The 72,089-nt window shown below is 45.5% G+C and overlaps 1 protein-coding gene across 1 annotated transcript; it reads right to left on the bottom strand.

Moving 5' to 3' along the window:
* Positions 1-30,997: 30,997 nt before the first annotated feature.
* On the bottom strand, positions 30,998-63,418 carry CALCOCO1 (calcium binding and coiled-coil domain 1). Its single transcript, XM_060252688.1, has 15 exons — positions 63,346-63,418; positions 54,018-54,174; positions 51,359-51,464; positions 50,667-50,866; positions 49,468-49,626; positions 45,545-45,693; positions 43,746-43,836; positions 43,480-43,635; positions 41,563-41,817; positions 40,543-40,668; positions 40,160-40,255; positions 39,527-39,638; positions 37,414-37,628; positions 33,163-33,269; positions 30,998-31,433 (listed from the first exon to the last, which is right to left on the bottom strand). Exons 2-15 carry the CDS (start codon positions 54,156-54,158, stop codon positions 31,232-31,234), a joined length of 2,115 nt encoding a protein of 704 aa, XP_060108671.1. The 5' UTR covers positions 54,159-54,174; positions 63,346-63,418; the 3' UTR covers positions 30,998-31,231.
* Positions 63,419-72,089: the final 8,671 nt, after the last annotated feature.

Here is a 72,089-nt window from a genome sequence, read left to right as displayed (position 1 = left end):
CATAAAAGTCACAGCCGTAACTACCGGATGCTCCATCTCGGGAACAAATAAAGTCTCCCTCATTAAAAGGGGCTCGTTTGTGGCATACCTCCCCTGGTCTCTATATATTCCTGGTGTGATGAATGCACAAGGTGTGTGTGTGTGTTGGGGGATAACAGCTAGGCCTGGAAATCCCCATCTCCCATATGTGTATCTGTGTGTATAACTGGGTATATTTTATCTATTATGTGTATGTATGTCCAGCCCGTAAAGGTGTACCATTCTGAAGACGAGGTAAGATATTTTGGTGTTTGTTTGGTGGGGGGCAAAATTCAGGATAGATTTTGGATATATTTAGGATTAAGGTTGTAATCTTCTCCACACGTATTAGGAGGATGGAAATTAACTCAATGGGACTGCCTTCTGAGTAAACATGCCCAGAATGAGAAAGCACACAGTACAAAAAGCAGCACAATGTAATGGCATTTGTTGTGGTTGCTCTGTCGATCTCATAAGTAGAGAAATTGGCCCTCTGGAGGGATGGTTACATGAGTCATATGTAAGGGTGATGTATGCAATTGCCTACCTTCCTCCCTAAATGGTATCCCCTATCCATATATCTGTTTGTCCATTTCTGTACACACACACACAGTTATTACACTCTATTTTCAATCGATGCATCAGGCTACAGTGCTACTGGGCACTGGACTCCCTGGAGAATCTGTGGTTATAAAATATTGTTTATCTTTTTTCCTTTAGACTGTTAACCTGCTACAAATATAGAATGAGTAAAGGGACAGTTTCGATTTGAAATCTCTCTCTATCCCCCCACCCCTGTTCTTGGCTGAAGGTGTATGTTTTTGTGCCCACCCCCCACTGAATTTATTTATTCAGAGATGGCGCTAGGTGCTGTACAGAACAGCAAATGGTGTTGTTACAGTGGTGCTTCTTATCCTTGAGCTTGTTGTCTTCCATTTGTATTCTGCAAGCAGAAATAAGCGTACGAAAGATTTTCTCCCTTGCCCCTTCAGTCAATTGAATTAAAACAAATATTAGAATATTTCAATTTGAAAACTCCCTCCCATTCTTCCTGTTCTGCATATGTTCATTCAAAAGTAAATCTGCTGGTTTCAATGGGACTTAACTGCCTGGTAAATTTATTTATTACATTCATATCCTACTTTTATCCCATCATGGGACTCAAGGTGGTGTAAAAAATATGGTAGGATTGCAGTCTCAACTAAATAACCCAACCAAATAATATTAAATACCCCCCATCCGATCTATGCTCACAAGTTATTTACAGCTATGTCAGCATGGAACACTCTTGCACTGTTCACAATGAATTTGATTGGAAGAAACCCCAGGGCTGATAAAAGGAAAGTCTCAATATATAATGGATGCATGAAATTCACGATCACACATGAATGAGGCAAGTGCATAAAGGTTAAATTTATCAGCAGCAACTAATCATGATATCCAAATGGAACTTTAGCTATCGATTTCCTTAACTGTCTCCAACCAATCTTGGTCTTAGGTAAAATTAACATAAGAACATAAGAGAAGCCATGTTGGATCAGGCCAATGGCCCATCCAGTCCAACACTCTGTCACACAGTGGTCAAAAATACCAGGTGCAATCAGGAGGTCCACTAGTGGTTCACTAGTGGGGCCAGGACACTAGAAGCCCTCCCACTGTTGCCCCCGCATTGACAAGGGTTGAAAGGACAGCTCTGTAAATTTCACCAATAGGGCTTCAATCCTCCTTCTGTACCCCGCCCCCCTCTAGTGAAATTGACTCTGCTGGGTAAAGCTGCCTGTTTCACAGATCCACCCTGTCCCCAGTTTAGTTTATTAAGAAATAGCTACAAGATGAAATTAAACAGTGTCCCTTAACAGAAAACGGTAGAAAATTTGGTACACAGGCCTAACATAAACCAGATTGTGCCCTATACACAGAAAAAAGCTTATTGCTAACATTTATGAGATGCCTAGTAAATGCCGAGTAGATTCTTTAAATTTGGGTTTATCACTCAGGAGCTGGAAATGTTAAGCAGCCAACAGCTAGTTTAACACATACATTATGGTCATGTCAGATTATCATGGTGTTTTGGTTAGAAGTTGGTAGACAAATTAATTTTATGCTGGAATGTTCACTGGAACCTAATCTACTTAAAGATCTATTTCTTTTCAACCTCCCTTAGCTCCAGTGAAACTCACAAAGTCGTGGAAAACCTTATCAATTTTTCCATTGCCCCTGGTTTGTTTTTTTTAAATAAATGAAGAATATTACTATGTTGGCAAGCATCTCCTGGTTTTGGGGGCTACTACCCGCCACAAGCCAGCCAGCAAAATCCCATCCCCATGAAATGATGTCACAAGGAAGTGATGTCATTGCATATGTTAGGGCCTCATTTGCTCCCCCTCCCTCCCATCCCCTGAATCCCCCTTTCATTGGCAGATCCCTGCCAATGCTAGCCTTCCTCCCAACCCGTCATTGCCCTCCCCTGCTGATGGTACTGGAAGGCTGTAGTCTCCCAGCCCGACACCTTGGTGTTTGCTGTTTCCTCAGCATTTACTCTGTTGATGTGCTGCTTTTGCTGGTGCCACTACTCCCCAGCATGATCAGGTGGTTTGGGTGGTCCTCCTGCTCATCCTCACTGCCCACCAAGCTCCCACCTTTGTCTGGGCTCTCAGCTGCCATCTTCCTTGCTCCACGGCTGCCTTCCACACTCCCTCCCTTGCTCGCTCTTGGGCTCAGTGAGTGGTCTTTGGGCTAGGCCCTCTTCCTTGGCCTCTTGGCTTGTTGCTCTGCAAGGGCTGTAGGGCGATGGGTCCCCCACAGTCCCTGATGTCACTGACCCAATGACATTACTTCTGGATGATATCAGTGCATCAGGGATGACCCAGCCCACTCTAGGAATGCCCTCCAAATCCCCCCCCCCCGCTGTCAAGAGAAAGGGGCCCTGCAACCCTACTGCCTATGTTATTTATAGCCTGCCTTTCTCCTCAATGAAGACCCAAAGCAGCTTACCACACTATTCTCCCCTTTATTTCATAATCACAACAACCCAGTGAGTAGGGCTGGCAACCTCCAGGTGGTGCTGGAGATCTGCTATTACAAATTATTTCCAGGTGATAGAGATCAGTTCACCTGGAGAAAATGGCCACTTTGGAAGATGGACTCTTTGGCATTGCATACCACTGGGGTCCATCCGCTTCTTAAACTTTACTCCACCTTCAAAACCTTCAGATGTTTTCCAGCCTAGAGTTGGCAGCCCTGCCAGTGAGGGAGGTTAGACTGGGAGGGGGTGACTGGTCCCAGGCTTCCATTGCAGAGTGGGGATATGAACCTGAGTCTCCTGGGTCCTAATTAACACTCTAATTGTTGGATATTGTAACTCTGCATACAAGAGGGTCTGGGAGGGAAAGGGTTAAGAGAATTCTCTCATTCAGATACATTTAGCAGGTGGCCCCACCCTCTCACCATTAGATGTCGAGTCTCTTTGGCCATCACTTGACTTCTTTCATCTTATGTAAGGCTTCTCTCTCTCTCTCTTACCTGGGCTTGGGCCTTCAGCAAGCTAACCTTTTTTGAAGTTAATCTGTTCACAAGAAGTTAAATGTACCTACATGAATATGTCATGCATTCTATTTTTGTAAGTAAAAATTGACCAGAAAAGCTTTGTTTATGATGATGCTGAATCAGAATCAAAAGAGAATAAGTGGCTAATAGACAGTGGAGCATCTAGTAACAGAACACACTGCAAAGATTCTATTGATGATCTTAATGAAAGTGACAAAGGAGAAATAAAAATTGCTAAAGGTGAATGCATACAGATTCAGGGCATAGGTACTGGCACTTTAAGCTGTAGCACACCTCACAAAAAATTCCCAAATGAAGCTGGAGATGTTCTGTATGTACTTGAATCAATCTGTTATTTATTGAGTGTGTCTGCTTTAGAAAACAAAGGCTTTGACATATATTTTGAAAATAAGAAATGTACTATTAGCAACGACAATGTTATATATGCACAGGCCTCAGATTCAGCAGGAGCTCACAGGAGCACTGCTCCTGAACTTTTCTAATGGTTTCCCCTCTTCCTCCCCACCTACCTTGTCCATTGAATAGTAGGTGCAAATGCATAACAACCCCTGGATTAGGAGAATGGGCAGCAAGCCAGCCACCAGCGGCTTTGCCACACACCCAGCAGCCCTCATTAACCCCTGGAGAAGCACACTCCACCCTCTCTCCACTTCTTATGTGATTTTGGGTGGTGAGTGGTCTTTTGACTGGGGAGAGTGCCCAGGAGAACCCCAGGTGAGCAAGGCTTGTGGACCTCGCTTGCCTGGGGCTCTCCTTTCTTGCACTGGGTTGCTTTTGGCTGAGTGGGTGGGTGGTATATGTTAATGAGTTATGCTAATGAGCTCTGCCACCTATTTTTCTACAAAATGACCCCTGTATATGCACAAGGTAACCATATGGGAAAAGTATATGAACAGAGTCTTGCAGGTGAACTGGTACATCTGGCACATGAAAGGAAAGCCAAAAAGAGCCTGAAACTGTGGCATAGATGCCTAGGACATTGTAATCCAAAGGTAGTCTAGGCCTTCAGAACAAGAACCTTGCCAAAGGCATTAAGGGAAAGCCATGTGACATCAGTGACACATGCAAATATAGATCCAGGTGGGTAGCCGTGTTGGTCTGAAGCAACATAACAAACAGTTTGAGTCCAATGGCACTTTTAAAACCAACAAAGTTTTATTCAAAGTATGAGCTTTCATGTGCACACACACTGCTTCAGATATAATGAAATGGAAGAAAAACATTCAAACTTATAGACCAGGGGTGTCAAATTTATTTTGAGGCTTTGCTATGCATGTAATAAAATGTAATGATAGGCAGCAGAGATATAAACTTTATAAAGGACACATACAAACACAGTTAAAACACAAACATTCTTAAAACTCTTGCAATATTTTGTATAAAAGAAAGCTGGGGGAATAATGGGATTTAGCAATGCAAATATCAAGTAAAAGCTCAAGGATCTCAGAAGAAACTAAAAATATAAAATGCTCTGAGCCTAAGAAAACATAAAATGGCTGAACATTGCAAGCTTCCCGCCCCCGGGTCTACTCAGATCGGTAATGGCTCTCCAGTGTAATATCCCTCTTTGGCTGTGGGTTCCCAGGTTAGGGTACTCACTAGGCACCAGTTCTCAGGTCCATTCATCAAAGATACACTGGCTCAAAGCATCAACCCTTTATTTGCAAGGACACAACTCTGGGAAGCAATAGCTTCAACTGGCCATAGGAGCGCTGGAAAGTGAAACTGAGCTGTACTCCATTGAAATACATTATAGATAAAGTTGCAAGGAAAATCCATTCTGCATTTTCTTTGCAGCTTGGCAAACCCAGAAGAGCACCCTGCTGCAGCCAGCAAAGACAAAAGAAGCTGGGAATTTTGGCAGCCTCAGAGCTTCGAAGGGTGAGGATGGGGGGAGGAAGGGAAAAAAAGGAGTCACGGGCCTGGGCAGGCTGGTTCTGGCCCGCAGGATGGACATTTGACACCCCTGTTATAGACAGAGGCTGAAGAAGAAGAAGATTGTAGATTTATACCCCGCCTTTTCTCTGAATCAGAGACTCAGAACAGTTTACAATCTCCTATATCTTCTCCCCCCACAACAGACACCCTGTGAGGTGGGTGGGGCTGAGAGGGCTCTCACAGAAGCTGCCCTTTTAAGGGCAACTCCTACAAGAGCTATGGCTAACCCAAGGCCATTCCAGCAACTGAGATGGTGCAGTTGATGTTGTTAGGTCCAATGATTATGTTGTCTGGGTGTATGTGGCATCAAAGTTGGCATTTGGGTTTATTGCAAGCTCTGGTACCAGTGTCCATGTCCAAATTAGCTGTTGCATTATTGTGGGTGAGGAATTGTTTGAGAGTGGGGGTTTGTATGCAAGAAAAGATTTGCCTCCTAGTACTTGTGAAAGAGAGCTGTCATTGTCCAGTAGAAGCTATAAGTCACTGGTGATGCATTTACCTGGTTTGAGTTGAGAGTTGATTGTGACCACTAGTGGTGCTCTATTATTGTCTTTTTTAGGTCTATCTTGTAACAGGTTTTCCCTGGGTATCTTTCTGGCGTTAATCTGTTTCCTGACTTCATCAGCTGGATACTTCAGTTCCAAAATGGTTTATTGTTGATCCCTCAGGTCTTGACTCTGTCTGTAGGACTGGAGCCGATGTGACTGTAGCATGGAGCCTGGATGTATACAATGGATCATTTGGTATGTTTAGGATGGCAGCTGGAGGCATGTTGGTATAAGGCTTCTGGTATAAGGTGGTGTTTATGTGTCCATTGTGTATTCTTACAGTAGTGTCCGGAACATGTATTTCTTGCATAGATTGGTTTATTGTTGGGTTGATGGTGGGGTGAAAGTCATTGAATGTCCGGTGGAATATGTCCAGGGCTTCTTTACCATATGTCCAGGCAATAAAAATGTCATCAATATAATGTATGTATAAGACAGGTATCACTGGGTGGGAGTTTAGGAAGCATTGTTCCAAGTCAGCCAGAAAGTCAGACTTTCTGAGGAAAATACAATCTTTGAATAACCTTCCAGAGAATACTATTTTAGCCAACATGGATGTGGAATCTATGTATACCAGCATCTCACACCAAGATGGATTACAAACCATATGATTTCTGGCAACAACACAGATGACTTTGCCACGAAACTGTAATTTTTTTTCACACATAGCCGCTTCAGACTTGGTGACAAACTGTTCCTCCAGATCAATGGTACAGCCATGGACACTCCCATGGCCCCACAATCTTTATGGTTGACTTGGAACAACGTTCTGTAAGCTGTATAAAGCTAGTGTGTTATAGTGATTAGTATTGAGTTAAATATAAAAAAATTATCATTTAATTTGGAAGCGTGGAAGCTTTATTCAGTATCCTTGATCTTCCACATTTCCCAGTTAAGGGACAATGCTGTTCAAACAAATTACTAGCATGGGCACGAACTGGCTCACAAACTAGAGTTTGTGCTTTGCAAAGTCACGTTCATGGCAGGTCAACCAGCATAAACTTTCCACAAACTTTCAAGTGGTTCGAGGAGGTTCGTGCCAGTTCGAGAGCAGATACATTTCAAGGCAAACTGTCCCCACTCAAGCAAAATGTTTACATAATTTAAAAGCAACAACTTGGAGTGTAGAGAATGTTGCCAGAATATGCAGCTCAAAGCCCCAGAAAAGTTACAGTGGGCTTAGTTTAGATTCATAGCAGGGCTGGCCAATTTCTGACATCTGGGGTTCCATAACAAAGAAGGGACTTTCAGCAAGCACAGCTTGCCATGTTATAGCACCTTAGGCATAAGAAAAGGTTCATTGCAGAACACCCTCCTCTTTGCAGCTACAGGAGCACTAATGGAGAAAGCCAGGACAACATTCAGGTTGGTATGGGCCAGTCTGTTCCGGAGGAGTCATCACTGGGTTAGTTTGTCACAGCAAAAACAAGCAGAAGAAAATGCAATTTTGGGCTGTATCAACAGAAGTATAGTGTCCAGATCACATGATGTGATGTTATCGCTTTACTCTGCTCTGGTAAGACCTCACCTAGAGTATTGTGTTCAGTTTTGGGCACCACATTTTAAGAAGGATATAGACAAGCTGGAATGGGTCCAGAGGAGGGCGATGAAGATGGTGAGGGGTCTGGAGACCAAGTCCTATGAGGAAGGGAAGGAGCTGGGGATGTTTAGCCTGGAGAGGAGGCGGCTTAAAGGTGATATGATCACCATCTTCAAGTACTTGAAGGGCTGTCATATGGAGGATGCTGTGGAATTGTTTTCTGTGGCCCCGGAAGGTAGGATCAGAACCAATGGGTTGAAATTAAATCAAAAGAGTTTCCGGCTCAACATTAGGAAGAACTTCCTGACCATTAGAGCGATTCCTCAGTGGAACAGGCTTCCTCGGGTGGAGGTGGGCTCTCCTTCCTTGGAGGTTTTTAAACAGAGGCTAGATGGCTATTTGATAGCAATGAAGATCCTGTGAATTTAGGGGTGTGTGTGTTTGTGAGTTTCCTGCATTGTGCAGGGGGTTGGACTAGATGATCGTAGAGGTCCCTTCCGACTCTATGATTCTATAATTCTGTGATTCTTCTGGCATCTTAGAGATGGTTCAGTTTTTATCCTAGTGTCAAATTGCCTGGACTGGAGCCCACTTTGTTAGAGCACCTACTACTTAGCAACTGACCAAGTGCATAAACATTTATGCTGGGATAAAATCTTGTAAATCTTTAAGGTGCCACAAGATGCATTCTAAATAGGGTTGCCAAGTCCAATTCAAGAAATATCTGGGGACTTTGGGGTGGAGCCAGGAGACATTGGGGGCGGAGCCAGGAGCAAGGGTGTGACAAGCATAATTGAACTCCAAGGGAGTTCTGGCCATCACATTTAAAGGGACAGCACAGCTTTTAGAATGCCTTCCTTCCATAGAAAATAATGATGGTTAGGGGCACCTTCTTTTGGGGCTCATAGAATTGGACCCCCTGATCCAATCCTTTTGAAACTTGGGAGGTATTTTGGGGAGAGGCACTAGATGCTGTACTGAAAATTTGGCGCCTCTACCTCATAAAACAGCCCCCCCCCAGAGCCCCTGACACCCACGGATCAATTCCCCGTCATTCCCTATGGGAATTGTTCATGGAGGTGCATAATGGCTGTGGGGGTGGGGCTTCCCCCTCTGGCCAGCTGGCTGGGGGAGGGGGGAAGCCTGTAAAACCAGGGGATCCCCTGCTGGGACCTGGGGATTGGGAAGCCTAATTCTAAACATATATCCCACACTAAGTTTTACAGTCTAAATCAGGGGTGCCAAACTCATTTGTTATGAGGGCCAGATATGACATAAAAGAGACCTTGTTGGGCTGAACCATGTCCGGCCGGGTCATGTTTGTACCTATTTAAGATTAGGTAGCAGAGATATACATTTTAAAAAGAACACAGACAAACACAAATATATATTTTAAAAACTTAAAGCATGCTTAAAATGTTAGCACTCATTGGTCTTAAAGGTGCTTTCTTTGTATTTCTCCCATGGGATTCAGGGAACTGGGCAAAGGAAGCTCTGGCTCTTTCCTTCCTTCTCCAGGGACTGGTGGGGGTGGGGGGAAGAAGCTGCAGTCAATAGAAGGAAGAGGGGCTTGGCTCAGTAGCTCTGCTATGCAATTGAGAGAACCTGGCAAAGCAAGCTATTCCTTCCCCTTTCCTCCTCAAGGGAGGAGCCTTAGTCAATGGAGAAAACAGAGGTTTTGCTCTAGCTCCTGTGCAACTGAGCAAGCCTTGCAAAGCTAGCTGTTATGCAGAAGGAAGCAAGTTTTAGGGAGAAGGAAGCAGATGACAGCCAGTTGTTCGGGGGCCTGATATGAGCCCTCTGGGGGCCTAATTTGGCCCCCAAACTGCATGTTTGACACCCCTGGTAAATGAATATGGCATATTAAGCAGCTCTTTCCCACTCTCTGTCATTGCCATTTATATTTATATTTCTTTTATTCTAAACTTGATTATCTTTTTTTTTTTTAAATCAAACCTGAGATTTTCAGGAACACTGACTTTTGAATCTAATGCCTCATTTTTCACTTGAATGATGTGATGGTCTCTGCACAGAATGCACTGCGTGCTTTCACAGCCCAGTTCTCCTTAGCACAGTGTTGACGGAAATGTCAGATTCCCTGGAAGGGTGGTTTGGATGCAGCAAGGCCTTACTGAGCCTCTCTGGGCTGCAGAGGGATGCCTCTCCTGGACCTGATTTACAACACTGTTTGTTTAAGGCAGAGCGCATGCGCCCTGGCTAACGGAGGCAGCAGCATCTGCAGACCCATCAATCTCTTGGCACACCTCTCCTCCCAAGGATCTGCACAGGACTCCCTTGTCTTGGCTCAGAGATGGCTTACAGTGCCTCTTCCCAGGCCCCAGCACCTCTTACCTCCCCCCACCCTGCAACCCCCCAACAGCAGGAATGAAGTCAGAAATGGACATGCCGGCTCCTAACAGCCCCTGATGGATGGTGCAGCAGGAATGATATTGATCAACCCTCATTAGAAAAGCTTTTTCATCACCCAGGCAAAGTGTTTCTGTGCTCCCTTGACAAATAGGGGTGTCACAGGGCACTGACGACATCGTATATCCTCTCCTCTCGCAGCTGTTCCCTCCCACCTTAGACAACACAACACTGCTGGGTGAAAGAAAATAACACAAAAATACACAGAGGTGGAGTCAGGTGCCTTTGAGTCGATATGGAGAGGTGAGGGCTGGGTACAGAGAAAGAGGGGAGGCTTACAGTGCATTTCTACACTGAGTGACTCCAGATTTTAGCACCTTGATTTCAGCAGGATTTGAATGGAGTCACTCTGCATAGGGCTGCACTGGAGTGTGTGAGGAACCCCACAGGATAGAAAGTGGAGCTCCAGCAGAAAGGGAAGAATCACAGTGCAAAGCAGATTTGGCTTGCAGTTCAGTAATGAAGGGGAGATTTTAAAAGATGCACTTGAGGGGCAATGACAGAGCCAGTCTGAGGCTTTTGGGGCACCTTAGGCTACAGCACACAAAGTGCCCTTCACCTTCCTTCTCCTGTCTGACCACTGGGAGCTGGGAAGACAGCATACATAACTAAGGTTGCCAGCCTCCACGTGGTAGCTGGAGATCTGCTTGGATTACAACCAATTTCCAGGCAATACAAATCAGTTCACCTGGAGAAAATGGATGCTTTGGAAGGTGGACTCTATGGCATTATACCCCACTGAAGCCCTTCTCCTCCCCAAACTCAGCCCTTCTCAGGCTCCACCACCCAAACATCCAGTTATTTACTTACCTCAGTCTGCTTTCATGGTCAATGCTTTGTGCTGAGGACTCATGGGAAAACATTGAATGGCTGGGCATTGCAAGCTTCCCCCCCTCCCCTGACATCACCGGCACAATTACGTCACCCAGAAGTGACGTCATTGCAGCGGCGGCATCACACGACGGCCACTCTAGGTGTTTCTGGGAAAACTCTATGGTTTTCCTGGATGCTCTAGCCATTTGGGAGGGAGAACTCCATGGTACAATAAATACCATAGAGTTTTCCCCTCCCAAATGCCTAGAGTGTCCAGGAAAACCATAGAGTTTCCCCGGAAATGCCTAGAGAGGCCGCAAGCGATGTTGTGATGATGTCATTTTTGGGTGACATAAATGGATCGCGAGTGCGCGTGCGCAAAGGTCCGCCACCAAGCAACACTGGCAACTCTAAGGGAAGGGGATTCTCATGATCTGAAGCCTAGTGCAGCCTAAAGGGCAGGGAGAAGCCTGCCTAGGAGTTGCTAGTGGGCCTACATCTTCCAGGATTCCTTCTGTCCCTCTGATTGGGTGGCAGAGCTTGGAAAACTAGTCCAAGAGGGGTGGGACCTGGGAGGAAAGCATAAAAGACTTGGCTGGAAAGGGAGGTTATTCTCTGTGCTGAGGCTGGACAGGAGGAGATCGCAGTTGTAGAGAGATCCCTCACTCAAGGAGGGTGAATGAATTGGGTTGACTTTGAGCAGGGAACGTATATCTAGTTGCATTAGGACTTTTCTTGTTTTGTACTAATCTTTACAGTTTTTCCCCATTCACTGTTGCACTAAAAAGTTTTACAACCCACTTATTGTTTTGAGCACTTATAATAAAATTCTTGTTCTTATTCTTAAACTGCCTGAGTCCTCACATCTCTTAGTTAAAAGGTTTTGCAAAACAGGAAGAGACTAGATTTCCCAACCCCCAGGTCCCAGTGGGAAATCCCCTGGTTTTACAGGCTCTCCCCACTCCCAGCCAGTTGGCCAGCATGGGGAAGCCACGCCCCCACAGCCACTAGTATCTCTAGATCTCCCACAGGTTAAGAAACCTTCAAACAGGTCCCATTTTAAAATGCCTCTTTGTGTGTGTGTGCCCCTTTAAATTTGAGCAGGAAGTACTTCATGGGGAAGGGTCAGAAGTTTTGCTTTCCTTTCACAGCAAGAGAGATAGCGAGAGCAGCGTAGCCCCTGTAATTGTCAGATGTCATTGTGGAGGAACCAGACCCAGTGAGCTAGAGAGTACTTTTCAGAAGTCTTTGTAGGGGAGGCAGTAATAGTGTGTGTCTGTCTCTGTGCTTGTTTTGCATTGTTTTCAGAGTCTTTGTATAGGAGCCTGTTTATGGGATAGAGGAAAACTCCACCTCTCTCTCTTTTGTTTGCCTGTTAGGCTGAAGAACAGTAGTTCCTGTGAGTAAAGCCCCAGTGAGATAACAAAAATGTGAGCTTGCAAACTCTGTGCATTTTGGCTGCTATTTGTGTGTTTACACTTTCATTTACTAGAATTGCATTTATTGGGGGATGAGGAAATGATGACTATTCAGGTGAACTGCACTGCTGTATTTGTATGCATTTATTTTGGAAATGGGAAAGTCTGGCTCTGCCCTGAATTCTCTTGGCTCCACCCCCAAAGTCTCCTGGCTCCACTCCCAAAGTCCCCATATATTTTCTGAATTAGACTTGGCAACCCTAGAAGAGATAGGGGTTGGGTGGGTGTTCTGGGCCCTCCCATACAGAGCCTTATCAGAGTGGTGGAGGCCAGTAGATGGTCCTTCCTGGTCCCTTGCTGTGTGACTGGGATTATTGATAACCCAGAACTCTAGCAGGCCTATGTGGCTGAGGCCTTTAACTCAATAAACACAAGACAGCACTGACTTTGATAGTCCAGGCAAGCCCAATCTTGTCAGATCTTGGAAGCCCAGCAGGGTCAGTTCTGGAAGTACTTGGATGGGAGACCTTGAAATACCAAGTGGTGGGTGGGGGGTAGGCAGGGGCAAGCTTTATTCAGCCACCTCTCTGAATACCCTCCAGGCACCCGGTAGTGGTCAGAGGGTTGCCAAGTCCAGTTCAAGAAATATCTGAGGACTTTGGGGGTGGAGCCAAGAGCAAGGTTGTGACAAGCACAACTGAACTCTGAAGGGAGTTCTGGCCATCACATTTAAAGGGACTGCGCACCTTTTAAATGCCTTCCCTCCCTAGAAATAATGGATAGGGACACCTTCCTTAGGGGCTCATAGAATTGGACCCCCTGGTTCAATCCTTTTGAAACTTGGAGAGTGTTTTGAGGAGAGGCATCGGATGCTATGCTGCAGATTTGGTGCCTCTGCCTCAAAAATCAGCCCCCCCCCAAGCCTCAGATACCCACAAATCAATTCTCCATTATATCCTATGGGAATCATTCTCCATAGGGAATAATGGAATGCCCAGCATACATCCTCCCCCACTCCCCACTTTCTGATGACCCTGACGCGGGAGGAGGGCCTCCAAACCGGGGAATCCCCTGTCCCTACTTGGGAATTGGCAACCCTAAGGGGTCAGTCGTGAGAAATCCCCACAACTTCCAGGTGTGCACACACACCTGCACATCCACACAAAGCCCAAATATAAAAAATATCAAAAAAGAGGAAAAAATAAACACAAGAGAAAAGCCCCCACCTGGATGTGACCAAGCCCCTCCCCCTCAGCCAGCAAACTTAAATAAACAGCTCTGGCAGACCCATGTGACTGGGAACTGGGAAGTTCAGCAGCCCGCCCTCTGCACCCTGCTCTCAGTGGCAGCTCAGAAGGGGCAGGGGAGTGGGGGGGGGGAGGGGGGAACAGAAAGCCGTGAGCTGAATTAAAGCCCTGGGTAGGACGGTTCTACCAGCAAGCCAGAAGTTTGACACCCCTGCACTAGACCTTCCAAAAACAAAATATGATTTCCTTCATAAAAATTGTCTTGAAACAAATGAGGGGTTTTTGCTTCTTGTTCAATGGACTGTAGTTTAAACTGCGTTGTGAAGGAAGCTCCAACACTCGCTAGTTTGGTACACAGTCTGTTGAACAGTTGTGAACATGGAGCTGATATTTTGTCCCCTGGTTTGGCTGTTCATGAATGGTTCAAGCCTGTACATTAGGTTACTTTTCATATAAGGAGATGGTGCAGTGTAACAGACAGAGATTCACATGTGCACATTTGCACACAGCTCAACAGGAGTCCTACATTCCCTGTCCTGTCTGACAGACCTGTTGTTAATGCCTGCCGCTCAGCAGCCAGTCATATAAACAGTGAGCAAACCAGTTACCAGTCAATGATAAAGAAACCATGTGTTTATTTAAAAGTCTCACAGTTCATTGTTTAAGTCCATGTTACCAATGCCATATCATAGGCGGATTTTTGCATAGCTTTATGGAAGTTGTGCCCTGACTTGGATGGCCCAGACTAGCCTGATCTGGTCAGATCTTGGAAGCTAAGCAGGGTTGGCCTTGGCCATTCTTTGGCTGGGAGACCAGCAGGGTTGCTACATTTCTTCCCTTGAAAACCCCACTAGGGGTCGCCATCAGTCAGATGTGATTTGATGGCAAATAAAAGGGGAAGTAGCGCCTCCCTCCCTCATAAATCATTTAATTCCCTGACCAGATCGGGGGCCTGAGTATAATAATCATCTCCTAAACAGATGCAGGTAGTTTAGGTAGAGAGTGTGTGACTGGCCCAAGGTCACCCAGCAAGCTTCCATGGCAGAGTAGGGATTCCAGTTTGGGTCTGCCAGATTCTAGTCTCACCCTCTAATCCAGAGGTGGCCAAACTTGCTTAATGTAAGAGCCACACCGAATAAACATTAGATTTTGAGAGCCACAAAATAGGAAGGAAGGAAGGAAGGAAGGAAGGAAGGAAGGAAGGAAGGAAGGAAGGAAGGAAGGAAGGAAGGAAGGAAGGAAGGAAGGAAGGAAGGAAGGAAGGAAGGTGTTAAATATTGGGGGAAGGAAGGAAGGAAAATAGATGGGGAAGGAGAGAGAGGTGGAAATAAAACAACTTTAACTTTCTTCTGGCCGGCTTGGCAAAGTGACTTAAAGAGAGAGATGCCTTCTCTGAGCTGGCTGATGGGGTGGCGGGGGCTTAGAGAGCTATACAATATGTATGAAATAATAATAATAATAATAATAATAATAATAATAATAATAATAATAATAATAATAATAATAATAATAATAATAATAATAATGTTTTATTTATATCCCGCCCTCCCCGCCGAGGCAGGCTCAGGGTGGCTAACAACATATCAATACAATAAATTATACAATAGGTATTAAAAACAGCATTTAACCTTAAAACATGCCAGTTTAAAATTACACATTAAATATTTCTGGTGCTATTCCATCAGTAGATATGATATGATGGCGGATCTCATTTAAGGCGAATCCATCAAGCGTTTAGTCAGGCAAAGGCCATCCTAAAAAGGATGGTCTTGCAGGCCCTGCGGAACTGTTCGAGGCTCTGCAGGGCCCGCACTTCTTCCGGGAGCTGGTTCCATAGGTGTGGGGCTGCAATAGAGAAGGCTCGTATACGGGTGTTCTGTAGTTTTGCCTCCTTCGGCCCAGGGATAGTCAGTTGGTTCTTCCCCGCTGACCTCAGTGCTCTCTGGGGTTCATATGGGGAGAGACGGTCCCTCAGGTAGGCAGGTCCTCGACCATATAGGGCTTTAAAGGTAATAACCAGCACTTTGTAACGAACCCGGTATGCGATCGGCAGCCAGTGCAGTCCGTGCAGCCCCGGCTGTATGTGCTCCCACTTCAGAAAGAGTCACATGTGGCTCCTGAGCCTCAGTTTGGCCATCCCTGCTCTAACCAATATCCCACACTTAACTCTCAAGTCACTCCGCGCACATTTCTTCAGCAATACGCCTCACTCTTACAGTGTGTGTGTGTGTAAAGTGCCAACATGTCACAGTTGACATTGTGACCCCAAAAGGTTTTCCAAGCAAGTGATTAAGCAGAGGTGGTTTGCCATTGTCTTCCTTTGCAGAGCCTTCCTTGGGGGTCTCCATTCCAAGCACCAACCCTGCTTAGCCTCTGAGGTTGGACAAGATCAGGCTACACCATGTTACCTTCCCTCCCACCTTATAGGGTAGGCCAGTATTATTTTTCTCATAATGCAGATGAGGCATGAAGGGGACGCAGCTGCTAGGATTTCACCAGGGATTCCCCCCTCAGCTGCGTGTTAAGGACAGCCAATAAACAAAGGGCAAATGTCCTTACACTTTGCACTATTGAATTTCATTCCATTTCTATTACTCCAGTTTGCAGGGCCTTCCAATTCATCCTGCATAAGGTCATCCATAAGGTCATCAGCCATAAGGTGGGCGTTTATCTTACGGATGTTGCTGTCGCTCTGTTTTTACTGTTTAATGTATGGCCACAAACAGTGAGCCACACGTGAAAATCAATGGGCATTAGAATGAGTAACACATGGGTGGATTGGGGCCAGACGATGAAGTGAGGTTTCTCATATTTGTTCTATTTTTTTTTTTTTGGTAAATCACTTTTAGTAGATTTTGTTTTAATAACTGAAGGGCTGAAGTGCGGTACTGGGGGCAAAATGGCTTTGTGTGTAGAAGGTCCCAGATCTGATCCCCAGCATCTCCAGTTTAAAGTTTAAAGTAGTAAGTGACGTGAAAGACCTCCTCCAAAGACCCTGGAGAGCTGCTGCCAGTCAGAGCACACAATACCAACTTCGATATCCTAGTGGTCTGACAGTATGAGGCAACTTCTTTGGGTCTTCCCCCCACTGTATCTTCAAAACAGCCTTGTGAGGTAGGTTAGGCTAAGGGAGTGACTAGTCCAAGGATATCCAACTTTGCAAGTGGAACATCTCAGGTTCAGTCCTCACCAGTGCCAGTTCAAAGGGTCAAGTAGTGGGTGCTGGGAAAGATTTTCACTTGAGGCTCTGGGGAAGCTGATGCCAGCCTGAGCAGACAATGCCGACCTTGATAAAATAGTTTTCTGACACAATGAGTTCTTGACCCAGCAGCGGACCATACCCCTAGAAAGAGGGCCTTGGTGTGCATATACTAGTTTTGCCAACCTTCAGGTGGGGCCTGGAGATCTCCCACTATTACAATTGATCTTCAGGCGACAGAGATCAGTTCCCCTGGAGAAAATGGCTGTTTTGGAGAGTGGACTCTAGGGCATTATACCCTGATGAGGCTCCTCTTCAAACCCTCCCCTCCCCGGGCTCCACACCCCCAAAATCTCCAGGTATTTCCCCATCCAGAGTTGGCAACCCTAGCATCTCCCAATGTGGAAATGGGTGCTGAACCACAATCATGACAGTACATGAGTACTTAGAAAAAGCTGAACTTACACCGATGAAGAGCTGGGTTGCTGAAGCACTGGTAGGGCCTAGGTGGGCCTGGCAGCATCTGGCATATTGGGATGGAGCTAGGGTTGCCAGGTCTGTGTTGGAAAATACTTGGAGACTTTGTGGGTGGATCTGGGAGAGGGCTGGGTTTGAGGAAGGGAGAGGCCTCAGCATGGTATAATGCCATAGAGTCCAGCCTTGAAAGCAGCCATTTTCTACAGGGGAGCTGATCACTGCCAGCTGGAGGTCAGTTGTAGAAGTGGGAGATCTCCAGGCCCCAGCTGGAGGCCGGTAACCCTAGATGGAGCCACAGGAAACTGGAGTTGACTGGAGTTTTCAGGCATCTCTACACCCCAATTCTTGATGAACAAGAGGAGTTGAGGCCCCCCCCCCCCGCATTATGTATATTACAGGCAGATCCATCCGAGGCATTTGCGGGGCTGACACCCCCATTCCTTCCTACTTCCATTTTGCTCTTCTCCCCTCTCCCAGCCCAGCACCAAAGCCGACTCCCTCGGCCTCTCGGAGCCCCGCACAGCCCAGCTGCTCTCGCTTCTTTGCAGCCGGCTGCCCCTCCCCCTCCGCCAGGCTTCCATCTTATTCACCCTGGATAATTGCAGCAGCCGTGAGTCAGGTTGTATTAATGATCTATAGATCCCAGGTCACCCATTGCGCTTAAGACTTGGATTGCAACACTCCATTACTATTGGCTATACAAGGGCAAAGCCTCCATCGGTACAGCCATAAATCCGGCCTCATTGGGCCAGCACTCAGCGCCACTCCGCCTGTCCATCTTCACCTGCCCGCAGCTCTTTTGTATTTTACATTTCTAATTAAATAAAATTACACACACAGACACCCGAGACATACACACACGGGGAGAGAAAGGGAGGGGGGGCATAATGAATTCCTCAATGATTTGCTGTTATATTTTAAAGGGTCCATAAAAGCCAAGGGTGATAAAAATTGATTTTGTCGTTATCTGCTCTAGTGCTGGAACAGGGAAGCGGTTCCCTCCTTCTCGGGGATGCTGGTTTCCCCTGTGTGAGTTTGGGCCTTGCAGTGAGGTTTGCAGTGGACTGAGGAGGCCAGGAATGAGCAAGAGTTTTGTCTCTCTGAAAAAGGCACAAGAATGCAGACCAGGGCTTCTTTGCAGAAAAAGTCCAGCAGGCACTCATTTGTATATTAGGTCACACCCCCTGATGTCACCATTGTTTCACACAGGGCTTTTTGGGTAGAAAAAGCCCAGCAGGAACTCATTTGCATATTAGACCACACATCCCGATGCCAAGCCAGGGTGAATAAGATGCATTCTGGTGTGAATAAGATGCGTTCCTGTGCATTACTGCTTAAAAAGAAAAGCCCTGGTGCAGACAGTGGAACTCCTTGCTACACCATCATGCTAGAGCTAACGTGATGGCAAAAGCTGCCAGACAGTGAGTATGATGACCACCTTAGATACAAACAGCTCTCCCCTAAGGACCTCAAATCTGCTTAATTAAGGCTTAAAACATATGATGGGTGCAGGAGGAGATTTTTATATTTCAGTGATTTGGGGGCCCTGGGCAAAAGTCCAGGATGGGCCTCAGGTGCACTGGTACCCATTGCCTGCCAGGGCCAAGCAAAAGGTGACCTTCACCCTGTGAAAGGCAGATGGGAGTCATCCCCAGAAACCCATTTCCTGAGCCTCAGATGAAGTGAGCCCAAGTGGCCTGGATCATGGGCGGTCATAAGTGGCTGTCGCTGTGAGTAGATGGCTTGAGCTGCAGGTGAGACAGGTGCAAATGGTAGAGGCAAGAGCCTGCTCTTTCCCCCCTTTTCCTCCTATCAGTGGCTGGCAGTGATTAGCCCCCCCCCCCCACAGCATTGGGTCCAGGTCAGCTGCCCCTGTTGCCCATTGGCTAAGGTCACGCCTGAAGGGTATAAAATAAAATTGGTGCTTAATCTTCAGCATCTACATAGCACTTTCTGTATCCTTGCAATACATGATCTGTTTTTCATCTTTGCAGTAGCCCTGTAAAGGGGAGCGGGGTTCCATAAAGCTGCAAACCAATGAAAGAATTCCTGTGCACTGTAGAAGAAGATTCTACAGGGGAGGGCAGACTTTATGTTTTCAGGAGTGACTTAATTTTTTTACAAGGGCCTTGAGAGGTACCACGCACAAAGTGGTGACTCGGTAGGAGGAGTCAATCACAAAACAGCAGCTCAGTGAGTGGAGCCAGTCACAAAATGGCAGCTCAGTGATTGGAGCCAGTCACAGCATGGTGGCTTGTACAAAATGTACATTTCAGAACAGGATAGGTGGAGGGAAAGGATGGGCAGAGTGACTCTGGAACATACCTCAGACTCCTCTGCATTGCAAGGGAATACCAGTAATAGCAGACAAATGGTCATTTTGGGAGACTTGTCCATCATTATTCATCTTTCTCTTCAAGGATCTGCTTATAAGATACCAAGGAACTCTTTCCCCTAGAATATGGCTTAAAACGGGTGTCAAACATGTGGCCTGAGGGCCAGATCAGGCCCTCAGGAGGGTCCTATCAGGCCTGTGAGCAACTTTCTATCATCTACTTCCTTCTCCTTCTCTCTTGTTTCCTTCTGCATCACAGCTTGCTTTGCCAGGCTTGCTCAATCACACAGGAGCTATGGAGCCAAGCCTCTATTTTCTCCATTGGCTGAGGCGCCTCCCTTGGGGAGGAATGGGGGGAGGGATAGCTTGCTTTGTCAGGCTCTCTCAATTGCACAGCAGAGATACTGAGCCAAGCCTCTCTCCCTTCTATTGGCCGAGGCTCCTCAGAACAAGAGTTGTCAGAGACTGTTAAATAAACAAAATATTGTAAGAGTGCTAATGTTTTAAGCATGTTTTATTTTAAGTTTTTTTAATTAAAACTTTTAATTGTGTTGGCCTGTGTCCTTTATAAAGTTTATATCTCAACTATCTGGCATTACATTATGACACACACGGCCCGGCTCCACAAGGTCCCATTTATGTCAGGTCCAGCCCTTGTAACAAATGAGTTTGACACCCCTGGCTTAAAATCGCCTCTTGTAGGAACCTGGTGGAAATAGGAATGGATGGATTCAGAAAGGAAGCTGGGAAATGGGCCAAAGGGGAGGGGCCATGACTCAGTGGTAGAGCATCTGCTTTGCATGCAGAAGGTGCCCAAATCAATTCCTGGTATTGTCAGTCCCCTGCCATCAGATAGCAGGTGACATGAAAGACCTCTGCATCTGAGACCCTGAGCCAGTGCCTGTCATTGTAGACAATACTGACCTTGATCGACTACTGATCTGACCCAGTTGAAGGCAGCTTCATGTGTTCATGTGGCTGAGGGCCAAAGGGTCAGCCAGGATTGAGCTTGGCACTGGAAGTCTCCCAGTTGCCGAAAATAGCCACCTAGACTAGGATCGTGGGAGGTCATTGCTCCACAGTTCCAGCCTCTGTCCTGATTTTCTTCTGGGCAAAATGGTATGTCCTAGTTTTCACCTGTAACTTATCACTAGCTTGTTTCTGGTGTATACAGCATATATTCACCTGTCTCATCCTGATCTCTTAGGGCTGCTTACAAAGGGCTTTTGAGGTATTTGCCCAGTCAACACTCTCCCAAACAGGAAGTCTGCATATTTCTGGCAGTTTCCCCCCTTAGTGCAACTGATAATTGGGTGCATAAACTGAAATGAATTTCCAACATCATTAATAGAATGGGAAACACATTTCCCTTGTGCTCTCAGCCTTCTAAGGTACCTGTGTATTCTGCATTCCACTGAAGAGACATATGGTTAACGGGTGGTTTTTATATTTTCACTTGGAGATAACCAGTGGAGGGAGCGTCTTCCTTCCTTGATGGCCAGAGGTGAAGCCTGATACCAAGTGAAGTCTGATACTAGGACTGCTATCTAGTCAGACTAGGGTTGCCCGTTCTGAAGAGCCTTTGGGACAAGAAATCATATACAAAGAACAATAAGGATTGATCCATGTTCGATTTATTCCTGTGGCTCCAAATATGGGTTCTGTATAATGTTGAGGAAGTAGCATCGAAACTGCCTGTATAACCGGAGGGCATGTCCGTTTTCTCAGTTCCTCTGTTTATTCAGTCTTCATATGTACATGTGGAAATGACTTTACCTGTTGAATGAAAGTTACTGGTACCTGTGGGACTGTTCAGCTGTTAAGGATTATTGAACTGTGGGAGCAACAAAGCATGGCACCACTGAAGCGCCGATACAGTGGCTGCCAACAGGGACTGCCATTCAGCTTTATTTCAGTTTCCCCAGGAGGAGGAAGAGGTTATATATGTATGGGACTGCTTTCCATTACCTTTATGTATTGATGCTATATTAAATATATAATTGAAAAATTCTAGAAGTATATAAGATTTTGCATGTAATAGGGACCTATTTGGGTTTCCATTTTTCCAGCAGTGTGTTTGTTTGTACGACCTGGAGGTTGGCAACCAAAATTCAGACCCACCCACCTTTCTATACAGGATGTAAAGGGCCTGAAACATCTCCCCGTCTTGTTTTTTAATAGCCTACCTGATGAAAGAGTTCTAGAGAACCCACTGTTGCAGGAAGTGGTGGCAGCTACAGCTTCAAGATGGGATTAGATAAACATGCTGCAGAGGTCCATCAGTGGCTATTAGCCACAAGGTATAGATGGAACATTATGTCTGGGTAGTGGTGCTGTGTATTCTTGGAGCTTGGGGGCAACAATGGGAGGGTCTTACCCAAATAGACAGTCTCCTAATTGGTTGGGGGAATTAGCTTTAAGGAGACAGAGTGAGGCGGGTAATGAGGATTCTCCACCTCTCTTATGGGGATTTTTCCCTTAAGAAAATGCTCAAATAAACCTGGCAGATGTTCCACTGGTAAGGTTTTTATTGAAAGAAATAGAACTAAGCAAAACACACACACAAGCTAGCTAAAAGAAAATTAGGGAGGGGAGGGAGAAAGCAGTTTCGGGAAAGGCTATATACAATTACTAGTCTCAAAGAGGAGGAACGTATGCAGAGGCAGCAGCGAAATTACCAGTGTTTCATGGAGAAAAGAAGGCCCACATGCAAGTGGAGGTCCAGGGTATAAAGTCTAGAACATATACACATTGCTGTGGAGCAGAGTGCTACAATTATAGGAAAAATGTTTCCCGGGGCGGTCTGACATGTGTGCCCACAAAACAATAACTTGATGGGTTTTTTGGAGCAGGACAGTGATTTGGGAGAGACTTGATGAGTTTACCTGAAACGGACTATAGGTGTAAATGATTCTTGATGGCCCACTAAGTACTAGATGGGAAAGGCAGAATTAGGTGTTGCTGTGTTGCTAAAAAGGTAAAAAGTATTCCCTGTGCAAGTATGAAGTTGTTACTGACCCATGGGGGGACGTCATATCAGGACATTTCTTGGCAGACTTTTAGGGGGTGGTTTGTTATTGCCTTCCCCAGTCATTTACACTCCCCCCACAGCAAGCTGGATACTCATTTTCCCAACCTCAGAAGGATGGAAGGCCGAGTCAACCTTGAGCTGGCTACCTGAACCCAGCTTCCGCAGGGATCGAACTCAGGTTGTGAGCAGAGCTTAGACTTCAGTACTGCAACTTACCACTCTGCGCCACGGGGCTTGAATAAGTGTTAGCAGTCATTGGCCATATGTGCTATTATGTTTGCCGCTTATGCCTGAAATAGTGTCTGTCTCTTCTGAATAAGAACCCTGTGGTGCAGAGTGTTAAAGTTCAACCAATGGGGCCAGAACTCCAGAAGCCCTTCTTAGCAGTCAGACCCCCCACCCCTCCCACAGAGGGGCAGTTTAGCACTTAGATACAGAAACACCCTTCATATAATATCACCTCTAAAAAAAAATCATAAATGTAAGACACTGTTTGACTCAAAATGACACAAAATATATGCCAGCCAGACACAAGCCTGGGAAACATTTCTGGAAGGCGAAATCAGAGCGACTGGCTAGTTAATGACCCTCTCCCCATCCTAGGGAGATGAATAATTTAGGAGCAATAGGTCTTCCAAGAAACTACTGACTAATCTCATGCTTCCTGGAGTTGTGTGCTTGTAAATAAAGGGTTGAAGCTTTGAGCCAGCTTGTGTCTGCTCAATGGACCTGACCTAGTGAGTACTCTAACCTGGGAACCCACAGCCAAAGGAGGATATTACACTGGAGAGCCATTGCCAATCTGAGTAGATCCCAGGGGAGGAGGAGAAGCTTGCAATGCCATTTCATTGTTTTCCTAGGCTCAGAGCATTTTTTATGTTTTAGTTTCTGCTGTGATCCTTGTGCTTTTTCATGATTTTAAAAAATTGCTTTGACAAATCCCACTATTCCCCCACCTGTCCATTTTGAACAAAATATTGAAAGAATTTTAAGCATGTTTGTATTTTAAGTTAAAAAATAATACCTTTGTCTTTGTGTCCTTTATAAAGCTTATATCTCCGCTAGCTCACTTTACATTTTACGACACACGTGGCCTGGCCCCACAAAGTCCCATTTGTGTCAGATCTGGCCCTCCTAACAAATGAGTTTGACACCCCTGATCTAGCCCATAACTATCAGATGGGACTCATGACATCATACCCAAAAGATATGGTAGGAGTTTGTCCAGGGTAGCATTCTCAGATAGCCCTAGAGTTTTTGAACTCTACTGAAGGCAGATCTACACAGGAAATGTTATGCTGGGTATAGAATTCAGTCTGACCTTCTGTATATCTTGCATTTTGCTGGAGTTGGAAGTATTTTGTTGCCCATCCCTAAAGATCTCCCCTTGAATTCTGACCTGCAAGCCAGTTTGATATAGTGGCTGAGTGGCAGACTCTGATCTGGAGACCCAGGTTTGATTCCCCACTCCTGTACATGCAGCCAGCTGTGTGAGCTTGGGCCAGTCACAGTTCTCTCAGCCCCACCTACCTCATAGGGTGTCTGTTGTGGGGAGAGGAAGGGAAAGAGATTGTAAGTTGCTCTGAGTGAAGGGCAGGGTATAAATCCAGCTCATCTTCTGTATCCAAAACACATTCAGAAAATGTCATCAGCATTGTTACTCAATCCAAGCGAATGTGTGCAAACCTCCTCCAACTGCTCAAGACAGATACAGTCAGAAAATGAAGACCAATTCACTCATCTTGATTTCTTTGCTTCTGTGATAATGTGGGATTCACAGATCTCATACCTTGAGAGGACATCTGAGGCTCTTTTTTCCAGGTTTATGTATATAGCAAACATATGCGGAGAAATAATGTTATAATTGCTGGGTAATGGGAGATGCAGGCACCAGGTGTAGCTTTAGAACACTAACCTGGGAAAGGAAGCTGGGAGCACTGGCCCTCTCAGTGGGTAATTCCTAAATGGCTAGTTGTGGCAGAGGGTACAGAAGGAGTAAGAGAAACCCCCTTTGAGGGCTAGGTAGATTGGGGTAGTGGGGTATTGCCCAGTGGAGACTTGGAAGGCCACTGGTGCTCCAGAGAGCGTTCGTGGTTCAATGAGCCATTCCATTTACGACATTAGTAAATAAGGAAACACCGGGTATTCCTATTACCTGGTATCTTTCAACTGGAGATGTCCAGGATTGATCCTGGGACATCCTACATACTCACATGAAGCTGCCTTATACTGAATCAGAACTTTGCTCCATCAAAGTAAGTATTTTCTACTCAGACCGGCAGTGGTTCTCCAGGGTCTCAGGCTGAGGTCTTTCACAGCACCTCCTACCTGTTCCTTTTATCTTGGGAGATGCAGGGAATTGAACCTGGGACTTCCTGCAAGCCAAGCAGAGACTCTGCCGGTGAGGCATAGCCCCTCCCACCACTGAGCCCCAGCTATTTTTGTTCCTTTACAGAAGGCCCATCCAATGCCTCTGATGAGAGGTTGTGTCACATTTCTCTTTCCCCTTGGCTCAGCTGGCATCCGTGGGCAATATCATGGGGTGCCACTTCCAAATTCAATGACAAAGTGTGGAGTGCTGTCGCACATGTAAGTGTTATGACCATTCAACAGACATGAAGGTAGACTCTTGTGAAGAGACCGGATTTTATTAGAATAGCTGCAACATGTCATATAAATATAAATATATATATATATTATATACACCCTATACATAGACTTGGGGTCATGTCAAGATCAGGGGAGGTTATTGCTTTGAGATTTTGCCACTGACTATCATACCCAGTTTTAAAAAAACAAAACAAAATGTTTTTTCCCAGGGAAGAATAATCAGTATGACAGGAAGCGGAAGAGAAACTCACAACCACGAATGCAGCACACGATGATGAACGACGACAAAAAAAAGGTTCCCGCGCATGTGAGTGGAGGCGTTACAGCCTCTTCAGAAAAGGCACAGTCGCTAGAGAGCTGTTTCTCTCTTTTCCTCTCTGTTGCCATGGCTGCATGTAGGCCTTGCATTCTTTTCCCAGGGCCCGGTGGAGATGCCAAGAGGCAGGAGAAAGAAAAGTCATTTGCAAGCAAAAAACATTATTAGAAAGCAACTGTAAAGCAGGGGAATAAACATGGTGGCGAGGGGGGGGGGGGGGGAGAAGCAGTGGGGTATATATAGGGGGAACTAAAATGGAGACTATTTAATAAAACCAACACAATGAGAGAACTCAGCATTGGTTGCGCGTGGGAGGGGTTGCAGTGAGAAGAAGATGCACACGACAGCTGGTCATCAGGCAGCAAGCAGAGGATGTGGCAGCATAAAGCATTGAGGAAAGGCTAGTCAGAAACCAAATTGGGGGAATACCCAAGTCTACTTAAGGAACGACGACTGGTTGGGAGGGGGCAAATTTGCTGACCTCTGTCCTGCTGGACCTGTAGTTATCACTGAACTGTGATGCAGCAGCCACTCTGGGAAATATCGTGGGTCCTCACCAGTTTCAGAATTCATCCACCCATGCAGCAAAAGCATGTGATCACCTTTCTTGGACTGTACCACATAGGCAGCCAAGGGAGTATATGTTTGAATTCTCCCCTACATAGAAAGCAAGAGACTCTGTATATTCTAACATTGGTGAAAGGCTGATGTAGAACCCTTCCTTCCCTGACATGCTCTGATCTCTGTGTACAAGGGAGAACGTTTAAATTCCACAGGGGAGCTATCGAAGAAACAATCCCCCATTTGCATGGAACAGTCCAGCTTGCTGCACACGGTTCTGCTGCAAGCGTTGATCAGCTTACAGGATCATTATGGGTGCGCTATCTGTCCCCTATAAAATAATAAGTATGGACTTGTGGGCCCTGCTCAAGACTTCATCTCCGCTATTGTTCCCCTGCTTTGCCTGAGGCAGAAGAAACTACAGGATAACCTTTCAACTAGGAATGATGTACCATAGGACAGCCCTCACACTGCTCCTTGGTTGTTTCCTGTTGCACTACGAAGATAATCCATAGCCTGACTGTAGTAACGGTTGATATCGGGTGGACACACAGGAGACCCCCATATGCCCTGCGTGTATCACACCTGGACAGACTGGTGGCTACACAAGTAACATTCACACTGCCACTGCAGAAACCCCAAACAAAATGAGTAACCATTTGTAGAACCAGAACCATGCTACAAGGGTGATCACAGCAGGGTTGTCTGTCCACTCAGGTCATCAGCTGCTCCCAGGACATGATGCCGCATTCTGGGAACTGCAGCATCCTTTAAACTTATATTAAAGGTAAGCTCCACCCGCTCCCCCCCAAAAAAACCCCACCAACTAGCGATGCTTCTAGGCCTTCTGATGGCAAAGAGAGGCTCAAGAATCTCAACAGGGCTGACTAGAATTGCTTCTGCCCTAAGGGATCAGGATCACAGGGTGAGGAAGAATCTTTCACAACTCTTTGGGAAAGGAAAGAAAAGGTCCCCTGTGCAAGCACCAGTCGTTTCTGACTCTGGGGTGACATTGCTTTCACGTTTTCACGGCAGACTTTTTGCGGGGTGGTTTGTCATTGCCTTCCCCAGTCATCTACACTTCCCCCCCCAGCAAGCTGGGTACTCACTTTACTGACCTCGGAAGGATGGAAAGCTGAGTCAACCTTCAGCCGGCTACCTGAAAACCCAGCTACTGCCGGAGATCGAACTCAGGTCGGGAGCAGAGCTTAGGATTGCAGTACTGCAGCTTTAACACTCTGTGCCACGGGGCTCTTTGACTTTCATCTATATTTGCTACTGCCTCCTGCCTCCATCTCTAGTGACTTGACTTCAGCCCCGTGACCTTCTCTGCTACTCTGATAATTCCCCAAAGACCCTGTTCTGCTTTGGTGCTGTGAAATCTCCCATTGCAATGAATTGGTTATATCCTATCACTCTTTTCTGTTCAACGAGCATCTGAAAAATAGTAAAGAGTCCAGTAAGCACTTTTTAAGATTAACAAATTTTATTGTAGCATAAGCTTTTGAGAAACACAGCTCTCTTCATCAGATGCTGTGTTTCTCGAAAGCTTATGCTACAATAAAATTTGTTCGTCTTAAAGGACTCTGCTATTTTGCAGCAACAGACTAACATGGATAACTCCTCTGGATCGCATCTAAGTTACATACTTGTACCTTCCTTCCCACTGCTGTCCAAAATGCCACCCCACCAAAATGTTGCTTTGGGTGACCCCCAGAATTAATGGGGGGAGAGGGGGGGTGGCAAAAACCATGCAAACGCAGAAATTTTAGGTGGGATCCAACCCTTTCTCTGGAGGAAGGAACTTTCCTCTGGAAGAGCCATTTTCAACCTTTTCTTTGCATTGGAAAACAGTTCCACACTTAGCTAAGCAGAACAGTAGGATACAACCCAAATGGTAGTTAATGTGACATGGGATCCTCTTGGGAAATCCCAAAATAGCCTTTCCCTCCCTGAAGCACTGATTCTTTGCCATCATTTATTTTGGACACAGAACTCTTTCACTGCTTATGAAAGCAAAAGTATATTATTTGCCTGGTTGATTCTTGAAAAGAGGATAGAATGTGTGGGGCTTGGAGGGGTGTATTAGAGAACGCACACCACCCTGATGCAGACCACCCTGTTCTGATCTTAAAGAAACATGCCACCATGGCCTTTTCAAATTCTTGTTAGGCAAAGAATGAAGGCCAACCTAGACATGGTATTTATGAGTCCGACCCATGGACACCATACTGCCTAGGTTTGCGCTGACTTTCCCCACATTTAGGAACTCTTCATTTTCCAAATGTTTCAAGAATACTGAGTTACTATTAAATAACTTTGGCTTGCTCATCTTTTAGTTCCTTATGCAAAGACAACAACCGCATTTAAGAAAAGATACTGATTTTTTTTCCTTTTTAATCTTTGAGAATTTGTCTGTTTGCCCCTGGCATTGCTGAACTGTGCCAGAGGTGGTTTTTATTAGAATTTCTTCTCTGCTTTATTCTAATTTATGTGCCTGTGAGCCTGGTAGCTTTAACTGTTATTATGTCGGGGGGGAGGAGAGAAACAATGCCATATAATATATAAATGTAAGCAATAAAATCCTTGGGGCTTTTTCTTTGCGCTGATGTAAGGGCCTGTAGCTAAAGCAATAAATACCCACATTCTTTCCTTTCTGTCTCTTATGGTTTGTTTTCTACTCACACACTCTGCGTTGCGAGTTCAATCCACCCAGGCCTTGCTTGATACTTCCACTGCTGGGTTCTACCAGTTGAGTGCAGCAGGGGCAATCGGACATTTTTAACACTGCCACGTGTAAAACTCTCTACATGCACAAAACTAGAATGGGGTGGGGGGAAGGCTAGCCTGAAACTCTTCTTAGCCATGAACATGTCGGGAGCATTTAGGGCAGGGGCCCATTCAACCTCCTTTGATCTCCTACTTGCAATCTGTGTTGGTACAACCCAGACGTGGCATTGGGAAGGGGACACCTGCTGGCACATTTTAGTTCTGAGAGTTCTCCTTGTGAGGGCATATCCCATCTCCCCCCCTTGTGCGGACATATCCCATCGCCCCCCTATCAGAAGCAAGAAGCTTAAAATCTCTGCTAAAGCTAAGGAAAGTTTTAGCAATCTGGGCGTGCTTGTTGCTTCCATCCATGGCCACGTCTCAACCTCCTCCCCTTTCATACATGATATTCAACTGTTAACACACCTTTGCCCTTTTTAAATTAACCATCCATAACGGTTAAAGAGTGAATTTTCCTACCCTCTCAATGAACTGGGAAATGGAGTTTTCTAGTCAGTGCAGCTGTGAATATGACATCATGGGCTGGCAATTACTCTGTAATTTTCCAACTGGGGCAATTTCTAAACAGGTTATTTGCTCCAGGTCCCAGGCTGGAGGGAAGCAGGGGTTTTTTCCCACCTGTTTCTCCATAGCACTGTAGTATATTCCTGTGCCTCTGGGGTTTTCCCACAGTCTTTCCCAAACCTTCTTTCCTGTAACATTTTGGGACAGACTGTAGTAAAGCCTGGATGGCAAGCCATCTGAAATTTTCCTCATGGCAGCCATTTTCCCTACAGTACCCATTTCTTTTCCCTGTCCCTGGGGTTTGTATGAGTGTGTGATTCTTTACTCTTTAAACCAGCAATTAAATACTTTTATACCAGTATAATGATATAAGATGTGTAGCAGGTTCTCTGGATTGCCAGCTTCCATTTTTTAAAAGAAAAAGCAACTCTCTAGCACTTTTCATTGTGAGGGAGGAAAGGGGAAAGCCCTACATTCACAATGAAAGGGACTAGAGACTTTTAAGAAAAATGAAAGTTGGGAGTTAAGAGAACCTGACATAACAATATCCATGTACAGATCTGAAAAAATACTGATAAAGCCAAGGTGAGGTGGTAAGGCCACCACCGGAATACCTGAGATGGAAGACTATGGGGCCACCTGCCCTGGTTGCCTCTGCACTGTCTTGGCAGCCACAAACTATGCATAGGAGACTAAACATACTAGTCTCTGTGTGGGAAAACCCCAGGGAATAAAATGGGAGGCCTGGTTGATGTGGCACTTCAGTTGTGTGAGATCTTGTGACCCTTTCGTCCTTGGCTCCCTTGCCTCAAATACTTCCTCCCCATCTTCTTAAGCTATCCCTGACTGCATTTCTACATCTCTTCTTTGACACCCTTTGTCCTGGCTACTACTAAGAGCAGACTGAAGCTTGAGAATGATAGAGGGTAGCATTTTGTTAGTACCCTCCCCCCCCCCACCCCGGTGCAAATTCTTAAATGTTTAGGTGTAAATGTGATTTGAGTGGAGTTGTGATTCTACACTGTCAAGTGGTGGAACAGTAAAATATGTTAGTATCATAAGTTTACAAGTGAGAAATGCAAACTATGTATCTGTGTGCACGCACATGAGGCTATAGATTATCACCGCTGTGCACTGAAATATGGCCACTGGTAATTTGATGCTCGTGGAAATCTTGGAGTTCTCCTTTAACCCCATACAAGCTATGTAGGATAAGATGATGATGTTTGTGTGAAACCGTTAGTCAAGTATGTGTAGTATGTCAGTGCAAAGATGTAGTTATCTCAAGTTAAAGCTCCTCTATATGTGGAACCCCAGAGCATTTTCAGTGACACCCTTGTGGTTGTGGCCATGGCATTTCTCCACTGAACCGTAAACTTCACTCATAAGGGTAGCTGTTGTTTGCATGGCCATTGTACAAAAGCTTACTCCAGGATGAATGAGTGGAGAGTCAAGAGCCCTTCAGTCTTTCCCAGGCCAGCCAACTCTTTTTCAAACTCATGACATCGCAGGATAACCAATGGTGTAAACAGGTCTTCCATGCAGAAACTCCCTAAAACAGGTACAAGAGGTTAAAGGAAGCCTACAAGTAAAATTCTGAGCTCTCTGCCCAATTTTGTTTCAATCTGTGTGTGCACGTTGGTGGGTGGGTGGCGGAAACTTACTTTGTGCCTCCCACTGCAAACTGGCTGACTACACTGCTTTGGAGAAGGCCCCAGGAAGAAGACAACTTCCCCTTTGTTGTCCCTTGGCACCTGATGCCACTCCGCAGGGGCACAGTATTCATCTTACAAGACTCCCCATGGAAGGGAGAAGATACACAGCCTGGGTCCCACTGAAGAGGGTGAGGGGAAGCCAATGGGGACACAGTGGGATGGGGGAGGAAATGGAAGTCACTCAAAAGGAAAAGGGTCATGAGTGTTAAAAAAGAAGTGCCCATCAACATGCGAATCCAGGGCTTCCTTGTCGCTCTCGGGTGGAAAGCGCTCGTGGCAGATGGGGCACTCCTTCCAGAGCGACGGTGAGGGCAGGTCCAGGGGGGATGCACCCATCCCACAGGGCCCCGATTCTGACATCTGCCGCGCTGTCAGTCCACTGCATGAGGAGAGAACAAAAAAAGGTGGCTACAGAAATCCCAGGCCCTGCGCTTGAATTTGGGATAACAGTTCCTGGCTGGCGCAGGCTGGGTGATGGAAGTGACCCCAACACCATGCTAAGTAAAAGCCAAGACTGAAGCCCATGGGCCCATCAAATCAAGCACAGGACATAACATGCATTGATAAGGTTATGAACAGGGAGAACAGGGTTGCCAACAGCTGAAAGATGGGTGGAAGACTGATGGGTGCATTCACACTAAACTAAATAATGCCTTTTCTATCTGGATTTTTGCTACTCTTACACAGTAAAAATCCAGATGTAAAACACATTATTTAGTGTAGTGTGAATGTACCATGAGTAGCAGAGAGAGTGGGGACCTTCTTGGAAATAAGACTTTCTCCATTTCCTATTTGTTTAAGGGTCTTTCTTTTCTATACTGTAAGCTGCTTACGGGCCCCATTAGCAACAAAAGCATGATATAACTAACAGAACAGTAAATATCGAGGCAAATCTTTGGCTGCAGACCTCTATATTGTACACATTGCACTAAAGCATTAAATATTTGGAACAGACCACAATCCATATCTTACTCTGGGAAAAATGGAAATCTGCACCATCAATGCAACATGTAAAAGGAAGCATATTTGTATAATACCTCTTATTTTGCATAATTTATTCTCTCTCTCTCGCTCTTTACTAGTTTGCATAATCAGTCTCCCTAGCCAAGAGGCAGGGAACTATATTGGGCACTCATTTATTCAGTCACTTGAAATCTCAGAAACCCTCTTGACTTCAGATTTCAGAAAAAGGGCCCCCATGCTTTCTAGCCCATCTTTGAAAGCGCAAGGCCTAGATCAGGGATATCAAACTCATTTGTTACAACAGCAGGATATGACATAACTGAGACCTTGTTGGGCCGGGCTATATATGTCATAAAATGTAATGACAGGTAATGGAGATATAATGGAGATATAAACTTTATAAAGAACACAACACAATTAAAGATTTTTTTTAAAAAAACCTTAAAATAAAAGCAAGCGGTGACACATGAGGAAGCAAGAGAGAAGGAAGATGACAGCCAAAAGTTGCTTGTGGGCCTGATAAGAGCTCTTGGGTGGGGTGGGGGGCTGATTTGGCCCCTGGGCTGCATGTTTGACACCCCTGGCCTAGATGCTTGTTCTGTATTTCTTTTACGTGAGATTCTCAAGATTATACATTCTGTAGGTGGTTCAAGTCTTTGGCTACCCCATAGGTTGTCAAGAAAAGAGAAAAACAAAGGTGGTTTGCCATTGCCTGCCTCTGTGCAGCAACTCTGGAGTTCCACGGTGGCCTCCCATCCAAGTATTAAACCAGGATCAACCTTGCTTAGCTTCTGTCATCTGATGAGATTGAGCTGGTGTGGGCTATCCAGGTCAGGGCAAGCTGATTCATGGCGACCCAGTAGGGTTTTTCAAGGCAACAGACTAACAGATGGTTTACCGTTGCCTGCCTCTGCATAGCACCCTGGACTTCCTTGGTGGGCTCCCATCCACGTACTAACCTGAGCCAACTCTGCTAAGCTTCTGAGATAGGGCTACTCTGGGCCATCCAAGTCAGCAACTTCAGATGTCACCAGAATTGAAAGAATTGCAACAGTCGCAGCACCCATTTAGCCTCCCTTTCTGCAACCAGGAAGTGTAGTTAAAAGGAAAGAGGGACCAATCTGGAGCCTCACAGCTCTCCTCACCTGGCTACCTCGTAGAAGCCATTGCCAAGCTCTGGAAGAAGGAGATTGGTTTCCTCGCCACCGCTCTGCACAGCTGCCATCAGGACGGCCTTCTCATCCTCTGCCTCCTAATGTGAAAATGGAGAAGTTGTCCAAAGCAGGTCTGACATTGGCAGCAGCTCAGCCCCAGCAAGTGCCCTGCCCCTTTTCCTGTCTATGGGAACCAACAGGGCACACATCTGCTAAGTCAAGCCATAGCAGTGTGACCCAGGCTTACGTAGCTTCTCTTTTAATGTGCAAGAAGCAGCAAGTGCTAGAGCTGAAGGAGGAGTCCTTTCTATTTACAACAAAGCATAACTTCCTATTACTAGTAAAGGCTACAGTCCCAATGGCTTTAAAAGACACACGTTCTTGGAAGACTGGACTATCAAGAGCTTTCTGCTGTGAAGGCTAAATGGAACTTCTGTGTTCAGAGGAAGGATATTCCAGTCCCTGAGGCTGGGGTGAATTGTAACAAGGGAAGGCTATCATAACCTTCACATCCTGCCCATAAATGTGTTGCTGGCCTTGCCTGGAAAGCTAGGCTTTCAGTCTCTATCATCTGGAAAACAAAAACCCAACCAGTAACCACAGACCCAAAAGAGGACTATGGGAAAGACAACAGAATTCTGAGCTATTATGCAGACAGGGTGAATAGAAAGCCGCCATGGCTGCTCTTTTGGGGTAAAAAGGTGGGGTACGAATTTTGTAAATAAACAGATAACTCTATCTCCCTTTCTCAAAGTACTAGAACTCAGGATCCTCCAAATGCAATTGCAGTAAGCTCAGCAGCACTTTCTCATGCAATGCGTAATTTAACTTAGGAGTTTCATCTTTGCAAGACAGATGACTCTGATGGCCTTAAAACAATAGTAGGCATAGGGAAGCTAGTCCTTCAGTGGCTATTTCCCCATAATAGCTAAAAATGGAACTTCTACAGGGTATTGCTTCAATAAGAAGCTTACCTCTTATTGAAAGACTAGGAATAAGGCTCATTGTAGAGGAAAATACAACGGGCTCTAGAAAGGAGCTCACCTGGAGTTTGGCAACAGTGGTTCCCCAGGAGGAAATGGCTGATTTGGAGGGTGGAGTCTATTGCATTGTACCTGTCTGAGGTCCCACCCCTCCTCAAGCCCACCCTCTCCTGGCTTCACCCCTCAAATCTCCAGGAATTTGCCAACCTAGAGTTGGCAACTGCTAAGTCATGCTGGCTGTCATAGGGGGGTCTGCTGCTGAACAGAAGCAAGCATTCAGGCCTAGTTAAGTCACGCCAGTCAAGTGGCATCAAGCCACCCACAGGTTACTACCAGGCCTAGGGTAGCCAAGCTCCAGCTGGAGCCTTGAAGATCTCCTGGTATCACAACTGGACTCCAGACAACAGATCTCTCTCCCCCTGGCGAAAATAACTGCTTTGGACAGTGGACATTATATGTGTAGGCAGTAGGTAGGGCAGGCACACAGTAGTGTAGTATAGTCAAAAAGAAAAAACTTGGACGTGAAGGACAGCATACCTTTTGGCAGTAGAGAGTCAGTGTTCTCTGTGGTCATACAATGTAAGGTAGCAGTACCCATAATCACTTGGGGAGCGGCAGATGGTTGTTGCCTCTGGTGGTGGCCAGGGCATTCCAGAGAGGGTAACAGAGGCCGAGGACCCAGCAAGAAGCCTTGGAAGGCTGCCAGAGTGAGGTGGGGTGTGTGTGGGCCTGGAGGGCACTCGCGTGTACTGGTGATCTGCCTGCTGGGAGCAGCAGCTACAAGGGCTGTTGGGAAGCTGGCAGCCCTGTCTGAGGTGTGGTGAGAGAGAGAGAAGCATCTCTGAGGTAAGCAGGAGTAGAGCGGCAGCCCTGTCTGAGGTGTGTTGACAGAAAGAAGTGTCTCTGAGGTAATAGTCCTGCAGTGGGCGGGGATAGGGGAATCATCCAATGGGAACCCAGCACACATGATGTGCCAATGGTTTGTTGAGTTTATGAAATGCATCCATGGGAGTGCTTATCTGGCCACCACCATTAGTGAATTTTATATATATATATATATATATGATGATGCTGGAGAATGGCTACTACCGCTGTGCCCTGTGAGCTTCCTATGCACATCTAGCTAGTCATTTTCAGACTTGAAGTCTGGAACTAGATGGGTGCATTCACACTACACTAAATAATGCATTTTACATCTGGATTTTTGCTATTCTTACACAGTAAAAATCTGGATGTAAAATGCATTAGTTAATGTAGTGTGAATACACCCAATGGTTCTCATCCCACATGACCATTTATAAACAATTTGGATTAGTCAATTTTCATTCTTTCCAGGAACAAGTAGGGCAGGGATTTGCAACCTTATTGAACCTGTGGGCATGTTTGGAATTTTGAGAGCACGGGTGGATACCACCACAAAATGGCTGCCATGGGGGTGGGTGAACAAAATAGTGAAAGCTTCCAAGCTAATAATCATCCTGTTGTGATGGAGACAGCTATTTCTGAAAGAGAAGGTCCCTGCAGATATTGGGGAATAACTCAAGTAGGGCTTACTGGTCTTCTGAAAGACTACCTATTATTGAGAGGGCTGTGGCGCTGCAGTTACAGGACTTTCTGGATGACGCTTCCACCCTAGACCCATGCCAGTCCGGCTTCCGCCCGGGCCATGGGACGGAGACAGTCTTGGTCGCCCTCATGGATGACCTCCGGCGACAACTGGATCGAGGCGGCTCGGCAGTACTGCTGCTGCTAGACCTATTGGCTGCGTTCGATATGGTCGATCATCGGCTGCTGACCCGCCGTCTCGCCGACGCAGGAATTCGGGGGCTAGCCTTACAGTGGCTCTCCTCCTTCCTTGAAGGTCGGGGACAAAGGGTGGCAATTGGAGGGGAGCTGTCTCAGAGACACCCACTTCATTGTGGGGTGCCTCAGGGGGCAGTTCTCTCCCCGATGTTGTTTAACATCTATATGCGCCCCCTTGCCCAGATTGCCCGGAGGTATGGGCTTGGTTGTCATCAGTACGCTGATGACACCCAGCTCTATCTATTGATGGACGGCTGGACTGGCGATGTCCCTATAAATCTGGACCGGGCATTACAAGCCGTGGCTGGCTGGCTCAAGCTGAGTGGGCTGAAGCTGAACCCAGCGAAGACTGAGGTCCTTTGCGTAGGTCGCGGCGGGCCAGGAGAGGAAATCTCCCTACCGGCCTTTGACGGTGCGCCACTGATACCAGTGCGCAGGGTCAAGAGCTTGGGAGTGCTACTGCAGTCTTCCTTGTCAATGGAAGCCCGGATAGCTGCCACTGCTAAATCCGCCTTTTTCCACCTTAGGAGGGCAGGCAGTTGGCTCCCTTCTTGGAGCGTAGTGACCTGGCAACTGTGATCCACGCAACGGTCACCTCGAGGCTAGACTACTGTAATGCCCTCTACATGGGGCTGCCCTTATACCGAACATGGAAACTGCAGTTGGTGCAGAACGCGGCGGCCAGGCTGTTGGTGGGACTACCTCGGTGGGAACCCGTGCAGCCTGGGCTGCGGGAGCTGCACTGGCTGCCGGTTGTGTACCGTGTTCGCTATAAGGTGCTGGTTATTACCTTTAAAGCCCTATATGGCCTAGGACCTGCCTACCTTAGGGACCGCCTCTCCCCATATGTTCCCCAGAGAGCACTGAGATCTAGTTCCCAAAACCTTTTAAAAATCCCTGGGCCAAGAGAGGCTAGATTGAAAATAACGAGGGGGCAAGCCTTCTCAGCTATGGCCCCCCGATGGTGGAATCAACTTTCAGAGGTGGTGCGAGCCCTGCGGGACCTGAATCAGTTCCGCAGGGCTTGCAAAACCACCCTCTTTCAGCTCGCTTTCAAGATAGAACCCGGCTAAATTGATTTCTAGCCATCTAGCCATCTCATATATGACTGTGAATTGTAGCACCTTAACTATTAACATTTAACTGCTGTTTTATCTAATTTTAACCAAATTTACAACGGTAACTTAATTGTATTTTAATTGTATTTTAATCTGTCTTTTGTATTGTTTGTATTTTATTGAAATCATGGTTACTCCATGTCTGTGAGCCGCCCTGAGCCTGCCTTTGGCGGGGGAGGGCGGGATACAAAAATAAATTTACTTACTTACTTACTTACCTGCTTACCCTTATTGTCTGCCTGTCTATCCTCACTGAATCACACAACCACATATTCCTTTGCTAGAAAGGGAGATGCAGATCCATCCAGTTAACACTTATTGCCTCTCAAGGGTCTCACCGAGTCAGAACTGGAGTCCTCAGGTGGTTGTTTGATCTGACCAGCAATGGGTGCAGGTTGGCTGATGACCACAGCATGAGCCTGTTCGCGGGCACAGGGTGGTGTGGTGGTAACTACTCGGTTGTCACATAGGCTGTAGGAACCAAGCTGGGCAGGCAGTCGCATGTCCTCGGGGCACTCGTCCTCGGAGTCGGACAGTGCAGAGTCCAGGGAGCCTGTAAGGGGTATGAACACAGACATGAATGAAGATGCAGCTGCCTTATACTGAATCAGACCATCAGTCTGTCATTGTCAGTATTTTCTACTCAGGCTGGCAGTGGCTCTCTAGGGTCTTATGCAGAGGTCTTTCATCTGATCTGCAACCTGATACTTTTAACTGGAGATGCCAGGGTTTGAACTTGGGACCTTCTGCATGCCAAGCAAATGCTCTGCCACTGAGCCATGGCCCCTCCAGTATAGAACCGAAGCACAAGAACACATGGGAGAGAAGGGGAAAGAAATTTACAACCAATATGCCAAATGATATTATATTGCTTTTAGAATGTATTTTGCAGGGGTGGCCAACGGTAGCTCTCCAGATGTTTTTTGCCTACAACTCCCATCAGCCCCAGCCATTGGCCATGCTGGCTGGGGCTGATGGGAGTTGTAGGCAAAAAAACATCTGGAGAGCTACCGTTGGCCACCCCAGTATATTGTTTTATTATATGTATCTGATTTTAACTTTGTATTATTGGCTGTTGTTACCTGCTCAGAGTCCATTTGGGAAAGGGTGCACTACTCCCGGACAAATTGAAAAACATAAATAAAATAATAATAAATAATAATGGTAAACAAAAAAAATACTATTTAAGAATGAGATCCTTTAGGGACTATGCCTCTATACCTCAGATTTTTTGGACTTTTTGAAATCATTTGATTGTGTCTTCCTTCAGGAAACATGGGCGGAAGACAGTTTTAGACTGATGGATTTTAAAGTTTTTAATCCATAGATAGTGTGATAGATTTTTGTTTGGGTTCATCCAACCTTCTGTCATCTATTGATAACTTTTACATTGACTGTTGTTGCCTGCTCAGAGCTCATTTGGAAAAGGGTGGGCTACTCCCGGACAAATTGAAAAATAAAATAAAATAAATAATAATAATGGTAAACAAAAAAAGTATTATTTAAGAATGAGATCCTTTAGGGACTATACCTGCATAGACTGACTGCATTATTTTAGACACTGGCCTTTTTTGATTGGTGGCACTCAGAAAATGTGCATGCAATTTTAGTGCCTTCAGGGCAATTGCTCTAGTATTAATTCTGCTGCTTTGTTGGAAATTATTTTTTTGCCAACTTCACCCACTATCAATAGATGGCATCTTAAGAAGCATGCAAATATATTATTCAGTAGAAACAGGATATTTTGGTTTTCCAAAACCAGGCCTTCAAAGAGGTCTTGAAGAGGCGTACTCCAATTATCCTTTGTAATATTGATATTGTGTTTATATCCCTGATACTTTACTCCTTTTAAAAAAAGTGTACTTTTTTGAAGCAATACCACTTTTAGAAAGAAGACTGTTCAGTTGAAACAGGTTTTATATGTTGTTTTAATCTTATTTTGGTCTGCATGATATTTCATCTCTGCCTGCTTTTTGATCTATATATATCTTGTGGTTATTAAAGCATAATTGTTTTACCAGGATTATATATATTCTTGTGATAGATTTTATCTGTTCCTTAATTTGCTTTTCTGTTTATCAGGTGAACAAGCAATACCATGAAACACACATTGAGTTAATCTTCCCAGACAGCAGATCCAAATGCCCTTACATCATAATGTCTTGCCCCGGAAGCCTTTATGTGTTAATTTGCTGCTATTTTATCTTTGCGTTTTTAGTTCTGGTTTTATGAGGTATTTTCATCATGCATGTTTTAATTGTTAGCTGCCATTATTTTCCTTATTGGTTTATTTATATTGTGGCGTTTTTTTCTGTTGTAAACCACTTTGGGTCCCTTTAAGGAGAAAATATAGATTATAACTATTTAAATTTGATTTTTTTTAAAAAAAAGAAACTAGAACTGGGCACTTGTTGCACAATAGGTAATAGAGCTAGTGGTGGGGACACTGACCATGAGCATTCTGCACCATGTCCTCTTCATCATCTAGAACCGACTCACTCCATTTCTCATCGGCTACTTTCTCCAGACGCTCTTCAAGGCGCCGTATGTACGTCAGCAACTCCTGAGGGCAGGGAATGGCCAAAAAGTTAGCATCGGCTTCTAGAAAAGCTACACTGCTAGAAAAGCTACATCGGCTTCTAGAAAAGCTACACAGAAGAGCATCTGGCCCATCTCACAGCCCTAACCACCTTTCTGTCAAGAGCCTCCTTCTTTGACCAGAGGTTCATCAGTGGCTATTAGCCACAGCGTATTGTTGGAACTCTCTGTCTGGGGCAAGTGATGCTCTGTATTCTTGGTGCTTGGGAGAGGCAACAGTGGTAGGACTTCTAGTGTCCTGGCCCCAATGATGGACCTCCTGATGGCACCTGGGTTTTTTTGGCCACTGTGTGACATGGAGTGTTGGACTGAATGGGCCATTGGCCTGATCTAACATGGCTTCTCTTATGTTCTTATAACCCTGCCAGGTATTCCCAGGCCAGTATTCTCTGCTCAGATTCTGGCCATGGGTATCTACATCTTCCCCTTCCCCAAACTCATGGATGGATGCTGATCCATTTTGGACCCTTGACCCCACGCACCAACCTGCTTTTCGGCCTGCAGATGCTCCTTCTCCTTCTGGGCAACCTGCAGTGCAGCCCGAAGCTCACGCAACTCCCGGCGGGTCTCAGAGACTTGCACCTGATGAAGTAAGGCTAGAGTCTGCATCTAAAAGTATATTAGCAAGGAGTGTGCACGGTTGCGGAGAAGGCCTGTTATGAAGCTAAATATACAACCTCCATATCCTAAAGTAGGGAATCTTGGTTACTATTGCTAGCAGATCCTTCTGCATTGCTTAAATTCCTTAATATGCAAGCAATTTCCATTGGTGGAATACAGTAGGGAAAGCAACCTACTCCCCCAATTGTTAATTTCATTCCACCCTGGCCAGGCCATGGGAATTCCCACTCCCAACAGCTATAGTTTACCAGACTGGAGTCACGCTCTTGTGCCAGCTCCATGCGCAAGACCTGGCACTGTGCCCGCTCTTCTTGCAGAGTCTTCTCTAGGCGCAACACTTCAGCACTCAGTTTCAGGATCTTGTCCTTTTCCACCTGCCAATATCACAAAGAAAGTCAATTAATGGTTTAAGTTCAAAGGAGTGGAGGGAGTTCACCTCCCTATTGTAACCATGGCCAACTCTGCAATGTGGGGCAGTGATTCCCCTTCTAACTCTTATGAGTAAAATTGAGTTTCTTTTAGCCTGTCTGGAGAAGGACACTGGATAAGGCTCACTCATATAACAGTGTAACTTGGGAGAACAATTTAGTGCTTCAAAACTGTAAGAATGCTGAGTTTCTAAAAATATTTTTGCACTGTTTTATCTTCAAAACTGGTGTGGGTCTAGAGCAGGGGGCCTAAAACTTTTTGAGCCTGTGGGCACCTTTGGAATTCTGACACAGGGTGGTGGGCACAGCCCCCAAATGCCACTCAATGGCTACTGCCATTTTGTGGCCGCCACAGCTTACTCTCAGTCTCACAGAGAAGATCCTTGTTCTGCCAAGCCAACATTTAAAAAAATCTGCACAGCCAATCAAAACAAATGGTCAGTCAGAAGCCTGGCTGGGCAAAAGTCCCGCCTGGCCCCACTCACTTTCTAAAAACATTTGGTGGGCACTTGCTAAGGTGTTGGTAGGCCCCATGGTGCCTACAGGCACCATTTTGGGGACTTCTGCCTTAGACAAATAGAAGGCATCAGAACCCACCATCCAACTGGAAAATCCATTCTTTTTGCATGCAAAATTGTTTAAAATTTCCTCCCATACTTGAATATTGTTGCACAGAGCATCAACAACCACTCCAGAGCATGCAGCGTTCCTCTTGCTTCATTGGACTCTGCTCCCTAAACTGCAGTCCTCTGCGCAAGGGACACTTGTCCTGCTGGACACAGAGTACATTACCAGTTGCCAAGCAGACAGAGTACATTTCTTCTTCTCTTGCTCACAAACCTCCATGTTCTGCAACAGAGTGGCCTTCTCCTTCCACCACTGCCCTTTGCCCTCCTTCCACTTGAGGGTCATGTCGGCCAGCTTGATGTTGATCTCCGCTGCTTCTAGGCGGCTCTTGTGCAGGTCAGAGATGGTACGGTCCCGGATAGAGGCAGCACTGGCCAACTCTTCCCCCAACAGCGCCACCTTCTGCTGGCTGGCTGCCAGGATGTCCTGCGTGGAGCGAAGTTGCTCACACAAGGCGTCCATCTGTGCCTGGGAAAGACAGAGAGGGAGGAAAGGGATGAAGGAGCCTATGAAAGGGAAGATGGGTCATGCACAAAGCATTATGGGAGCTTCAGGGGGATGACAGGCAGCCTAGGACCATCATGATTCCAAACAGTGCTATTGCCAAACACATTTTCTACCATGCGCATTTTTTTCGTGCCCTTTCTCCAAGGAGCTCAGGGCAGCATACGTGATTCCCTGTCCCCCATTTTAACCATACTACAGCCCCAAGAGCTAGGCAAAACTAAGAGAGAATGACTGGTTCAAGGTCATTGCAGCAAGCTTCAAGCAAAACTGAGATTTGAACCTGGGTCTCCCAAATCCTAGTGCAGCACTCTTTCCACTACACCACACTGGCTGTGCATTAGACAACCAAAGCTGGCGGGTATCAGACTTCTTTTCTATATCTTCTCCCAAAATGCAGGAACACTGGTATCCAACAAGCCCCCAAAGACCAAGAAGCATTCAGTGGTTTAATTGCTCAACTCCCATTTCAGAAATCAGGAAGGGCGCTTTGAAGTCTGACTCCAAGCCCATCCTCCAAAAGATGCCGCCACCACCGCCGTCATCATCATCATCATCCTCCACATTTAGATTTCAGTATTTTGAAGAGCTTTGCATTCATTATGTCTCTGCCCTGCTGCCTTTCCTCCTGGTGGGGGTTGAGCAATAAAGCCAGGAGGTGGTATAATCACTGAACCCCAAAATTAGACAGACTCCTCTCAAAAGATCAGGCTAGTTCCACAGAGGACAGGTTGACTGCAGGCTATTTAGCAATGCTGGACAAACAGAACTTATGCAGAAGCAGCAGGTAGCTATGTTGGTCCAAAGCAAAACTCCCAACCAAAAGCTGCACAATATATTTTATTATGACCGGCTCTACCAATTGAAAACTGTGTGCAAGTTTTTGAGTCTTCTCTAGAACTCTTCATCAGGCTGGATGTTTCAAAGGGAAGAGGAGAGAAAAAAAATGTTTCAGTGTTTGGTCAGATCTGAACAGATAAAGTGGTACGAGGTGGAGCTGGTATTAAACTGAAGCCATGATTCCCAGATGCATGTGGGGTAGGGGTGGAGAACATGGGTTAACTCTTTCCATCCTGCTCTGTAAGAAATCCGGGAGGGGGGCCTCTGTGTCCATCATAAAAGTCAGAGTGAGGTAGTGGTTATAGTGTCCGACTAAAATCCAGGAGATTCTGGTTTGAACCCCAGCTCTGCTATGGAAGCCTGGTGGGTGTCCTTGGGCCAGTCACACAATCTCAGCTTAACATACCTTTCACGCAGGGCATTTTTTTGCAGCAGGAGCTCCTTTGCGTATTAGGCCACACCTCCTGATGCAGCCAACCCTCCAAGAGTTTACAGGGCTCTTAGTACAGGGCCTACTGTAAGCTCTTGAAGGACTGACTGCATCAGGGGTGTGTGGCCTAATATGCAAAGGAGTTTCAGCTACAAAAAAAGCCCAGCTCACAGGATTGTTGTGAGGATAAAACAGAGGAAGGGAGAATGTTGTAAGCTGCTTTAGAGCCCAAGCGGGAGATGAAGTGGGGCATAAATTGAACAAATAAATAAATAAATGTGTGGAGAACTGCTTGAAATGGACTATTGTTCTAATTCAGCCAGGCCAATCTCACAGGTTAGTGGGGTGCCACTTACGGTGCGACGGTTAGCGGCAGCGAGCTTCTGCTGCAACTTGTTGATGTCCTCCTTCAGCAGGACAGTCTGTGAGACCCTCTCACCGTGAAGGGTCTTGGCTTCTAACAGATCAGAAGCCAAGCTGCGGCTCTCCTCCTCCGAGGCCTGCAGCTTCACCTTGGGAAGAGAGAGAGAAGCAGTCAGTCAGCACTGCCCTGCCCTCCTGGCTCCCATTTTGTCCTGGCATCCATTCTTTCTTCTCAGACTGTTTTCCTGTCCACCCTCACCTGGTACTGCTCCTTTTCGGCATTTTCCTCTTTCAGCTGATTGTGAATCTGTTCTTGCTCCCGCAGAAGAGACTTGACAGTGTCCTTCACCCTGAGGAGAAGAGGGGATAGTGTAATGGATCGAGAGGCCTGCTTTCTTTCCTGTCCAGAATGAGTTGAAGCACTATTAGAAATGGGCTTCAGTAAGCCCTTAATTCACCGCATCCTGCTTTTAAAAAACAAAACAGGCAACCTGAGGCCAAAGCTGAGGCTTCAGCAGTGTTTTTGTTGCTCTCCAAAGCACAAGGAAGACCACAGGGAATTTTAATGGACGAACTTCCGTAGGCAGAACTTTCCCCAACAAAAATTGGCATATTGACAGAGACTCATGAGGCTGAGAAACCAGTTGATCTCTTATGACAAGATCACCTTTGTTGTCAGGTGAGGATCAGTTCTAAACAATAGGGTGGGAGCTGTCATCTTTGGCTGTCTGTAGGTAAGAAGGTTTGTTTAGGGGGCTGATGACAGAGCTAAGTTACGTTGGCTCAGACACGGGAATAGGCCCTCTGAAATCAGCTGTATTCTTGTGCTTTACCAATTCCAGGATGGTTCAGGCTTTAGCAGTTCAGATGATAGAGCTTTGGTGATTTGGTAACTACTGATGAGTTCTGTCTCTAGTGTGTGTGGGGAAACTGTTAAGTGGCAATGCCAACCATGAATGACCCCAAATGGTCAGCAAGTGGCAACAGCTGAAACAATTAACTGCTTGCAGAGTGGAAAACTCACAACCCCCCTTCTTTACTTCTTTGAAATAATAAACTATGGGAATATTTCCTTTTGAATAAAATCTCTGACTTTAAACCATCCTGCCCCAGCTCACTTGGAGAAAAATGGAAGCTTTACCTGAGTTGACAACTTAATATATGGCAAGACCCAAATGCAACCAATAATTCTGAAGATGTTTCACTATTTACTTTCTTCTGAATGATTTTATTGATAACCTTGATTTAGTTATGTATACGGGGTATAATGTTCTACTAATGCTATAACATTTTGTTTACACATTTTGTATATTATTATAATTGTACTAGACTATAGTATTTGAACTTGAGCCTTATTTCGTCCCTTAAGAGCTTGCTTTTTCAAATCTTTTGTATCCTGGAGAATAGTAATTAAAGTTTTGAAAAGTTTTTTTTTTAAAAAACACCTGTTTTTACCTCAGGACCCCACTTCCTGAGATGACAGTGGATGAGCCTTGCCGATGAGGATGATCAAGATGGAATCTCCCTCTTTCACTATAATTTCCAGGCCAGAGTACCCATAATGCTATGCCACAGGGTAGCTATTCTGGAAGCATGAAGGAAGACTACAACTGCTTTGTCTAGCATTTGGTCTATTAAAGAGTGGCTTGGGAGCTTCTGTCTCTTTCTAGTAACTGAACCACAGTCAATGAGAATGATGGACTGTAATGAAAGAATCCCATATTTATAAATTCCTGCGTACTGGTATAATCCAGGGATAATCCAGGTTTGAGAGTCACATGTGGTTCTTTCACACATATCATGTGGCTCTCAAAGCCCCCACTGCCCCATTCGCTGGCTTGGAGAAGGTATGTGTCTCTTTAAATCACTTTTCCAAGCCAACCTAACCCAGCCAGTGGCTTGGAGAATGCATTTAAAGTTGCTTTCTTTCCCTTCCTCCCTTGCAGCTCTCAAACATCTGACATTTATTCTATGTGGCTCGTACATTAAGCAAGTTTGGCCACCCCTTGTATAATCTGTAAGGCTTCTCATAGGGTTCTTCCCAGCTATGGACCTCACCTGTCGAGTTCTGTCTCCCTCTGCAGCATCTTCTCACCCATTGCCTGGATATCGCCCTCTAGTTCTCGGATCCGGGCCAAGTGCTCAGTTTCTTGAAGGCTCAGGGTCTCTTTCTGCTTGGACACTTCCTCGTAAGAATCTGATAATTCCTGGTGGAAGAGAAGGAGGTCACGAAGAATGAATAATTGCCACAGCACACAAGGAATGTTGCTGACAATGTATGTTTGTGGCAGAAAATCCACTTTCTCTAAGGATGGAGAGGAAACAGTATCTACAAAACTGGATTTGATTGGAGGAGGAGAACATCTAGACTCTCCAGCTTGAGACCCAAAAATTTACTGGAAGGACAGTGGAGTTCTAAGGACCACCAACAAGGCACCAATTAAGCTGTCTTTTCTAGACTTTCTAAGAGGGCCTTGGAATTTACAGGGCTAGGTTTGAAGACCAAAAGGCATGACAGTGAAGAATATCCAGGACATTCTCATACCACCTTTCCTCCAAGGTGATTAGGGTGGTCTGGATCATTCTTGCCTCCAATTTACACTCATAATCCTGTGAAGTAGATTTACACTCATAACCCTAGGCTGAGAGACTGAGATTGGCCCAGGGCCCCCAGTAAGCTTCATATAGTGGCGCCCAATCTCACAGTTTCTAGTCTAACAACTACACCAAACTGGCTTCATATAGATATAGGCACATAATAAACACACAATGGTGACTCAGTAGGGAGGCATCTTGGAAATTCTCCACAAAGTCCCCTCCCCTTTATTCTATAATCACTCAGAGGTTTAAGAATGCTAATTTTCCTTCTCCCCCCTTTTCTGTTTCAACTTGACACTCGATTGCTAGCAATGTTTTGTGCCTTCTGTTTTTGGAAACTACTCCTACCCTTTGGCTAATTTACAAAGTCATTGGGGTTTTTTTTGCATATCTTGAACGTCTCTCTTATATGTAAAAAAGCCCCTGGTGCGAGGAAGGACTGAGTATTTTCTTAGTTATAAAAGGGAGTGGTAGATGGGCTACTAGATACGGTGATCATAGAATCATAGAGATGGAAGGGACCTCCAGGGCCATCCAAGTCCAGTGCAGGAAATTCACAAATACCTCCCCCTAAGTTCACAGAATCAGCATTGCTGTCAGATGGCCATCTAGCCTCTGTTTTAAAATCTCCACAGAAGGAAAGGCCACCACCTCCTGAGGAAGCCTGTTGCACCTATGATATAAAATCACTACTTTGAAATGAAAATAATGGAGACCGAGTTTAAAAACCTACTAAGATTAGCTCCCCAGCACTCCCACATTTCTGTTCTTTCACTGTTTTGGGGAGAAGAGCAGGGGATGAGCTTCAGCTCATAAATGAGTGGCAGAAAAGAAAACAAATTATGTCATTGGGCCTACTTCCTGTCTGTTCTCTCCAAGAGCTAACCTGTACAACTCTTGGTATGGTAAGATGCAGGCTACCAGATGTGAGATGTTTCCCAAAGAGTAGGACAGGGAGATTCACAATTTGCCGATATGGTAAAGCAGAAAGTTGGAGGCAGCTATAATTAGTAGTTGATTAGCTGGCTATTAGCTGTTTAATCAGTGCAGATCAATTCTATCTGGCAATGATAAACTATAAGAATTAAATGCATACTTGTTAGTTTTATGCAGAGTTGGTTCTGGTGTGTTACTGTAATACAGAATGAAAAAGAAAGCATTTAAAAATTAAAGATGCCATTCCTTACTGGTAGCTTTTGTGGTATCTCACTTCTTTCCCTCTCTCCAAATGGGGAATATAATGAGGTTTTGGCAATATATCTTGTCTTTTCAAGGGCTTTGCGAAAATGTCTGCTTATTCATCTGAACTGGCTTAACTTTTAATCGCCTTCACATCCCTGCTGTGACATCATCACGGTCAGCTCTGATTGGCAGTGTAGCATCATCTCATCATCATTTGCGAAATCTTCAAGTGGGTGGGACCTTAATTATACATCTGCCTATCTTGTCCTTCCTTAAAGGAGCTCTTAGTGGTGGGTGTCATTTACCCCTCTTCCTGCTCCATAAATTAACCATTGCATGAGGTAGGCTGCGAGAGTGTGGCTGGCCCAGGGCCACCCAGCAAGCCTCAGGGCAGATTAAAATGCAGGTCTCTCAGACTCTAATCTGACAATCTAACCACAATACCACACTGGCTCTGTGATCTAAGAAAGGAGGAAGAGGCATATGCTAGGGGAAATGAGGTGCTGAAGAACAGCAAAAGGAAATAATGATGCCATTAAAGAAAGTGAATATCTGCAAATATTTTGGGAAGAAAGCTCCTCACACTCCTGTAGGTAGCTTCATCTAAAAAACCGAACACGGGGAACATTCAATATAGAACTGTCAATCAATTACAAAAGCCCTAGTCATAATCTACAGTTCTCTTTATAAAGAAGTTTGCCTAAATCATCCCCAAGGTAGAAAAAGCAATGGTTTCTCAAGACAATGAGGTGTAACCTCTTGGGTACCATGTGTGATGGAGGTTACTGTTCAGCCACCAGGTTCTGCTCTTTTCCATCACTTCCAAAGAAGATAAAAGAGCAAGAAAGTAGGAGAAAGGAGTTTAAGATAATGCAGAGAGATAACCCCAAGGACAAGGACATTTCTCTTGACTATCTCTCTCTTCAAAAAGCAGAGAACTACGCTGGAACATTCACATAAGACTTCACTGGCTTGGATTCCCTCTCCCCACCCCCGGAAGAAGGGGGGCAAGGAATTCTTGAGAACTCCTCTATCTTTGCTCCTGAGTATCCCTCTATCAGCCACTGTTCATATGAATCCCGACCTGGCCTGGGGTGATCACCTCCAGTGCTTCAGGTCATAAGGATGTAATGGAGTCATATGGATAACTGACCTACAGCACCCCCAGATTACTCAGAAGAATTACATCTGTAGGATTTGATTAGGGGTATGGCTATATAAGAACACGGAATTCTTTCCTATGTGAAAACACCTTGGTCAGGGAGGAACCCCAAATTTGACTGTCAAAATCTAGTCAGCCTCACAGGAAGAGGCCAAAGGCTGTGGGGATCCATTCTGAAGCCCTTTCCCCATGCAGCTGTCTAGAAAGTAAGTGATGCTTGTACATATGGAGATCTCTGGACAAGACACAAGGAGGACCTAACAGATGGATGGAAAAGCTGACATGTTAGGGCAGGGGTCACCAATCTTGTTGAGCCTGTGAGCACTTCTAGAATTCTGAGGAGGGAATAGTCACCACCACAAAATGGCTGCCACAGAAGGCCAGGGCCACTCAGAAAATGGCTGTTGGGGTACAGGAGCCAATCGCAAAATGGCAGGAAGTTGCATCACATGCATCCTCCTCATGTTAAGTCAGTTGTTTCTGAGTTCTCATACTCCAGTGAGGTGGAGGAAAAACTTATGGAAAGAAGCAAATGGGCACCAGGAAAGCTTTTGGCAGAGGCTTTGGGCGCCATGTTGGGGAACACTGCAGTAAAACATTTTCCCCACAATGCTTGACCCATCTGCTCTCCATGGAAACAAACTGCCTCAAAGATCTCTGGGATATAGCTGATCTCCCATTTTGTGTGGGGAGAGGAGCCCAGAGGAGCAAAGTGCTTCAATTAACCCTAGCAATGTAATGGAGTTTTAAGGAATGTGAAAAGAGGCATGCTTCACTATCACCTCTGGGAGGGTGTGTGTGTGCACAAGGGGGTGACATGCTAGAAAACAGAAGAGTCAAGGAAGGGAGAGGTCAAGAAACATCTGACTGCAATCAGACTCTGGACATGACTACCTGAACAGCTTAGCCCTTTCTGAAGGTGTTCACTTGGACCACAGCAATAGAACTGGCTACAATTCTCTCAAGAGCACTGGAAGGAACAGGATCAGGACTGGCAGTTCAGAGCCTGCCCCCACCTCCACCCATCTTCCTCCCTTGCCTTGTACTGTCTGGCCAGCTTGGTATGTTCATCACGCAGTGAGCTGAGGGCTGCTTCGAGTTCATCCACACGACTTCTCAGTTCCTGAACCTCATCCTTCAGGCGGCACGACTCCCTCAGAAGGGCTCCTTGCTCCTGCCGGCTCGCCTCCAGCTGGGTCTATGAGGAGAGAGAGGACAAACAGCACTGAGACCTGTCTGTGAACACATTTTACAGATCTGTGCTCATGAGTTCATTGTAATGTTCCTGTGATTTTTGTGTAAAAGCACATGGTACAGCCCTTGCTGGGTGAAGGGCTCTCATCTTTGAATTACTTCCATACACACACTAAACACTGTCTGCACACAGAGAATATGTTCAGGAGAAGAGATTTAGCCTAATCTTCTCCCAGACATATTCACTGCCACATAGCAAGACTGTCTCTATGGTGTAAAAAATGTGTTTCCCACCCTGTAGTCTGAAGGGGATCAGTTCAGGGATGACAGTACCATGCTCTTGCCAGGAGCAGGCCATGCCTAAAACAGGGGATGGACCAGTTGCTCTATTTCAGGATCTTTTCAACTGATGTCTGAAAGGGAGAAAGTGTGAGGAAAATAACAGAAGATCCTGCTGTTGACCGTCTTCTTATGTAATTATATTCACAGAGGACAGGTCCATCAATGGCTACTAGCTGTGGTGACTCCAGAGACAATGCACTTCTAGATGAAAACAACATTGGGGGAGGCCTTGGCTCCTGTCCCCTGTTTGTTAACAGTTTGTTGTCTTCTGTGTAAGGCAAGATGCTGAACCAGATGGATCACTGATCCAGTGGGACACCTTTTATGCTTTCACATCTAGGTTGGCCAGAAGGCCAGGCTTTTAGTGTATACACCTGGCCAGTCAAAAGGCTTCACACCTGCCTGCCAACTGCGGGAGCCACTATGACATATCGCTGTTCCATTCGGCACTCATAAGAGGGCCCTGAGGGCTAAGCACACAAGGCTTCAGGCAAGGCCTCAGGTTACAATGTTCAAGCTCTAAATCCTCACAGGGCATTTTCTGCATATCTGAAAGGGAGTGATGAAGGATTTACCTCATGAGGGAAAAGACTCGCTGTTCTCTCCAGCCTACAACCCATCAGCTGAAGAAGGAGTCATCTGGTCTGGGCTAGAATCGTAGGTTTAAGATACAATTTGTGAACCTGTCTTGGAGCATCTTACCTCTAGCAGAGTGGCCTTGGGGACAACCAACAGCATGTCTGTGCCCGCACCGTCATCGCTCGCCTCCTCCAGGGTGACAAGCTCATCCATAGGCCGTGGCTCACTGAACTGGAAAGGGGAGCTTTGACCACGAGCTTCACCACGGCGATCCACATAACGGAACTGGTATTGCTGGGGACCTGGCTTTGGCAAGTAGCTGGCTGTAAACGAAATGAAGGTGCTTATCTATTTTGGTGAGTTATGTAAATAAAACTAACTAATAATGGTTCATTACACCATCATCACTTATGTTACATAGTCATGAAGACCATTTTCATTAAAAAGCTAACAACCCTCACTAATCAGAGAGGGCACAAACATTCTGTGACATCACAGCAGCTCAACCAATGATGGAGAGTGTGGAGGGGAATATTTTATAGCTCATCAAGACAATAGCTTTTGTCTAACATGCATGTAGTATGTGCACATGTTTGTAAAACAGTTGGGTGCAGGTTTTAAAAGTGGTTAAGTTGGACATCTCACTCAAAACAACTGTAGCAAAAGTCAATAGCCCCTACCTCTATTCAGTTCTGTCTGCCTTGTTCTTTAATTCCTATGTCCACTTTCCACCTGATTCTGAAAACCTCAATTCTAATGTTATGTGGGAGTTTCCATTTACTGATTCTTTGGGACTGCCCTCCTGGAACACCCACCTTGGAACTGGACGCTACAGTGAAGAAGAGCTCCTGCAGAGGATCCCCCATCTGGCAGGGTGCACCACACAAAGGTGTAGTAATCACGGACTGAAGAGGCTTCCACCTAAGAGATAGAAGGGGAAGAGAGAATCTTGCAAGACCCTCCTAAGCATGTTGCTAAAATCACTGCATCATATGATGAGGCCGGGGGGCGGGGCAGAAAACAACAGTGGATGGGAATGAGTCATCTTCTTTTGTTGTATCTGTTCTGCCTCTGTTTTGGCTTCATGTTGTCTCCTCCACTATGTTAGAACAACCATGACTTATAGTGTACAAAAAGTGAAACAAATGAACAAACAAACACACTGTAATATCTTATTACAAGCACAAATTAATTGACCAATTACAATACAACAGAATTCATGATAGATCATGATTTGTTTGAAACAGGGCTGCTGGAGAGCTGCTATTTCTAGGCTGGAGGGGGTGTGATGAAAGGGCAATTGGTTTGTGGATGTGCCCATTGTTTGGTGGGGCTTCCTGGAAGGGTAGTGATAATAGCAGCTCTCCAGCAGCCCTGGCCCCACTCAATGCACAGCAGCCAAGAAGGTCAGAGCGCCTGCTCCGGCTGCAACGCCACTGAGGATGTTCTCCGCAGCTGAGAACGAAACGTCTGGAAGGAAAACTTTCTCCAGTAGAACACGGCACTTGAGCCCGAAAGATTCTACAAACCCTAATGATGTTACCAGCCGTGAAAACCTGAAATCTTTGATTCATGAAGTCCATCAAATAAGAGGATCAATTTGCTATTCCTTTGTTAATTTCACAGCCAAAAGTTAATTCTTCATAGAAATCATGCATCTGTGTAGTGTGACAATGAACTCAGAGACTGTTTCAAATCAGAGATTTTTCTTCAAAGTCACCTTATAATGAGGAGCCAATGATCTTATCAGTATTTAATGTGCAAAAAAATATTCATCAATTTCTTAGACCTGGTTTTCACAGAGATGGGACCTTTTATATAAGTAGGCAGAGGTGCCAGTTTATTTTCTGAATGAATGCTTCTCTGTCCCCAAAGCTCCCTGCAAGTAAAAACCTAGCAACTCAGGGAGAAAGACTGTAATTCCATCCACACCCTGTTATGCTAGTTTTCTCCTTACAGAGAGGCTTGTAGTTTTAATGTTATCTCCAGCTTGCAGCCTAAAGTGCTTTAGAATACCACCTCATTCTGTTGCATATCTATATCAGATTGCAGTGATGAATCAGGCTACATCCCACTTTTATGTCAACACTAAGGCAAAAAGACAATTACTGGGCATCTCAAAGACTGCAGACAACTTTCCCAAGCTCTCAGCTTTAAGAAAAAATTCAGCTGTTCCACTACAGGCTAAGAAGTAGTTTTTCAGTTATTACAATAAAGAGGGAAATCTCACTGAACTGCCCCCCTCCTTTGGACTCATCACTTGATTCCCCATGGCTGTAGCAGGAAAAGGGAAGCATCTGGCTCAGGGGTGTCAAACATGCAGCCTGTGGACCAGATCAAGCCTTTGGAGGGCTCTTTCTCTCTCTCTTGCTTCCTTCAGCATCACAGCTTGCTTTGCCAGTCAAGCTACAGAGTGAAGCCTCTATTTTCTCCATTGGCTGACCAGTGCATGAAGCACTTTATGTACAAAAGCTCGCAATGCCCAGCCGTTTCATATTTCCCTCTGGGTCTTAGGCTCAAAGCACTGTCCATGCAATTTCTGTAATGAATGTCAGTAAATCAAAAGTAAGTTTGCATCTTAACAGACACACACCTAAACAATAGCATAAGATTGCAACAGCACAGGCACTGTTTCCAGATTCTGATGCAATAATTCAGAGCAAGAGGCATCAGTTATAAGAGACCGTTAAATAAACAAAATATTGCAAGAGTGCTAATCTTTTAAGCATGTTTTAAATTCTAAAAAATAAATAAAACTTTAACTGTGTTTGTCTGTGTTTTTAATAAAGTTTATATCTCCACTACCAGGCATTACATTGTATGACACACACATGACCCAGCCTGACAAGGTCTCGTTTATGTCAGATCTGGCCCTCATAACAAATAAGTTTGACACCCCGACCTAGCTCATTCTTAGAATAAGAGACTTGCAACTTCTTCTGTGAAGGAAGTGTTTCATTCCCTTCTGTCCTTCAAGACTCTAGACCTGGTCTACACGTGCCTCAGAATGAGGAGGTAGAATGGACTGAACCAAATGTGGGATACCAGTTTTTAATGTTCCTCTTGTAAAATGTTCTGTAAGTTTTTTTAAAAAAAAAAACAAACAAACCCAAACACCCCATGACATCAGAAAGAAAGACTCTAGTCTGGTTCTCTCAACTGTATTCTTTGTTAAGTTCTTACTTCTAAGGGTCTTTAAAATATAACAGGACAGCATTCAGAATGCAACCCCCCCCCCACCCCCCAGCTGCAGTCTGAAACAGTACAGTCCATTCTGCACTCTGCAGCAAGGGTAGACCAGGTCTGCTAAAGGGGAATCAGTGATGTAATGGAAGCCTCTTCCTTGTTCCGCACTGTCAGATCCAAAAGTGATACAATGACTGCAGATGGAAGCAAAGGGGCTTTGGATAGTGTGCAAAAACAAAACAGACCCAAAGTCCAGATTTACACCCTCACTCTCCCCTGCTGCTGTACCTTGAAGATCCCAATCCAGTCTCTGGTTGAAGGTTTCATACCCGGGGGAAGGTTGTAGTGACATTCCACCTTGGTGTGGGGCACATAGTTTGGAGCCACATTTAGGAAAACCACGCCTGGGTGGGACTGCAGTTCTTCCATCTTGGGTGGCCTTATGCTGCAAGGCAAAGAAGGGAAGGTCGGGGGTCAAGGAAAGATTAAGATGATGCCTGGAAACCACAGCTCTGATGTGGGCTTTCTAACACAAAAGTAAACTTGGTTGTGAAGAGAAGTCTCTTGATGGACAAACACTTCTCAGGACTTCGGCCCAGATTTGGGTAGTACTCCAGGGCCTCTGCAGCATGTGAGGCTGGCAATGGGCCATAGCTAGGTAGGGTTGCCAACTATGGGTTGGGAAATTTCTGGATATTTTGGGTGAAGCCAGGGAAAATCAGGATTTGCAGAGAGGAAGGACCTCAGTGGTGGTATGATCGCATGGAATCTAGCCGCAATTTTCTCCTGGGGATCTGAACTTTAAAGGCTGGAGATCCGATGCAATTCTGGAAACTCTCCAGACCCCACCTGAAGGTTGGCAACCTTATCTGGGTGCTAAATATTCTGCCCCAATAAAAGTTGAATATTGTAATTTCTAAATAGCTACAGGATACATTGTAAAATTTCTTATCTTTTAAACGTACTTTATTCTACTTCCACCATCAAAGGAAGAGAGGACAAGCTGCCGATAATGCCTAAACTCCATACAACTGAATAATATTTCAGTGGGTATTACCCACAAGTGTACAAGCCCATCTCTTGGAAGACAGTGGGAGGGCACCTGCCATCTATCACATTTTTGTTCCTTCTTTCCGCACAGAGCTTCTTCCTTTCTCATTTTATCCTCACAATAATCCTGTGAGGTAGGTTAAGCTAAGAAGGAATGTGAAGGCCAAGGCCAGAGCTTCACAGGAATCTGAATCCAGGTCTCCTGGATCCTACTTTAACAGCATCTAACCATTACGCTACACTGGATACATCAACTTTGCCCAAGTTAGGTAGGTTTGGCCCATGCATGGAAGGGAAGCTAACTAGGACTTTTACATATGTCAACTTGAGTGTCACAATGGAAAACAGGCAGGATAAAATGTAATACAGCAATAAAATAAAATATCCGGGGTTGGATCCAGCTAGCTTCTTCACTCATCTTCACCCAATTCTTTTCCACACTACAGCCCATATTGCACATACAGGCCTCACAATTCTCAGTACAAGCTTTTTTAGGAGTCAAACAAGAGCATTCCATTGTGTTCCACTAATAGAAACTCTGATTGGATTTAACCCCGTGTCCTCACTCCCAAATTAAAATGCAAGCAATTTTATTAAAACTTCATTTATACTTCACCATTTCCCCCAGTGGAGATCCAAAACAGATTATATTGTTCTCCTCTCCTCCATTTTATTTTCACATCAATGCTGTGAGGTACGTTAGCCTAAGAGGGTGGAGTCAGGCCCAAGATCACACAACAAGCTTTCATGGCAGAGTAGGGATTCGAACCTGCATCCCCCAGATCCTCAACCGAGATTCTAATCATTACATCACAGTGGCTCTCACATTTGTTCAAACTGTGTTTCTTCACACCCATCCCTTTGTACCTACCCCTGTTTCCCCTCTCTTCGCTCTGTTTATTTCTCCACTGGCCAAATTCAGTTTGTAAACTATCTCAGTCAAGGGCAGAGACTTTTTTAAACCTGCAAAGCCCCATCTACACAGATGACACCATTTGTCTGCCTACTTTAACCTTCACAAACACCTGCTGTAGAAAATATATATATATTATAATGCCAAGATTCACAGGATGTAGAATTCCTTACTTAGCTTCATTTTCTGAACATGTTAATCGCAACTGCAGGTTGCTTATGCCATACCCTGTTGGGACAAGGGTTTAAAAAAAAGAGAGGGAGAGATCCAAAACGTGTATGATCAAAACAGACTGAGCAAATCAATACAACCAGCTGGCTGTGCACCAGCTTGTTTGATCTGCATACTTTGCTCTGAATCTGATTATTTTTCCTTTCCTTCCTTCCTTTCATTCTTTGCAAAGAGAATTCTGGGTAGAAAGGGAGATATGAGTAAACCACAACATGGGATAAGAGTGCACAGAAAGTGAAAAACGGGAGGAGGCTGTGAGAGAAGGCTACATAGCCACGTGTTTTACAGAAGCATCACTAATTTAATCTTTGCAAGTTGTACACCCACAACTACAAGGACATGATTCATCGTTATTAATGTGATATTTATCAGTGTTACACCATCAGTTTACATAGTCTTTGTCCCAAAGAGGCTACAAACTGTTAGGGATAGAGAACAGCAAAAGCAGTGAGGTGCAGTGGTCAGAGTGCAGTACTCGGAAGGCCTTGCTTCAAATCCCAATTCTGCCATGAAACTCACTGGGTGACTTTGGCTTGTCACTGTCCCTCAGCCTAACCTACCTCACAGGATTGTCATGAGGATAAAAGGCAAAACATGTACACTGGTCTGAACACCGTAGGAGGGTGGCAAAAAACATACTATGTAGATAAACTGATATAGTATGACAAGAACAGAAAACCCAGGGGAAGATTCAGGAGAAACAGGATATGCATGGAACAGAAAAAAGCTGAGATGCAAGAAGTTAAGCCAGAAGAATCACAGATGGATTTTAAAGAATGGGAGTAAGGTGGCATCATGTGAGAGGCAATGTTGTATAGTGGCTAGCGTGCCACATTATGAGTGCGAAGAACCGAGTTCAAAGCTCCCCCATAGTTCATTCGGTGATTGTTGGGCTAGCTAATTATGCTCCCTTAGCCACACAGAATTGTCAGAAGCTAAAATGGGAGCACGGAGAACCATGTATGAACTTCATGGAGAAGGAGGGGTTAAAAAAATCTTCTAATCCTTCTAGAGAACTCCCCTCTAGAGTTCCCAGAAGCCAATCAATCTTTCCCCTTTACTCAAAAGGAATGACAATACTTTCAACAACACAGACTTCTGCTGCGTGGGAAGTGAAGTAAGAAAGAGCTGTCACACCCAAACAGGTTTCTCTCCTAGGCACTGTAATTATCTGTTATATTTCTCCGTAACTATTTCGTCTGGTGCACCTTCAGCTTACAGGCAGCTGTGCTATCCTCATCTTTTTCTTTCACAACACGACTGTGAGAAGACAGGTTGAGAGTGGCCTGTGCCAGGCGCCAGCCTGCATGTTTCATGGATGAACAGGCCAAGATTTGAATCTGGGTCTCCCACCTCATGCCTTCAGTGCTTTGGGGTAGCTCACTGCCAAGTTCTGGGAACTGGAAGGGCCTCAGTGGTAATGAAATCAGGTTTCATGTTTTACTAGAATTCCTATAAATAGCACTCAGATCAGTAAAGGCTTGAGGGTGAACAGTCTAGCTCCGAGGGCCGCAAACATTTTACAATTAAAGAGCCAAAGTTAAAATCCAGAGGGATCAACAAAGACCTGGTGTAAGAAAGCCCATTTGCAGAGCGGAAGCCATACAACTGAATTTCACTGAAAACTGACAATGTTGGTTAATAAATCCACAACAGTTCTGCAGCCCTAGCACAATTGTTGCAAGTCCTTTGTCAGAAAGCGGCACCTACGAGGTCTCACAATAAGTAATAAATATACACATGTACGCCCTGTACAATTGTTTTGGGACCGTGGCATAAATCTGCACATGGTTTGCATTTGGATTACTGACAATCATCCACCTCTTTCATTTTCCCTTTCTAGGAAGCCCTTTAAAAAGGTAAAGGTAGTCCTCTGTGCAAGCACTAGTCATCTCTGACTCTGGGGTGACATTGCTTTCACAACGTTTTCACGGCAGACTTTTTACTGGTTATTCCAGCATCCCACCTACCCTGCCAATATAAATTATAGAATAATAGAATCATAAAGTTGGAAGGGATCTCCAGGGTCATCTGGTTCAACCTTCTGCATAATGCTGGAAATTCACAAATACGTCCCCCTAAGTTCACAGGATCAGTATTGCTGTCAGATGCCCATCTAGCCTCTGTTCAAAAACCTCCAAGGAAGGAGAGCCCACCACCTTCTGAGGGAGCCTGTTCCACTGAGGAACCGCTCCATCAGGAAGTTCTTCCTAATGTTGAGCTGGAAACTCTTCTGGTTTTATTTCCACCTGTTGGCTCTGATCCGACCTTCTGGGGCACCAGAAAACAATTCCACACCATCCTCTATATGACAGCCCTTCAAGTACTTGAACATGGTCATCATTTTCTTTTTCAGAGAGTCACGATTGCTTCCATACTGAGCCACATCTGGCTGTAGGGCCATAGGTTCCAGAGCACTGATCTAGCTAGTACACACCATACTGAATTTCCTGGGCTTTCCTTCCCTGCCCATTTTCACTCTGGGCCCCTTCTCTTGAAGACCCAAAAATGCTGCTCTGCTGATATCAGAACCAGTAGCTTGCTGTACAACCTCCAATCACACCTTAGAAAGTGAGAATTTTTAAAAGGTTCACCCAGGATTGTTCAATGAAGTAAGGCTCCCCAAAGAGAGCTCACTCACCACTACTGAATTTCCATTGCAATTCATTTATTTTTGTTTTTAAAAAGTGCACGTTGCCATCCTAAAAATGACATGCACCCACAGCATTCTTACTTTGTGCATGTCCAAGGGAACAACCTGGGCAGGCCGTTCATGACCTTCCAAGAATGCACATCAACATTCTTAGTAGGGTTTGGTGGTATGAATGTCAGCAGAAAGGCTGAAAAACCCATGTGGTTAATCTACAGGAAATAAGCAAATTAGATTTTGCTTCTGACATGTGTTTACTCACCAGGCAGCATCTTTTAAGATGCTGTTCAAACCACAGTACAACGACAGTATATTCACTCACATGACAGCTGAATTGAGGCTGGGATTATTACTAGCCTAAAGTTAGAAAAGCAAGAAACTAAAGATTGCGTGCAGTCAACAAGGAAAAGGTACAAAGGAGGTGCCCACACTGGAATGCATACTGGAGGATAAAAACACAAGTCTACTGGCACCTTGAAGACTAAACATTTCTTTCAACGTGAGTCAGAGCTCACTTCTTCAGACACTAGGCAGAGGAAATCACTGTAGAAGAGGAAATCACTGTTAAAACGCTTGGGGCTCTTTAGCTTGGAGAAACGTCAACTGCGGGGTGACATGATAGAGGTTTACAAGATTATGCATGGGATGGAGAAGGTAGAGAAATAAGTACTTTTCTCCCTTTCTCACAATACAAGAACTCATGGGCATTCAATGAAATTGCTGAGCAGTCGGGTTAGAACGGATAAAAGGAGGTACTTCTTCACCCAAAGGGTGATTAACATGTGGAATTCACTGCCACAGGAGGTGGTGGCAGCTACAAGCATAGCCAGCTTGTAAAATCAATAAAAATCCAATAATCATTCTCTTACATATCTTGCACCAGTTTGGCGTAGTGGTTAAATGTACAGACTCTTATCTTGGAGAACCGGGTTTGATTCCCCACTCCTCCACTTGCAGCTGCTGGAATGGCCTTGGGTCAGCCATAGCTCTCAGAGGAGTTGTCCTTGAAAGGGCAGCTTCTGTGAGAGCTCTCTCAGCCCCACCCACCTCACAGGGTGTCTGTTGTGGGGGAGGAAGATAAGGGAGATTGTAAGCCACTCTGAGACTCTGAGATACAGAGTGGAGGGCGGAATATAATCCAATGTCATCGTCTCATTCAAGGGAATGCCTGTTCCAGGAATGGACACACCTCATGCTGTGACACAGTCCCTCTTTCAACAACAAAGAACCTATTCCAGTGGTCCTTTTTGCTGATATAGTTGTTAAAAAGAAACGTCTAGCTCTCAACATAGCAGAAAATACCTAATAACTTCTTTTGCTGATATATATTCTGTCTGTACTGCCTGGAACTCTGTGTGGTATACATAGAGGTCCTCAGCCATCTCCCTGTTCAGGTGCTAACTCGACCTAGAGCTATTTAGCTTCTGCAAGATTGCTCTATCATATGCTTTCAGACCATGGGCCAAGACCATGGACCCCAAACTCTGCAGAACACAATTTGATAACATGACTGGTTAACATGAGAGTGGGTGAATTATGAAGCCAGAAGATTCTAGTTTGATTCTCATCTCTTCCATGAAATGGCCTAGTGCTTAAGGCAAGGCACTTTGCCTCTGCAATACAGGGCTATCAAGTCGGAGGGGGGGGGGGGGGGCATGAGGAATCATGGGAAGAGGAAGCCACACAGAATTTCCCTCACATCAGTGATTCTCCAGGCTAGGGATGGCCAAACTGCGGCTTGGGAGCCACATGTGGCTCTTTCACGCATATTGTGTGGCTCTTGAAACCTCTCCCTCTCCTCATCACCCAAGGTGGAGAAGGCATTTGTCTTTTTAAATCACTTCTCCAAGCCAAACCAGCTAGCAGTTTGGAGAATGCATTTAAAGTTAGTTGCTTCTTTCCATCTCTCCCCCTCCTCCCATCTATTTGCCTGTCTGCCTTCCCTCCCTTCCACATCTGATGTTTATGTCTTGCAGCTCTCAAACATCTGACGTTTATTCTGTGTGGCTCTTGCATTAAGCAAGTTTGGCCACCCCTGCTCCAGGCTCTCTGGGTCTCAAGCAGGCCAATTTCCTTTCATCCCCTTTGACTGACACATACAGCTGCCCTCTACTTTCCATGGTTCTATGAGCATGCTCAGTCTTCATCTGACCTTTTTTTCTTGCCTCTGGGAGCTAAATTAACATTTTAATTTATGTTTTTCTGCATATCAGGGAAATCAGCTGGGTGACTTTGGGTCAGTTACACTCCTCATCCTATCCTATCTCACAGAATTGTTACAAGGATAAAATGAGGAGAGAACAATGAAAGCTCCTTTTGGGTTCCCTACTGAGAAAGGTGAGGTATAAATGAATGAACAAATAAATCTCCACAATGCTTATAGTCCACTGCCTTGTTTATCCCTGGCCTGGTTTTTCTGCTTCAAGAGTCAGCCATTTTACTAAGTGACAGAGAGGAGGCCCAAAAGTAAATCAAAGGAGAGGGAAACAATTTGGGAATGCAGTTACTCAAAATCTCCCTCACCCCAAAACTTTCTCTACTCTTGCTGATTTCTTCTTTCCTCTTTTAACAGACTCTCAGCTTTCAATGTCATCCTTTCTGGAGAGTTTTGAGTTCTGATAGTTTTGAATATCCCCCCCTCCCCACACATACTTCAAGGGTTAACTTACAAAGTCATACTATTTTGCATACTCTGGGAACCCACTGAGGATGTAGCGCCCTCTTATCTATAAGCAGACCAGTTTGATAGTTTTTATCATCTACAGAGGGACTAATGTTTTACTATTAAATATAGTGATAATACTGCCCTACTTAGAGGGTTGTTGTTCAGATGAAGCCAAGATAATGCAAGTGAAGTGTTCTGAGCGTCTGAGAGCACTACAGAAATGTAAGGTATTACTACAATTAAAACACAGCAACTGCCTCAGAAGGCTTTAAGCAGGGATCAGAGAAATTACTGTAGGATAAATCTATTAACTGTTTTAGCAAGCGTAGAGTAGTTTTTAGAGTGTCAAACTAAGGTCTAGGAGACCCTGGTTCAAGCCTCCACTCTGCTATGAAACCTTGCTACCTGCCCTGGGTCATGCACTCTTTTCAGCTTGCCTACTTCACAGGGTGGTTGCTGTGGGGATAAAATGGAAGAGGCAAGAACAACACTGGAAGCTGCTTAGGGTCTCCCATTGGGGAGGAAAGAAAGGTACATATAAATTTTAAAAACTGTAAAAGTAGAATGGAACCTCCAAAAGAAGAGGCAGTAACATCTCTGAGCAGCAAATGCTGGGGACACGGAACAGGACGGCTGTGACTTCCATGCCGTGCTGCAAATATCTGGCTGACCCAAGACTGATGCACTGGAACAGTCTGATCCAGCAATGCAGCTACAGGGGGTGGGTGGAGGATTAAAGATCAAAGAAGCGAGTCAGACAGTGTTCCTGGGGAAGCAGCAGGCCTCTTGCCCCAGGCAGAAGGATGACCCCTTAAAGTCAACTTTCCATTATTAGTTTTCTCTGCAATACTTACAGCCCATTATGAAACCCTACACAATGGGCCTTGTGCTAGATAACTGTTAATCTACACGCTGCTGCCAAGGCAAGCTTCTTATCCCAAAATGCCCTGTGAGGGTGACCCAGGCAGAGCCAAGCTGCATGTTACAACGAAACTCTGACTGCTCTCAGCTGCTCGGGCCAAGTTCTTTTTCTCCTGAGGGATCATTTAGGGGAAAATGCTGGGTTGTACTTCCCAAACGGAGTGCCAGTCAAGACATCCTGAAAGAGCCCAGACGTGCCTGTGCGGGATAGGACAACACAAACCAGCGATCAGATCTAACTGGCATAAGCGTGAGATGGATTAAAGAACATGTGTATCTCTGTGGCCTGGTACAAGCCTTGCGCAAGGAACTCATCGTCCTGGTTTATAAAGAGGCAGTGAACAATGTTTTAGGCAAAGCTAAGAGGAGTTTTCCTTAAAAGCATTTCTCTCTCTCTCTCTCTCTCTCTCTCTCTCTCTCTCAGTATCAGGGTTTGAGCTCCACGGCTGGAAGCCAAAACAGACAATGGAATCTTGTTTTCACAAGCCAGAAGCTTCATGCTCCTTTTCACATAAACACAAGCTCACCACCCCCCCGTCGATCCTTACACCTTGTTGTTAGTTATACACTTTTGGAAAGCACCAGGTCAAAATAAAATCTCACAGGAGAGCAGGTTAAGGAATGGCAGGCAGGAAAAGAGAGAGTAAGAATAGACGAGGACTCAAAACTACTTTGGAAGTCTGTGTGTAGATTGCAGCAGGCAGTTCAGAGGTAACAGGATCACTAAACTCCAAGGAAGAGCTGATTCTTTTAAAGAGCATTAGAGAGCCTCCATTAACGCTTGCTCTTCTCTACCTTCACCGCTTTGGAACTGCCAGCTCAGAGTTTAAGGCCTACTGAAGCCTGTTTTGCAGGCAGGGTTTTCCTTTCTTCCCCTCCTAAAGCAGGGAATCAATGCAAACTTCCAGCCCTCTTCATTGAAAGGGGGTGGTTCAGGCCACATTCACTCCCCCCCGTCCTTTGCTCATAGCAGTGGAAGCAAATGTAGGTAATTCAATCCAGGAGGAAAGAAGGGGGGGGGGGGTTCCTCCCCGAAATGCATCCTCCCCAAATCCTCTCCTTCCCTCTCCAGCCGAGCAACGGCTTTAAAAGGACAGGAGAAGGAAGAAAAAGCAACAGTGCCCCTTTACCCTCCCCAATACAGAAAACGTCTCTTACCCAGAGAGCAACCAGCTGTTCCACTAACCTTTTGCATCAACAATAACAGCTACCAAGCCAGCTGAGGGAGGCGGAGACTGGCGGGTGAGCAAGCCCTGCCGGGAATTGTAGTTCTCTCGTGGCCGCCGTCCATTAGCAGGAGCGCAGCGGAGAGACTGCATCTCCCAAAGAGTCGCGCGAGGCAGGGGAGGCCGCCGGAGGTTCTGGGTGGAGTAGTTTCAAAGCATGAGAGCTGCAAGGGGAAAATGGTGCCCGAGAGACTTCAAATCCCAAGAAGCGGCATTGGCTGTGGGTGATGGAAGTTGTTAAATGGAAGCAGATTAAATAATTCAAAGGGGGTTCAAGTTTCTAAGGTGGGGAATCTAATACCCCTGGGGCGACTTTCTGTGGCTGGGGACTTTCTGTGGCTTTGAGTTGGCTGCTTCTAAGGTAAATAGATGCAATTTGCCAAGCAGACTCTAGTGAAATGCAGGTTGCATGGAAGAACATAGACAACACTCAACAGGATGCGCAAAGGGCACCGATACTGAGGACCGCAATCTGGGGGAAGATGCGGTTACTTAACGTCCAAATGGGAAATACACATCTACCAGGACACACACTCGCCGATCACGTACAGTATTTATAGATCACCCAGAGGGAAGGTAGTTGAAGAGGATTTACAAATATACAGGGCTTTTTTTTGTAGCAGGAACTCCTTTGCATACTAAGACACACCCCTCTTATGTAGCCAATCCTCCAAGAGCTTACAGGGCTTTTATTACAGGGCCTACTGTAAACTCTTGGAGGATTGGCTACATCAGGGGTGTGTGGCCTAATATGCAAAGGAGTCCCTGCTACAAAAAAGCCCTGCAAATATACCGTATTTGATGCAGAAAAGGAAACATGCCTTCTTACACACAGAAATGTATACGTGCAATCTCCAATAGGTACAATTCCGCCCTAGACCTTTAATCCTGGTTCAGCCCTGTCCCCAAACTGTTTGTCTACACAAGAATCAAAAGTCATAGAGTTAGTTCCATGATTCAAGTGTAGAATGTCAGTTTGGGGACAGGGCTGAACCAGGATTAAAGGTCTAGGGCAGAATTGGCACACATACAGTGTGGAAAAGTACACATACAGGATATACACAGGAAGGAAATCAGTGGCATTTCATGAAACATCTTTGCAAAATCCAATCTTGCATCTCACAAGTGTGAATGTTACTGAAAGCCATAGGGAGCAATGCTACCACTTAGGGTTGCCAGGTCTGGGTTGGAAAATTCCTGGAGATTTGGAAGGAGGACATGGTTTGGGGAAGGGAGGGGCCTCAGCCGAATATAAAGCCATAGAGTTTACCATCTAAAGCAACAATTGTATCCAGGGAACTGGTTTGTGCAGCCTGGAGATCAACTGTAATTCTGTTGGGATTTCCAGATGCCACCTGGAGGTTGGCAACCCTACCAGTGCAATCATAAGGACCATTTTTGGGGGCTCCATAAGTAATCTTAGATCTGCTTAGGATGGCTCTGTAAGTGCAGGAGAGACTTGCTTCCAAACTCACCTCCAGATGCGGTAACATCCCACTCCATCCTCAAAATTGCACAATTATCCCCCATTTAGCAAAGTTTAACATGCCAGGGCCTGTTTGAGGTAGCAGTACAAGTTTTGCAAAGCTCATTTTAACTAGCCTGCAGTTCTTGCTTGGTGTCTGATCTAACGAGCAGCTTTTTACTTAGTTTTTTACATTATTTATGCCCCCCCATCAACTTTCTCACTGGGACTCAAGGCGGATTACACAGAGTGAGTCAGTAAAATCAACAGGATGGGACATTCAGGAAACAGTGAGATAGGATTTGGGTTGTAGAACCAATCAGAAGTCTAAAAAACTGGCCTAGCCTGACAAGGCCTCATTTATGTCAGATTTGGCCCACATAACAAATGAGTTTCACCCCTGATTTAAGCTGTCATGGCGGAGCATAGAGGTCTTGCAGATATGAGGTCCAAGGCTTTGTATATGATAGCTGGTACTTTTAAGTGAGCTTGGCAACTGATGAGCGGCCAGTGGAGTGACTGCAGAATGGGAGTACTATGCATGCTCCATCTAGCTCCCAATAATAGCTGAGCTGTGGTATTCAGGACCAACAGAAGTTTCTGGATCGATTTTGAGGGAAGACCAATGTACAGTGCATTTCAGTACTCTAATCTTGATGTTACTATGGCATGGATCCAGATGGCCAGATCAATGTATCAGTGTATGCGGTCATTTTTCGAGCTAGACTAAATTGGAAGAAATCGTGTTTTGCAACTGCGTTAATTTGCTTCTCCAAGCAACAATGGTGGTTTGAGTATAACCCTGAAGCTCTTAACTCAGTTGGCAAGGGTCAGCTGCTGAACCCCTTCAAAAGAGGAAGCACAATATCCTTTAAGACCTCCACCTCCCAACCAGCATTACTTCTGTTTTTTTCCAGGGTCTAAGGTCAGTTTGTTCACTGTTAGCCATTGAACCACAGCAGCCAAACAGTGATTTAGGACTTCAGCATCACCAGGAGATTCGGATGTGTATCATCTGCATATTGATGACAGCCAACCCCCAAACTATGACTAATTTAGCTTAAAGGTTTTAACATAAAAACTGAAGAGCAGGTGGGATAGGATTGTGCCCCGTGAGACTCCACAGGATAAGTCCCACCCTGATGGTAACTGGTTTCCAATGGCAATTCTTTGGTCCAGTCCATGAACAATGATTCAAACCAGGCCATCACACAATCCCTGATGCCTACTTTTACTTCCACACTTCTTAACAAGATGTTATGGTCAGGGCTTTTTTTGTCGACAAAGCCCAGTAGGAACATTTGCATATTAGGCCACATCCCCTGATGCCAACCCAGCCTGAACTGTGCATCGAAAAAAGGCCTGGCCACAGTCTACTGCGCCCAAGGCAGCAGATAAATCCAGTAGGAGCAACAGAGAAGCCAGACCTTTGTCTACATTTAGACTGAGGTCATCAACTACAGGCAGCAGAGCTGTCCGTGTCCCATAGTCTGGTCTGAAACCAGACTAAAAAGGTCTGGATCAGATGAATTATCCAAGAAGACCTGCAGCTGGTCTGCTACTTCTTTCTCAATCACTTTGCCTAGGAAGGGCAGATTAGAGAAAGGGTGGATAACTGGTTACATAAGTTTTCTGACTGGATAGATATTTTCAGTAGTAGACAAATAGCCACCTTTTTGAGTGGCTGAGGGAAGGTGCCCTGAGTTTAGGGTTGCCAAGTCCAATTCAAGAAATATCTGGGGACTTTGGGGGTGGAGCCAGGAGACTTTGGGGGTGGAGCCAGGAGACACTGGGGTGGAGCTAGGAGCAAGGGTGTGACAAGCATAACTGAACCGCAATGGGAGTTTTGGCCATCACATTTCAAGGGACGGCACACCTTTTTAAATGTCTTCCTTCCTTCCCTCCACCCTCCCCTTCTCTGACTTCACCTCAGAGGCGGAGTGGATTTTGTGCCTCTGTTTCCCAGGATCAGCCCAAACGCCCTGCTTAGAGCCCCCCCTCCTGTCTCAATCACCCCCCTGCGCCAAGGCTGCGAAAAACTGGGTTTCATGTTGGAGCTCTGGGCTGCCCTCCTACTGCTGAACCGCAAAGACAGTACCCCATTGACATATTCATTTTTTTCTCTCTTTACAAAATAAAAGCCAGAGTCACTCCTTTGCAGACATACATTGATCTTGTTTTGTTTTATGGCATTCCGTCAGACTCCACACCAGACACAGAAAACAACAGACTTCTCCGGTGGGGGTGACGGATTCCTTGCATGTTATGCCATCCCCCACCACCCTTTTCGGCATCTTTCTTTCTCTCATACGCATGCAAAAGGGATCCAGACAGCCTTGGACATACCATAGAAACCAAAGTGCTTGGTGAGAACCGGGGTGGAGGGGAGAACCAGCGTGATCGGAGAAGTGGGAAACCTCCAGCACAATTCCGCGCCCCCCCTACCATTTACATAATGCAATGTTCCTCCAGACACTGAGGTGCATTGTTTATAGAGGATAGCCGAGAAAAATAGGGAGAGACTGAGCCCATAAAGGCTGAGCCCATCTCGGAGGAGCAGCTACGGTGAAGTGGCATTGAGGCGGCAGCGCAGCGGCGTCGCCCGCTCTGCTCCGCCTCTGAGGTGAAATCAGAGAAGGCGAGGGTGGAGGCAGGCCAGGAGCGTGGTGAGCCGCGAGTCCAGGTCCTAGAAGGACCCAGATTTGCGGCTCGCCACGCTTCTGGACTGCCTCCACCCTCCCCTTCTCTGATTTCACCTCAGAGGCGGAGCGGGCGATGCCGCTGCGCTGCTGCCGCCTCTTCTCCGGTTCACCTTAGCTGCTCCTCCGAGATGGGGCGGCTCACCACGCTCCTTGGCGCCATTCCCCCCTTCCCCCGCTTCCATTTTTTTGGAGAGCGGGGGAAGAGGCTGTAAATCCTGGGGTCCCCCACCAGGGCGGGAGGGTTGGGAAGCCTACCTGAGTTAGTGGTTGATTTATGATAAATACTAAGGATCCACTGATGTGGTCTTTACATGATTTTAGAAGCCAGAGTGAACAAGGATCCAGAGCACAAGTAGTGGCCCAGTGGGGATCCCAGGAGCTTGTCAACATCCAGCATGGAAACTGGGTCAAAGTGGTCCATAAATAGAATGCATGGGGTATTAGTCAGTTCTTCCAGTGGATCTATGTTACCAGCATCTAAATCAGAGTTTAGTTTTGATATTTTACTAGCAAAAAACTTAGCAAATGTATCACAACTAATTATCTGGTCCTGATACAATGAAGGTTCAGTTTTAGGAGTCAGCAGATGTAATAGATTGCCAAAAAGGCAAATGCGTGGGTCCTGGATCAAACCAAGCCTGACTTCTCCCTAAAAGCTAAAGTGACAAAACTGAGGCTATCATACTTTGGGCACATTGTGAGAAGACAAGAGTCACTGGAAAAAACAATAATGCTGGGAAGAGTGGAAGGCAGAAGGAAAAGATGAAGACCCAACATGTGATGGATTGACTCTGTCAAGAAAGCCATAGTGCTCTGTTTGCAAGACCTAAGCAAGGCTGTTAATTATAGGACATTTTGGAGGCCATTATTTCTAGGGATGGGCTTGAATTGGGAAAATGCAGTTCGTTTTGAGGTTCATGGCATGCCTAGTTCTCGAATCATGAATTGTCACAAAGTTTTAGCAGTCAAACAAACCGGTTTGGTTTATGAGGTTTGTAACCCAAGAGAACAGATCCTGTGCAAGCTGAAGATATCAAATTCACAGAGGCTGTCTCTCCTCCATGTGCCCCACAAGTCTGGTGATAATTGAATGTACAGGGTCCGAGTTACAGTTCCCCAAAGAAGGTGCCCCCAGCAAAGTGCTTTCTGGGGAAATGACCATCTGTCACCCTCACCAAATTTGTAGGGCATGTAGAGGAGAATCAGCTGGAGATCACCTGAGAGTTTGCTCTCTCTACCTTGCACAGGATCCATTCTATACACTCTTGAACAGGAGGTGATTGCAGATTACTGCAGGCAGTTCAGGAGTGTATAGAACAGATCCTGTGCAAGCTAGGGACAGCAGAGTGACAGGGGACCTCCCCCAGACACTTCTCTACATGCCAAGTTGTTCTTTGAAGTTTGGGAAACATTTTTGAGTGGAGACAGTCTGTCTGGAAATGTATCTTTTCACAAACCAGCACGAACCTCCATGAGCAGCTTGAAAGTTCGTACTGGCTGACCTGCTACGAAATTCACTTTGGAAACCATGAACCAGCCCAAATTATTCATAAACTTTAGTTCATGAGTTGGTTCGTGCCATCCCTAGCTCTTTCACAGAATCATCCTAAATTGGAAGTGACCTGATGGTGGTTAACACACACAGACACAGATGCCATGTTTCCTTAAACAATGGGAATGGATGTGAACTAGCTGATGCAATAGTAGCATATAAGTAACATTTCGTAGCTGCCATCACCACTGCTTCATAGGTCTTACAATGAGCTCTATCACATGATCAGTCAGATTCAGGATGAGTTTTCCACTATCATAATTCTAGACATTTCCCAGCTCTCAGATCAACCAGCTCCATGGTACATTAGGGGTCAGAGTTTTGTCACAAAGGTGGAAGAGGTCATCAAGGAGTGGTCTCCCATCTAAGTATCAATCAGAGCTAGCTCTACTTAGCTTAGAGATCAGGCTTGCCTGGACAATCCAGGTCAAGGCAGGAAAGGAGGGACTAAATGGCTTTAGTCCCTTCCACCTGACAGTATATGACTGTCAAGTTATCAGAGTTTGGTTTGGTGTTAGCCATTCCTACCTTAGACAGCCTTGCACTAAAGCTGTTTTTATTTTGTTTAACTTATTTAAACCTCTTCCTCCACACCATCTTTCCACTCAAATATAGTTCACGAGGCAGCAAATATCAAACCATTGACACAATTAAAACAGCATGCTAGGAAAAACTGAAGCCAGCAAGAAAAGAGGAAGACCCAACCTGAGATGGATTGATTCAGTAAAGGAGGCTATGGCCCTCAGTTTGCAAGATCTGAGCAAGACTGTTAACTGGGGCTTTCTTTGAGCAGGAATGCAAAGGAATACAGTTCCGACTGGCTTGGCATCAGGGAGTGTGGGCTAATATGCAAATGAGTTCCTACTGGGCTTTTTCTACAAAAAAAGTGCCCTGCTGTTTACAACAGGATGTTATGGAGGTCATAAGTTCAGCATAAATAACTTGATGGTTCTTAAACACACACACAAATATTTAAATTCAATAAAAACAAACAAACACATGTATGCATGCTGTGATTCCATGAGAATGCAGAAAAGTCACACTGTGTTACTGGATGCAGAATTTAGCTCCTTAAGAATCTCAGTATTCCTTTTTCTGGTGAAGATAAGCTTGAGAATATATGGACAACTTCTGGTGAAATCTCAGAAACCAAAGGAATAGCAAGATAACACTTCTTGTGATCAGAGGCACTTCCTTCAGCTGTCTGTGACTGAGACAAGCTGGTAAAAAGATGCATTTGTAAAAATTAAAAAAAAAATTAAATTAATTTTTTTTAATGAATATTAAAATTGCTTGCATTTACATAATTTGTATCAATTCTGGCATTAAATCTTTCTTGCTGCTTTATTTGGGTTATTTTAATTCAGTAAAGGAGGCTATGGCCTTCAGTTTGCAACAGTGGCCCCTAACCTTTTTTGGCACCAGGAAACCGGTTTGATGGAAGACAATTTTTCCATGGACCAGTGGCGGTGGGGTGGGGGCTGGTTTTTTTGCTGCCCCAGGGTGCCCCCATACCCACACCCCGTCCCTGCCCCCCTTGGGGATCTTTAAATGAGAAGTAGGCAAAGGTCACTATTGTGCTGCCCCTTCTGCCCACCCGGGACCTGGTGAATGAAAGAGGTAGTGCTGCCTCTTTTGTCTGCCTGGGACCCAGGTGGGCAAAAGGGGTAGTGCAGTGCCTCTGCCTCACTCCGCGGCTCGGTTGCTAACAGATCATGGACCGGTACCCATCCACGGCCCAGGGGTTGGGGACCCCTGGTTTGCAAGACCTGAGCAAGACTGTTAACAAGAGGATGTTGTGGAGGTCATAGGTTCACCATAGGTTGGAAAGAACTTGATGGCACTGAACACACACATACACAAAATATTTAAATAATTCAATTAAAAATATACAAACACGCAGATCTATGCATGCTGTGATTCCATGGGAGTGCAGATTTCATGGGAGTTCATTTTGATTCCCTCCCCCCCACCATGTACATCGGAAGCTTTGCACGGAGAAGGCCCCAGGTTCAACCCCTGGCATCTCTTGTTAAAAGGCTCAGGAAGCAGGTGATGTGAAAAACCCCTGCCTGAAACCCTGGAGAGCCACTGTTAATCAGAGTAGACACAGTACTGACCTTGGCGTTGAAGCTCACTAGTGCCACCCTGTTCCTGTCTGCCACAGAGACTGATGAAGGAGGCATTCGTTCACATACAGACCATAGGGAATAGCATAGGCTTGCCAATCTCCAGGTTGCAGCGGAGGTTCTCCCACTTTCTCAGGCTCCTTCCCGCTTCCAGTCAGCTGGCCGGCGGGAGGAAGCCCCACCCCCACAGCCACCATGTGTCTTTCCACCTGGGGAGGCTTCAGACTCTGCTTGGGATGGCAGGTCTGTGACTTTAAGGCTGAATGGGGGTGCGGGCAGAACAACATGGCTGCTTCCAGTGGCTGTGAAAGCAGTCCAGACCCTTCATTGGTTGCACAATCTATGAGCCCTGAAAGAAGGTGCAACCTATTTCTAATGTAGGGAAGGCATTTAAAAGGTGTGTGGTTCCTTTATATGTGATGGCCAGAACTCCCTTTGGAGTCCAATTGTGCTTGTCACAACTTTGCTTATGGCTCCACCCCCAATGTCTCCTGGCTCCACTCCCAAAGTCCCCAGATATTTCTTGAATTGGACTTGGCAACCCTAGAACAGCAGTATTAAAATGAATATTGCCTGCAATAAGGTGATGTAGTGAGAGACAGTGTAGCTTTTGACCTTGCATGCTCCCCTGCCCCAGTCTTCAGCCCCAGGGTTGCCAGCTTTGGCTTGGGAAATAACTGGAGATTTTTTTTTGTGGGGGGGAGTGGAGCCTGGAGAGAATGGGATTTGGGCAGGGCTCATTTTGTATCAGGAGCTCCTTTGCATAGTAGGCCACACATCCCTGATGTAGCTAATCCTCCAAGAGCTTACAGTAGGCCCTGGAATAAGAGCCCTGTAAGCTCTTGGAGGACTGGCT

The sequence above is a fragment of the Heteronotia binoei genome, chromosome 13 (genome assembly GCF_032191835.1).
Source record: "Heteronotia binoei isolate CCM8104 ecotype False Entrance Well chromosome 13, APGP_CSIRO_Hbin_v1, whole genome shotgun sequence".
In the NCBI taxonomy this organism is placed as follows: Eukaryota; Metazoa; Chordata; class Lepidosauria; order Squamata; family Gekkonidae; genus Heteronotia; species Heteronotia binoei.
This window is presented reverse-complemented; position numbering and strand designations above follow the sequence as displayed.

Excerpts from the sequence above, each read along its gene's own strand:
- CALCOCO1 (XM_060252688.1), bottom strand. The coding sequence starts at position 54,158 with ATGGAAGAACTGCAGTCCCACCCAGGCGTGGTTTTCCTAAATGTGGCT. Across the intron at positions 40,256-40,542 it reads AAGAGCGTGACTCCAGTCTG|GTGCAAGTCTCTGAGACCCG; the intron begins GTAAACTATAGC and ends TTACTTCATCAG. Across the intron at positions 37,629-39,526 it reads CATGGTGCAGAATGCTCATG|GCTCCCTGGACTCTGCACTG; the intron begins GTCAGTGTCCCC and ends TACCCCTTACAG.